Below are 72,089 nucleotides of genomic sequence, written 5' to 3'. Positions count from 1 at the left end.
GAGACTCTCTGGAGCTTTGCCTAGGGCCAACTGCCGATGGGAATCAAGCGCAACGCAACATGAAAGCGGCAACGTTTTTATTATGCTACAGAAAACTCCAGGATTGGGTCATTTGTTTATATGTCTAAAGTGATGTCCATTGTAATGGACATGGGGTCTGAAAGGGTTTTAATGCTGTGATCTTGATCATGTCTACTTCAGTCTCTGTTCACTGACTGTAGTGTTTTTTAGAGACACATTTGTCAAAGTGTTTTCAGAAGATTTTCAATCAGGTTTAGATCAGGACTCTGGGATGGCCGTTTCTTTATTTCAATGTTTTCAATTTTAAAGAACTGCTTTACCCATTTTGCTGTCTTCAGGGTTCATTTCACAATCCAGAGACTCTCTCGAGTTAAGCTTAGGGCCAACTCATTCATTTACCTTCAACTTATTCCTTTATTCATCAGAGAGTGCCACAGCGGAATGAACCGCCAACTTATCCAGCATTCGTGGATGCCCTTCCAGTCGCAACCCAGTACTGGGAAATACCCATAGACCCTCATTCACACACACACACATTCATAAACTATGGCCAATTTAGTTTATTCAATTCTGCTATAGTGCATGTGTTTTGACCAACACAATCTCACGGCAATTCGTAACTTTTCATTTAGTGGCTAATTCGTATGAATTCGTACGATCTAATTCGTACATTTTAGTATGATTTGCTCATCCCCCAATGACGGTTGGGTTTAGGGATGGGGTTAGGTGCCACGCCTCCTTTTTAAAATCGTACAATTTCGTACGACTGAACTCGTATGAATTCATACGAATTAGCCACTATACTGGCAAAACGTAAAATACTTACGTTTTCTCGTGAGATAAGGCTGGTTTTGACTGTGGGGGAAACCGGAGAACCCGGAGGAAACCCACGCCAACACTAGGAGAACATGCAAACTCCACACAGAAATGCCAACTGACCCAGCCGGGACTCAAACCAGCAACCTTCTTGCTGTTCGGTGAGAGTGCCAACCACTGAGCCACCGTGCCACCCTCACTTATGGCCAACTGCTGATAAGAAACAAGTGAGACGCAACACGAAAGCAGCAAAGTTTTTATTATGCCACAGAAAACTATAGGATTGGGTTATTTGTTTATATTTCTATAGTGGTTGTGCCATCGTAACTATATAATCACCACACAAGCGCAACTATATAATCACCACAACAGATTAATTCAGGTATTTACTATAGTATGGTTCAAAAACAATATACGATTTACTGTAAATTACTATAGTATGTTTTTCTTGGGGCTCTGAATCTACCACTGATGAGCAGTGAGTGAGGAGCGTGGAGTTTGTGAACCCATTTGGCAGACATGAAACACTTCACACATCGGACACTTCAGAGTGGAGTGGTGCTGCGGTCAGACTGAACTCATGCTGACACTGAAACACATAACAGCTGTACGTCTGACGGCCGTAAACCTCCGCAAGAGAGACAGACACATTCCTATGTCTATCTTTCATCACAATAGAAGAGTGAATCCAGCTCAAATCTGCCTCTCCAGGCCAAAACATCACATTCACAGACCACTGCAAGTGTTCACAATGCACACATTGTTGCAGGAGTTTCTCTAGACGTGCTTCACTGCGCCAAATTACACCACCTCAAAGAAGATTAAAGCAAAGGCTCTCTAGATGACTGCCATTTCCCAATGACACCAGGAGAAGAAGAACCTGGCGCAATTATTTATGTCTGCTTTTGTGTGGTTATAAAACCAAGATCGTGGAAAATAACAAACAGATCTGTATTGTTGGGGAGGAAAATGTGAAGTGTTGTGAGGTGATGTCAGGCTTCACATTTTGAAGACTGAGGCTTTTGTTATGGTGTTTGTTTGTGTCTGTGTGTTTTTGTGAGCTTCGGGACAAAGACACCAACAAGAACAAGTCACAGATTAGCATTTCAAGACACGAGAGTTCAGAAGCAGCTTGAAGATAATCATGTTTAATAAGACAGTTAAATATATTTAGAGTTGTAAATAAGTAAATAAACAAACAAATACAAAATAAATAAACATACAAATAAATATTAATAAATAATAATAATAATACATTAATAAATAAAGCAAATAAATAAAACAAACAATTAGTAAATAATTATATAAAACACAAGTGAATGAATAAAAAAATAAATATATAATTAAAACAAACCAACAAGTAAAACAAACAAACAAGTAAATAAATAATTAAATAAAAGAATAAAAAACAAACAAACAAACTAGTAATAAAATAAATAAACAAACAAACCAATATATAATATTAAATAATAATAATAATAAATTAATAAATCAAACAAACAAGAAAAAAACAAGAAAGTAATTAAATAAAGTGAACAAATAAATTAACAAAGAAATAAGCAAGTAAACAAATAAATAAACAAATAACATTAATTAATAAAGAATAAATAACGTATTAAACAAAACAAACAAACAAGTAAAAAAATAAAACAAACAAATTAGCAAATAAATAAGTGAAATAATAAAAAATAAAACAAACCAACAAGTTAAATAAACAAAAATAAATAAATGAAAGTAGCAAATAAATAAAACAAATAAATAATAATAATAATAAGAAGAAGAAGAAGAGGAAAAAATGTATAAATAAAAACAAACAAATAAAACAAACAAACAAGTTAATATATAAATAAAACAAAAAAGTAAATAAATAAAACAAACACACAAACAAACAAGTAATTAAATAAAGTGAACAAATAAATAAATAAATAATCTAAACAAACAAATAAGCAAGTAAACAACTAAATAAATAATATTACTTAATAAAAATAAATAAATAATTTAATTAATAAATAAAACAAACAAGTAAAAAAAGAAATTATTAAAAAAGAAATAAACAAGTGAATGAATAAATAAATAAAACAAACTAACAAGTAAAACAAAACAAACAAGTAAATAAATAAATAAAAGAAAGTAGAAAATAAATAAAACAAACAAGTAAATACACAATAAATAAATAAATAAATAAATAAATAAATGATTAAATAAATAAATGAAAGGAGCAAATAAATAAAACAAACAAATAAATACACGAAACAAACAAACAACTGAATAAACAAATAAACAAGTAAACAAGCAAATAAACAAATAATTCAATAATATTTTTATTAATTAATAATAATAAAAAACAAATAAATAAAATAAACGAGTAAATAAATTAATAAAACAAACCAGTTTGTAAATAAATAAATAAATAAAAAACTAGTGAATGAAAAAATAAATAAACAAAACCAACCAACAAGTAAAACAAACAAACCAGTATATAAATAAACAGAACAAGTAAATGAATAAAACAAACAAACAAATTAGTAAATAAATAAATAAAACAAGTGAATAAATAAAAAAAATATAAAAAAAATAAATAAATAGATAAATAAATATATATTTTTATCAGATATAATAAAAAAATAAATGTTGCTTTATGACACTTTTAGGTTATTTTTGACCAAAATGAGATGCATAGAAAAGTACAATTATACAAATACATTTTTTCATATTTTTATATTTATAAATACATTTTGAAAATTTATAAATCACATTTTTGATTGAGGGATTTTGGATATAAAATACTGTATATTTGACAATATGTTCTTGACATTGGTAGATTATTGTGAGAGATAGTATTATTAATACCTACACCTACAAATGCTTTTTTTAACCCAACGTTGAGTCAAATATGGACAAACAACCATTGGTTTGATAAGTAACATTTAATTTTAATTGAAAACATTAAACCCAACTTTAATTTTGTCAATATTTGTGCAACATTGAAATAAAACAAACCATCAATCTTTTTTTTAAGAGTGTACATGTTCAAGATAGAAATATTCAAATAAATAAATAAATAAATAATAATAGTAGTAATAATAATCTCCTAATAATTCATTAGTGCCAACAACAATATGTCAAATATACAGTATTTATCATTTTAGTGTCAACAACTCGAGCTTGAAGTCATACAAGTTAAATTACATTAATAGGTTTGACTGAACGCTTCATTCGTTACTCGTTTGGTCTGAAATGGCCAGATGAATGACTATCAGGCCTGCAGACTGTGCTGAGAACTCAAGCGTGTTCACGGGCCGTTACTGCAGGGATAAAAATACTTCCCAAAATAATTTATTCAAGGATTCCTTTTCTAGGTCAGATTTCCATGAGAGTCGTGCACTATATTTACAGGCTGTTTCAGGAGAGGAATGAACGGACGCTCATTCTGTGGCTGACAATGACGCATCTCAACAGTTGTGTGTATTTCAGATCCTCCATCATTAATGCTGAAGGACACATGCTTTGGGATGATGTCGCTTTTAGCTATAATTGGTATTACTTTCTTCTCTCTGTAGTTTAAAGTCTGAATCAGACATTTTAAATATGAAATAACATTAGTTAGTTTGGACTAAAAAAATCTTAACTTCATATATATATATATATATATATATATATATATATATATATATATATATATATATATATATATATAATTTTTTTTTTTTTATTAAGTCAGCACTTTACTGGGTTTTTCTGGAACAACAATATTTGTAATTTAAAAAGTTTATAATTTACAATTTACAAAACTAGTTAGTACCCTATAGTACTGTATGCAATTGACCAATATCGGTATCGGTATGGGATTTGACCAAGAGTTTTTTTGCTGAATCTGGTATCGGCCAAACAAATGCCTCGGCTCAGTTGACATTTCTGTGTGGAGTTTGCATTTTTCCCTGCGTTCGCGTGGGTTTCCTCCAGGTACTCCGGTTTCCCCCACAGTCCAAAGACAAGCGGTACAGGTGAATTGGGTAGGCTGAATTGTCCGCAGTGTATGAGTGTGTGTGTGAATGTGTGTGTGGATGTTTCCCAGAGATGGGTTGCGGCTGGAAAGGCATCTGCTGCGTAAAATAAAAAAAAACTTGCTGGATAAGTTGGCGGTTCATTCCGCTGTGGTGACCCCAGATTAAGGGACTGAGCCAACAAGAAAATGAATGAATGAATGAATGAATGAAAACATACTTTCAATCGATTTTGAAACGGATATTGTTCAATTGTATACAGCATTAAAGGGTGGGATACAGAAGCATTTGTCAACTTGTTGTATGGATGTAGGATTTTAATTTTCATCCAATACCGATTTCAACAAAAAAACTTCCAACTGATTCTGATACCGATATTGGTCAATTGTGTACATTATTATTAAATAGAAGATTAAGGCTTTTATAAACTTGTTGTATGGATGTGACATTTTTCTTTTTGTCTGATACCGATTTCAAAAACAAACAAACAAAAAAAAAAGTTTGGTACCGATATTGTTCAATTGCATACCGTACTGAAGAGTGGGATGCTGAAGCTTTTGTCAACTTGTTGTGTCGTTGTATGATTTTTATTTTTGGCCGATACCGATTTCAACAAAAAAAACTTTCAACTGATGCTGATTTCGATTGATCAATTGCAAATAGTCCTGAAAAGTGAGAGAATGAGACTTTTGTCATCATGTTGTATCGATATGCCTTTTTTTTTTTTTTTGGCTATTAATGATTTCAACAAAACTTTTTTGCCCATTTTCTATAACGATACTTGTCAATTGCAGATAGTACTAGCCTACCAGAGAACCAATTTGAAATGACTTTGCATCATTGATGGAAAAAGTCACAGATTTGCATTTTTTTGTAACATATAGCCATTAAAGACTTTAGCAGACTCACAGGTGAAGCGTGCCTGATTCTGTTTAACAGCGTTTTTTTTTTTTTTTGTGGGATTAGAGAAAAGATCAGAGGCTCAGCAGGAGTCGCTGCTCCAGACCCATAAAACCCTAACAAGAGCTGCTCAAAATCCTCATTCAGCAGAACACAGATCTGCATCCTCCAGGAGAACCAGCATCAGAGAAAAACCCCAGAGGAAAAGACTGAAATGCCACACATTTCCTCTTTCCTCCACCTTATCCGTGCTTCATCCCTCACTCACAGTTCCTGCTGATGCAGCTGTGAATCCTGAGCTTCATCTGTGTTTCTAGAGACATCCTGAAACTAAGTATAACACTATACAGTTGAACTCTCCTGTGAATTTTTCTTTAAATATTTCCCAAAGTTTTTTTTTACCAGAGCAAGGAATTTTTCACAGTATTCTCTATAATATTTTTTTCTTCTGGAGAAACTCTTATTTGTTTTATTTCAGCTAGAATAAAAAACAGCATTTTAAAGTCAATATTATTAGCCCACTTAAGTGTGTACCTTTAGAAAGGGGACCACCCCAGTGACAGCTCGCGTACCTTTATTTCTGAGTGTAAGACTTGCCTAATTACCCTAGTTAAGCTTTAAATGTGACTTTAAGCTAAATACTAGTGTCTTGTAAAATGTCTAGTCAAATATTATTTACTGTCATCATTCACTCATTCATTTTCCTTTGGCTTAGTCCCTTTATTCATCAGGGGTCACCACAGCAAAATGAATCGCCAACTTATCCAGCATATGCACTGTAAAAAATGCAAGGTTACACAAAATTCATTCATGTTGTCCCAACTCAAATCAATTAAGTTAACTTACCACTTTTAACAAATTTATGTGGATTGAACATTCAAAAATTAAGTTGTCCCAATGAAATTTTAAGAATTGTGTTGTTTCAGCGGATTTTAAATAAGTAGTTTGAACAAGTAAAAAAAAATGTTTTTTGAGTGTGTTTTAGACAGCGGAAGCCCTTTCAGCGGCAACCCAGTACTGGAAAACATTCATACACACTCATTCACACTCATACACTACAGAATAATTCAGTGTTATTGTTCATTGTGATCATGACAGATTCAGGGAACTGAATAAAAGCACCATATACCAGTAAATCCTAATCTTACTTTGACCCAACACAGGAAGCGGGCTCATAAAGGACAGGATGTGTGTGTCTCATTCAGAAGCGGATGCTGTGTGTTTGTTCACCCCTACACTGTCCTGTTATTTCATCTCCAGATTCAAAAAGGAGAACCGCAGACTCTGGTTGGACGACACATTTCACCAGTAACCAATCATAAGGAGGCTGAACGTTTCAAAAATGTTTTTTTGTCGATACTTATTGTTAAGATTGAAGCCTCTATTGTGTGTTTTTGATTTCCGTCTTCCTGATCCTTTTCTCTGTACAATCATAGCTTTTTCATTATACTATAATTATTTTAGCATCTTTGGCATTTCTTTTTACATTAAAATAATTACATTCATATATACAGTTGAAGTCAGATTTATTCGCCCCCCTTTGAATTTATTTAATTTTTAAAAAATATTTTCCAAATGATGTTTAACAGAGCAAGGAAATTTTCACAGCATGTCTGATAATGTTTTTTTTCTTCTGGAGAAAGTCTTATTTGTTTTATTTCGGCTAAAATAAAAGCAGTTTTTAATTATTTAAACACCATTTTAAGGACAAAATTATTAGCTTCTTTGAGCTATATACTTTTTCTGATAGTCTACAGAACAAACCATCATTATACAATAACTTGCCTGATTAACTTAACCTTCCTAGTTACCCTAGTTAATCTAGTTAAGCCTTTAAATGTCTCTTTAAGCTGGATAGAAGTGTCTTGATTAATATTTAGTCAAATATTATTTACTGTTATAATAATCAGTTATTAGAAATAAGTTATTAAAACTATTATGTTTAGAAATGTGTTGAGTTATTCTGTTCTCCTTTAAACATAAATTGAGAAATTGGGGAAAAAATAAACAGGGGGGCTAATAATTCTGACAACTGTGTGTGTGTGCGTGTGTGTATGTATATATATATATATGTGTGTGTGTGTATATATATATATATGTGTGTGTGTGTGTGTGTGTGTGTGTGTGTGTGTGTGTGTGTGTGTGTGTGTGTGTGTGTGTGTGTGTGTGTGTGTGTGTGTGTGTGTGTATGTGTATGTGTGTGTGTGTGTGTGTGTTTGTGTGTGTGTGTGTGTGTGTGTGTGTATATATATATATAGATATGTGTGTGTATATATTTTTTATTGCCAATAGATATGAAAAGTACAGAAATGTGTTGTTTTATTTCAAACTTTAAAAATTTTTAAGTGTTTATTTTTGATACAACAATTTGGTTTTATTAATTAAAAAAGGGTTAATAGGATTTTAATAATAGTTTAATATGTTTTCATATAGTTTAAATGTAAATGCGTTAATTTCATTATAATTGAAATAAAATAAATAATAATATTAATAAAAAATAAATACAATTGTTGTCAATGTAAATGTCGTACAAACGGATTATTAAAATGTTTATGTTAGTTGTTAAAAACATAAGATATCTAACAAAATTTTTAAAGAAATTATTTAAATGAAACATATTTCTCAACAAAAGTTTTTTAAATTGTAATATTTTTTACATTATAATGGTTAAATAAAAAGGTCAATAATAATTTTTATAATAATTATATATATATATATATATATATATATATATATATATATATATATATATATCAAACTACATGAGTGTATTAAAATGTATTAATGATATTTGTTTAAAAAAAAAACAAGATATATGATTATAGGAACAAAATATAATTACTCAAATAAACCAAAGTCTTATTTTTTATTATTTTTTATTAATAATATAATATTTTACATTTTAAATGTATTATTATTATTAATATTATCACTAATATTATTATTAACAATAATAATAAAATCTGTAGACACAGTAGAGTTTAAAGCTATTTTAAAAAAGTGCTACTTTAAAAAAAAGTGAGTAAACCCATTTCCTAAAAATGATTGGGTAAAGAACTATGTGCAGCGCTGTGGCCTCACAGCAAAAAGGTCGCTGATTTGAGTCTCGGCTGAATTTTCAGTGTGGAGTTTGCATGTTCTCCCATTGTTTACGTGTGTTTCCAACGGGTGCTCCGGTAAATTGGTTATAGTGTGTGAGTGTGTGTGTATGCAAGAGTGTATGGGTGTTTTCCAGTACTGGACTGTGGCTGGAAGGGCATCCACTGCCTAAAACATATACTGGAATGGCTGTTGATTTCGCTGTGACAAACTAAGTCAGAGGAAAATGACAGAGTGAACTATGTGCATAATCTTTCAGACCCTATTCGTAATCCATTTGTCACGCTCGCCTCAGATTCTTTCATTTAAACACATTTTATTTCATCCCAAGACCTAGATTTGAGTCTTAATCACAGTCACGCTGCTCATCTTCTGTTTATCATGTTGTTTGATCTGTGCTTCAGAAAGCCTGTGTTGTCTGTAAAGAGCATTTGGTCTCAATTATGTGAGTTTGACCCTCGTCCCGTCTCTCAGTCTCCACTCTCATTTAACCCTTGTGTATTGTTCAAATCGACCCCCTTTCGTTATGTTGGGGGCTCTTTTTGCCCCATTGACTTCCATTATAATCCCATTTTTTTTTTATTGCAAAGACATGACAGCATATACTCAGGCTTTTCTTGATTGTTGCTGGTTTTCCCTGTTGGCCAGAGGTAAGATGTGTCATATTTACTGTTGATCATCAGTTGCCAGCATTAACCCTTTAGATATGCATGTGCAAACCAGTTTCTGGAGTTCAGTGGTGTATAACAGCAGATTACAGTGTGTGTGCAGACATATATTACTATGATTGCCACAGGGGTGTCCAAACTCAGTCCTGGAGGGCCGGTGTCCTGCAGATTTTAGCTCCAACTTGCCTCAACACACCTGCAAGGATGTTTCTAGAAAGCCTAGTAAGAGCTTGATTTGCTAGCCCAGGTGTGTCTGATTAGGGTTGGAGCTAAACTTTGCAGGACACCGGCCCTCCAGGAGGGAGCTTGGACATGCCTGGTTTACAATGTTCTGAGAGTTGAGCTGCTTATTTATATTTTCTAAGACACATCAAGGTATCAACAATGAAGAATGCATGATAATATAGTGTCAGGGTTTTGCAATAAATAAACGTTACTATGATGGAAGTCAATGGGGCGAAAACAGCCCCCAACATATCGAAAGGGTAGTCGATTTGAGTGTATTGATGAATTTCTTTACATTTTCAAAACATTTTCCCCCAAATATGTGTCAAAATAAGATTTTCTACCAAAAATCACTCCGCTCTCCCTCAGGAAGCCAATACGGAAGTAACTAAAACTGCAATTCATCCGAAATTCCCCTAGTCCTGGCCGCTCCTGGCTCCAAAATAGAGCAAATTTCAATTAAGCCCACTAGAATGGCCAACTTTACAGCAGAAAAAGAGGTGTTTACAGCCTGGTACAAAAAAGATTTTGGTTCATACAGCTAATATTACCCTTCATGACAACTGTGAGTGGGTGAATTTTTTTATAACTCATCCGTTTCCTTTATATTAAGTTATATTAAGTTTGCATAATTAAGGGCGTGGCCACTTGAGTGACAGCTAGGTCTCGTTGGTCGCCGTCACGTCACCTCAGCTGAATCCAGCAGATTAGCCACTGATCTCGGCATATTTATCATATTTCTGTGTTGTTTTATGTGGCTTTACACAGTCGACTGCCTTTTGGACTTGTTTCCTACAATTATCAGATAGCATGGCATGCTGTGTGCACTTAATTGTGCTCACAAACCATTCACATGGCCTCCGTTTATGATGTGAGTAAAGTTATATACTTATATACCATCTTTATACATGTATTTGTTTTATTTAAGATCATTTATCGTTTATATTTAGAGCTGTAATGCACTCCAGAATCTGTCAGATTGATTAGCTGTAGGCTCTAGATCAGTCATCTGAAGTGTTGTCATACAGTGTTATGCTGGATTTCATCAATAGTCTTACATTAACTAACACAGACTATATCTGAAGTGTTTGGAAGTAATTCGCGTTTTCCTCCTGTTGAAAAACGTCATGAGAACAATGTTTAGTGGCTCAATGTATTACAGCAGTGTTTTTAAAAGACTAAACACTTTATTAATATAGTATACAACCAAGCACAAGTGGTCAGAATACAAACGAGTCACAGGTGATAAAGTATTAAGCGTTTCTCCCAAAGTAAAGTGTGTCTGAACCAGGTCCAAGCAAAATGCCAGCAGGTGTCTGTAGCTCCGCTCACTCTCCGCCTCTTTGCCCTTGTTTGGTATCCCGCCGTGGGTGTGATGACGCACGAACAAAATGGCGACGGTTGGCCACGCCTACTTGTGGCTTCTTTTGCGCTCTTTAGAAACCTATGGGTGACGTCACGGATATACGTCCATATATTTTACAGTCTATGGCTGAAACACAGAGAGAGTTGTGGCCAAATTAAGACACAAAATCACCCCAGAGTGCATACAAACATCCCCAACAGCACACAAGGGTTGACCTCAGGCCTGGCACTGACCTGCTGGTTACGGGTTTACTGGCTGCTATTAACCCGACACACTGCTGCCCTTTATGTCTTCATTACAAGCCGGTTGGTCAGTGTCTCTGCTAGACGGGTGACAGAATGAGATTCTTTGATGGACCTTTAGGGCTGTTTTAAGCCGGCGGGTCACTGGGACTGACCGGCCCGCAGGGGTTTATGGTGTGTCTGTCTGTGTGTGAACTAGGGCTGCACAATATATTGCTTTAGCATCAACGTCGCAATGTGTGAATCCGCAATAGTCACATCGCTGGACAGACAATGTGAAGTCACAACTGTAGCTGACCAGGTTCAACCGTTTAGAAGACCTGATCATTTTGAACCCGGAGCTCCCCCGGTTGCAGGGCGAGAGGGGAGTCTGAGGTAGGTCTCGAGAACTCCCCTGCTTGATGATGGTAACTGTAAATTATGAATGCTATAGAGCACAGGTATTAAACTCAGTTCCAAAAGGGCCGCAGCTCTGCACAGTTTAGTTCCAACCCTAATTAAACACACCTGGTCAAACTAATTGAGTCCTTCAGGCTTGTTTGAAACCTACAGGTAAATGTGTTGGAGCAGGGTTGGAACTAAACTGTGCAGGACTGCGGCCCTCCAGGAATTGAGTTTGACACCCCTGCTATAGAGTGTGAATACTAGATTCAACGCTTGTCTATGATGTCAATTTAGTTTTGTCAATTTACTTGTGTTACAAGTTTTTGGTCTGTGGGAGGAAACCGGAGAGCCCGGGGAACACCCACGCAAACGATGGGAGAACATGCAAACACAGAAGTGCTGCCCTCACAAGTAAAAGGGAGGAGTAGGGGTGGAAGGGGGGATTCTTCAAGACGAAGATGGCTAGGGTAAGATACTCTGGTTATTTATAGTGATTTAGGAATCGTCTGATTGGTGAATAATGCATTAGCTAGTGAGGACTAGCTGCTATCAATCATAAGCACGTGCTCCTCTCGAAAATTATTATTTTTTTACTTAATAATGTTACTGTTTTATGGTGTAGTCTTGATAGGATACAGCTGCGGATACACCATCAATATAGCATCATTTTTGTAACACTGTATAGCAATTATAGGTGGGCATAGATCATTTTTAAAATCTAGATTAATCTCACTGTAAACTTGGAATTAATCTAGATTAAAATGGCTCATTTCAATTCTGCCGAAGGTATTCAGAATATGTGTGCTACCCAAATAATGACTAAAAGTAAGTCTTTAAAAACGGGTTTCTCAAGCCAGGTGGCGCATTAGACCAGGGGCTCATCTCCTGTTTCCAAATGCATCACAAACTGCTTGAGAAACTGTTCTACTGTGATAACTGGTGATGAAAATAAATGATGTTCAATAAGATTATACTAGTACTTGTGTTTACTCACTGTTTATTCAGTTGAACATGAATGTTGACCTGTAGGCCTACAGTACATAAGCTCCAAACAGCGATTTTGGACCTTAATCCGACTAAAGTCATCACTGAACTAAACAGAAATGGAATTAAGACATGTTGAGTCTGCAGATATAAGTGGCATTATTGAAGTAAACACCGCGATTAAACTATCACCATCATGTAGGACTTTTTGCCATATTTTCCAACAAGATCCACACATGCGTCTGTCAGTAAAGGACCACACACACACACACACACACATTGTTAAATGCTGAATTTTTTTCTTTTTCCATTTGGCGTGCGTTATTAAATTCCATTGCACTCTCAGCAGTTCTTACTCCTTATTTGCGTCTAATACCCCAGTTTGTCACGGAGTGATGAATAAAATGTTCATGAGTGAAAGTGAAACTGCCGAACTGTAGTTAAAGTCACCCAAAATTACAGGAAACTCTTCCATGAAAGCACTTCACGTAAACAACTTAATTATATTATTGTCTATTAATGCAAATAACTAGTCTACAGATGTCCGTCTTCAAAGTTCCAGAAGCTCCGAAGATCCAGAAAGGCATCCTGCTGATTTGTTTCAGAAGGGCTCTTTTTTTGTCAGACGGCTCACCGGTCAGGTATACATCCGCGGTAAAATATCAAGGTGAAAGTCACTATAGCTTGCGTAGAATAGACCCAGCTCCCAACCCAACTTTGAGAATAGATTAACGGCGATATTTTTTTTAATCGCTCGATTAAAGTCTTGCGTTAATGCAGCATGTCAACAGCCCACCACTTATCAAAATATTTGTAAAAGTGATTATTTTTGTGTTTATTTTTGTGTTTAAATTAAAATGTTTTACTTCATTTTACTTCGTCATTCGACCATCTTTGAATGATTGTTGTTATTAATTTATTATTTATAGCGCACAGGGCAAGTTAAGCATCTTTGATGACACAGTGGTTAGACAAAAAATAAAAGCATGTTTGTGGTTGTGGACTCTTGAGAAGTGACAGGCAGGTTTCTGTTTTCCTCTGTTTATATTCATCCGGGCAGATCTGACTAAGCAAACAGGAAACACTCTGGCAGGGTTAAACAACAAAAGCAAGCATCTGCTTTCACACATCCACTTCCTTCTTCACATTAAAAAAAAAGAATAATGCAGTGTTGGGCGGCACGCTAGCTCAGTGGTTAGCACTGTGGCCTCACAGCAGAAAGGTCGCTGGTTCAAGTCCCAGCTGAGCCAGCTGTCATTTCTGTGTGGAGTTTGCATGTTCTCCCCATGTTGGCGTGGGTTTCCTCCGAGTGCTCCGGTTTCCCCCACAGTCCAAACACATGTGGAATTGGATGAACTAAATTGGGCGTAGTGTATGAGTGCAGGCCCGTGCAGAGACTGTCCAAAGGGCATGTGCAGGATAAAGTTTTTGAATCCCGGGTTGGGGGTTGGGGGTTTGGGGGGGGGGGTACTGAAGAGCGTTGGAGCGTTGTTGTCGCGCGCGTATTGAAAAGTGCGGGGGTTGGGGGGGCAAGGTGGGGGGGTGGGGGATGCGTACTTAAGAGCGGTGTTGTCGTGCGCCTACTGAAGGGCGGTAGGGGGGAGGGAGGGGGGGTGTCGCGGGGGCACTTTTGATAATTTTGGAATGGCACTTTCTATCCAAGACTAAAAAGGCCATGTGCACTGCACAGGTTGAGCCCTATGTGTGCACGTGCCTGTATGAGTAAGAGTGTATAGGTGTTTCCCAGTACTGGGTTGCTAATTGGAAGGGCATCTGCTGCATAAAACATATGCTGGATAAGTTGGCGGTTCATTCTGCTGTGGCAACCTCTGACATACAGACTAAGTCGAAGGAAAATTAATGAATGAAAAAGGGGCACCTTGATCACTCGTGCAACCCTAAAATAACACCAAGTGTGTTTCGTGGTCGTGTTCCTGTCATCCAGAACCAAACGTTGATGAATGTGTTAGCCTGACATGCGCCAGCGGAGGGAAAAAAAAGGAGAAACTGGATCTAAACTCAGAAGAACAAGAACAATCTCCTGATCTCTTGTCTTTACAAGCCCGGTCCACTTATAGCCGTGTGTTTTGTAAATGCAGCAGGTGCTGAAGGGTCCCTAAAAAGGTTTCACCTCCAAAACATCAGACTGAAAGGAAGAAAGAAAGCAGAGGATGTGTTTCCTGACCGGCACAAAGAGCACGAGAGGCCAGCGGAGACAGACGAGACAATGGGACACGCTGGACAGACCACCTAAAGAGGCTGAAATACTGACCCTTGCTGATTTAAAATAGACTGCAGTGCTGTTTAAATACACCTGATTAAACAATTCTTTTTTTGCTTTTTTTGCTCTGAAATACTACAGTGCTCAGCATATTGGAGTACACCATGTACAAAACACTCTTTTAAGTCAACTATTTCTATACACTCTCAGAAAAAAAGGTGGATGGTGGTAAAAATAATGCTCCTTAAGGAACAGTTTTGTACTTTTGTAAAAGTTTAACCTTATATCGTACAAAAAAAGGCCTCTTATGATACTGTTCTGTACCTTTTATGGTACAACTGAAATTAAGGTACACAATCATTCTCATTAAAAAGTGTTGGACAACTCCTTTAATACAATATCTATGAAAATAAATATGACTGGAAGGGTAAAGTGATTTATGAATAAAGTCCATGTTAAAACATGAATCATCATTGAAACGCAAATGCTCAAAGAAACTCATAAACTTTCATTATTAAGTTCTATAATACAAAACAACTGGTAAATCAAAACTATTGTAAACTAAACATTTAAGGCATTTTAATAAACATTTTCTGATAAATAGATTTTCGTTATTGATATCCACACCTTCTGCTTTCTACTACACACTTGAGCTGGCAAAAGTCCTGCATATGCAAGTGTTCATGCAGACATTTTACTATAGTAAAACTAATCAAACATTGTGCATATCTCATTACAATACTGTTGCATACATCTATTTCTATTATAAATTAAATAAATTAAATTAACTTTTAAGTGATTACAAAGGCATTGTGTGAAAATTGGAGGTAAAACGTGTTATAGGAGAATGTGTTTCTGTAACATTTTAGAGAAAAGTGTTGTGAAATGTTTAGTAAACAATATCAAATCTTTTGATTGATGCTAAATTATTTTTATTTTTTTTTTGTAAATGGAAAATAGATTTACACAAAAAGAAACTGTTTAAAAAAAACATTGTTTAATAATTTTTTCTAATATTTGATGTTTTAAATTTATTGAAAATACATTTTAGAGTGGCAAAACGCCTTTAAATAGTTCTTGAAGGAACGCATTTGACATTTATATAACACACATTACACATTTATATTTGATAATTAAGATGGTTTATTTATGTTTACTGAAGTACAAATATGTTAATTTGAAATGGCCAAATTATCTTTATTAACTCCACGTGTTTACTTTCAAAATGTAGGAATGCATGTGTTCTCTAGTTTGTACATGGGCTACCAGCAGCTGTGAGATTTTTATACAATAGGAACTAGTGTACTTTTCTTGGCTTTAAAGTAAAAAAGGAGTATTGCAAGAAATTTTTTTTTTTTTCTCCTTAACCTCTTACTAGTCCTATTGCCTATTGTCACATAACCAGCGATCGCTCTCCAGAGATCGCTGGTTCTCACACGAACACTAGGGCTGCGTCTGAAACCGCCTACTACTCAGTAGGTACTGCATTTGAATTTAAACGTACAACTCAGCCGTTAGAAAAGTACGCTCTATACAGTATGAATGTGAAAAGTATGAATGGAATTCGGACGTACTACATCCGCCATTTTGTCATGGTCACGTGACCTACCTGCGTCAGTTGCGTCGCTTTACTTCCATTCATGAATTCGCTCGCGGCGCATCATGGGATAGCGCAGCATGCATGGGATGCGCACTCCGGAATCTCGCCGGAAGTAGTAAGTCATCCGGGTACTTCTCGCATACTGATTTTCGAATTCTATGAATTCGGACATACTACTCGGCTCGCATACTGATTTTGGCGTACTATATAGTATGGAAGTATGCGGTTTCGGACTCAGCCAAGGACTATACTTCCGCCTTCTTCTGGACTACATATGCATACATGCACTTCTCCCTGACACTCACGCCTGCTCACTCATCTAGCTTGATTACATTTGCACACCTGAGGACTTTCAGAGACTGATTGGAAACCCTACATAAGCCACTCAGTCACTCATCCTGTTGGCCGAGTCTTCTGTAACGATGGGGGGGGGGAGTGACAGAGACAACTGGAGGTAAGATCTATAATGCAGGTTTATTCAGCGTCAGGCAAGCAAAGATCAATCAGGTACAAACGGGTATATGCAGGCAGTCCAGAATCATAATCGTATAACAGGCTATAGGACGTAAGGCAGGCAGCTAAACAGGAGAACAAAAGGTAAACAAGGCTGAGGTCAAAACACGGGGAAACAAGGCAAGGAGTAACGCGTTGTAAAGTAACTGAAACAGCTAACAAGACTCGGCCACCAGGATGGGTGAATGAGCGGCGTATGCAGGGTCTCTGAAAGTCCTCAGGTGTGCGAATGTAATCAAGCTAGATGAGTGAGCAGGCGTGAGTGTCTGTGTATGTATGCAAATGTAGTCCAGAAGAAGGCGGAAGTGTAGTCCTAGTGTTCGTGTGAGAACCAGCGATCTCTGGAGAGCGATCGCTGGTTATGTGACACCTATAGAATAGAATAATAAAAGAAAAACACATGCGTCATCAGAACCGAACCGAAAACCGTGTTAAAAAGCAGAGGTATGTATTGAACCTTAGGCTAACTGTATTGTTGCATCCCTAATATATATACACACACACACACACACACACATGGCGACGCAGTGGCGCAGTAGGAAGTGCTGTTGCCTCGGCTGGGTTAGTTGACAGTTCTCTGTGGAGGTTGCATGTTCTCCCTGTGTTTGAGTGGGTTTCCTCCTTGTGCTCCGGTTTCCCCCACAGTCCAAACACATGGGGTACAGGTGAATTGGGTAGGCTAAATTGTCTGTAGTGTATGAATGTGAATGAGTGTGTATGGATGTTTCCCAGAGATGAGTTGCAGCTGGAAGGGCATCTGCTGCGTAAAACACAAGCTGGATATATTGGCGGTTCATTCCACGGTGGCGACCCCAGATTAATAAAGGGACTAAGCCAAAAAGAAAATGAATGAATGAATGAATGAATGAACACACACGCATGTATAATTCCTTATTAATTCTCAGGCTATGATAGCTCTATTTGGCACTCTTTCTCTTTCCCTTAACATTCCCAAATATAAGACTCGGGTTGTAGCCTTTGGAAACAATTAATTTTATTACAGTGGAAATCCCCTACAGTACACCCCCTACCCATTCTTTGTGGATTAAAGACATTTTTCATTTGATTAAATTAAAGAAAATCAGACGCACAATGAAAGGAGCTGCTAGCAACTTTTATAATATGTGGGGTCCACTTCTAGATCTTTTAGCTCTATGGCTCCTAGGCTATGGAACTCACTTCCAGTATAGGAGCAGTGATAGTCTTCACAATTTTAAATCACGTCTAAAGACCCATCTTTTTAAGCAGGCTTTTACTTAACAATTTTTTTTTTATCATGTTTTTATCATGTTCTTTTATATTTGCTATTGCGTTTTAACTTGTCTGGTCAATGATTGTTTTTAGTAATGTTTAAGTTGTTTAGCATGTCTGCTGATGCTTACTGTAAGGCGACCTTGGGTGTCCAGAAAGGCGCCATTTATAAATAAAATGAATTATTATTATTATTATTATTTAAGAAAGTTAAATATTGCTTTCCATCCACTGGATGTACGCAGAACGGTCAGTTATTGAATGTTGCATACTATTGTGTCTATCTACTTAGACCAGTGATTATATTGTGCAGGTTTATTTGGATGACCATGTTGTGTTTTTTTTTATAAATTAATTAATTTTTTTAAGCTTTTTTCATTAATAAATCCATTAATTAATTCGTTCATTCATTTTCCTTTGGCTTAGTCCCTTTATTCACCAGGGGTCCCCACAGCGAAATGAACCGCCAACTATTCCACTGTATGTTTTACACAGAGGATGCCCTTTCAGCTGCAACCCAGTTTTGGGAAACGCCCATACACACTCATATTAACAAACACACTCATACACTTTGGCCAATTTAGTTCATTAATTCACCCTTTAGCGCATGTGTTTGGACTTGTGGGGGAAACCGGAGCACTGGGAGGAACATGCAAACTCCACAAAGTTATGCCAACTGGCCCAGCCGGGACTCAAACCAACAACCTCCTTGCTGTGAGGTGACAGTGCTATACACTGAGGCACAGAGCCACCCCTTTATGTAACTCATATTACTTTCTTTTTTATATATATATATATATATATATATATATATATATATATATATATATATATATATATATATATATATATATATATATATATATATATATATATATAATTTTTGGGGGTTTTTTACCTTATTTGACAGGACAGAGAGAATTCACAGGAAAGTGTGGGGAGCAGAGAGAGGGGAAGGATGGGCATAGGAACTCGAGACGGGAATCGAACTCAGGTCGCCGTGAACACCAGAGTGCATGTGTCAGTGCACTTTCCACTACACCATTGGCACAGACTATAATACTATTTCTAACTGAACAATCTAAATATTAAGGTTTTCAAATAAAATTAATTATTTTTAATAGCATAAAGGTTCAGTTTTAGTTGAAAAGTGATCAATATTTCAAGCTGTAAGGGTTTGTCAATAGGAGTACAGTACATCCCAGATAGTCAAGCAGTGTGAAAACATCTGCGACACGACTACTTTCAAAATCATGCAGTCTGAACTCGGCATAAATGTGCTCCATACATATGTGAAACATTTTATAAATTAGCAATAATTTAGTAGCAGTGTGATGTGGCTGTATATCGGCACTGGTGGGAGCGGTGTGTTGGCTCGAGTGTTCCTCCAGTGATGATTTACAGCCACATCTCACTGCTCTCGTGTGATACTGCGTTTATACAACAGTTCTACACATAATCGTGTATATAAAAAAGAAAACCAAACATGGAGAGTCTCAACATCCTTTTGTATGAGGAACTACTTTCTTCTGCCATTCATTCACATCTGCAGCTGACGACAGAACAGCGGAAATCGTTGCTACATCACAAACGTCACTTTAGAGCTAGTGTTTGAATGATTCTCTAGCGTGATGTCTAAAGTGATGACAAAACAGCTGATTTTGCACACGTTTTAGGATTATAAAGCTGAACAGCATGAAGTGACATCAGTCTACAGAGATTTCCCAGTAGTTTTCAATTGCAATCGGAAGATCACAATAATTAACCCACGACAAAGCCAAAGCAAAGCAAACACTAGCAGATTACTATGGTATAAATACAGCACTATAACATACAAAAGAGAGAGATCGACTTAGAAAGTCACTTGCTTTCTTGTATAATGACTTGATTAGCTGTAGTTGAAAATATGAAAGTAAATTGAGTTTTTTTCCTCCAAGCACTTTGTATGCGATCTCTGTCACCATATTGTAGCAGTTAACCACCAATTTCTTTGCTCTGCATGCTAATAGCAACCAAAGCACTGAATCTCAGAAATTATAAATATTTTTAAAAAGGCACTGTCCTTATAAACTTTAGAGTTGAAATCTAAACAACTACATTCTCACCTAAAAAATCCTCAAAAGTACATGATGTTGTCCAATAGCTGCAATATTTGTCAAACTGTAGTGAGTTTATTGATCTGCTGTCATTCTTTGTGGTTGGAGCAATACACCACAAGGGAGTGCTGTTATTGAAGAATAACGCACGGCTGTCAATTTTTTATTAATTCTCTTTATTAAATCTTCAAAATAGACTTAAAAGCATTAAAACTGTTTTTAAAAAGTTTCCATAATAACAATTATTGAAGCAAATTCAGGTGAAACACATTGAATGCACATTTACCTTTAGCACAGAGAGTTATAATGTATAAAGCAAAGATTCATAGACGTCTTTCAAATTTTGACTGATGTAGTTCATTTGTGAAGATAGCAAAATAAAGCAAACTAAGGCTTCATAGTGGAGTCGAAAAATCCTACAATCCTACAAACTAAACGTACCAGAAGCAACGTATTTGTTGTCTTTCACAAAAATGTAGACAGCGCCCTCTAGTGCTTTTGCCAATTGTGCAATAAAATGTACCCGAAGCAACATATTTTTTTCAACACGACCTCACAGCAACCTAGTCTGTTTATCAACAAAACTCAGTCCCAAAAGTGTGTTAGATATGAAAAAAGCAAATAATAAAGACACTTATATAACTTTGACATTTTTGAATATATATAAATGTGCTTCATACACATGTAAAACATTTTTAAAAACTACATCATTTCTGTACAATACAAAAATATGGGGGGGGGGGATGTGTATTTTAAAGCTTTTAAATCATTTTAACCATTTTGTTTTCATTCCAAAAGAATTGTGCAATTTCTAATGAACTCCTCCAAATCAAAACAGACCTGAATGCATTTAAATACATTTTAAAAAGCTTCCACAATGGCCATTATTGAGGCAAATTCAGGTAAAACACATTGAATGCACATGCATGGATTTCCAAACACATTGTAGAGTCTAATTTTAGCAAGTAGAGTTACAATGCATAAAGCAACGATTCATAGACGTCTAAATATAGAATAATAAAAAAGTAGTACATAGTTTAGAGGAAACCATATGAGATTATGCAGCAGCAGCAGCAGCAGAAGTAATATGTTAGGATATATTCATAAAAACAGAAGAAAAAAAAGAGTCAATTCCTGAGAAAGACACTTTTGATGTCTGTTTCATGTGTTGCCAAGTCTGCTCACTTTATCACACTTTACAGCTTAGATGTAGACTTTGTGTTGGCAAAGATGTAGCATAAGCCACAGCCATATCACCCTGCAGCCCAAGACCGGTTACTCACTGAAGCTAAGCAGGGCTGAGCCTGGTCAGTACCACTTGCGAAAACTAGGTTGCTGTTGGAAGTGGTGTTAGTGAGGCCAGCAGGGGGCGCTCAACCTGTGGTCTGAAGGGGACACTACACTGTCAGTGGGCGCCGTCTTTCGGATGAGACGTTAAACCGAGGTCCTGACTCTCTGTGGTCATTAAAAACCCCATGGCACTTCTCGTGAAAGAGCAGGGGTGTAACCCCGGTGTCCTGTCCCTCTATCGGCCCTTACGTATGGAAGGTAAATCCTGCCAATTTTAAATAAATCAAATAAACATTGGAAATGAAAATGAAAATCAGATTAACAATTTCATTTTAAAACACTGTTCGCAAAATATCTGCCAAAATTGAAAACTAAATGAAATTATTTCATTTTAATTTTCATTTTCACTTTGACAACTGTCACCGACTCGGTCCCAGTCATTCCCCTCGCTGGCCAGCAGAGGCCGCCATCTCCGGACTTCTAGCATTACATCATCCACTTACACTGATTGTGCACACCTGATTCCCATTTCAGTTAACGACCCACGTACCCTTTATAAGCCGCACTCAAACAGTCAGTCAGTGCGAAGTCTTGTTCAGCCCCGGCCAGCATTACTGAGCGTTATATCCTGCCTGATCTCCTGTGTATTACTCCAGCCCGTTTCTGACTCTGCGTTGCCTTCTGCCTGCCCACGACCCAAGCCTGATACACGGACTCTGATACTCGCTGCCTGCCCTCGACCCAAGCCTGATACACGGACTCTGAATCACGCCGCCTGCCTTTGACCCATGCCTGGTAAATCACTCTGTGTCTGTCTGCCGCCAGCCTTGAGACCATTACTACTACTGTTGATGTGTGTTTGCACCTTTGTGCATATTGAGTGTTTGAGTAAGAGTGTGATTAATAAATACTGCATAATGGATCCCTCCGTGTCAGTCTCCTCGTTACAACAACACATCGTCCCTGTCAAATTGATAATTAAAATGAAGTTGCCAATTTAAAATTTCATTTATACTGCATTTCCACGTCAAGACTGCCAATACTAAAATAAAAAGCCAAACTGAAAAATAAAATGCAAACACAATTTTTCCAAAGCGTGTTATTAATGTTCACGCTATAATAGTGACACAATTCAAATGAAAATGTAAATGTAAGCTTTCCTTTTATTGACACTTTTTCATTTCAGTTTTCATTTGATTTCATTTTCAACTTAAAGCTGTATGCAAAGCCTATGCTAATTAGTGGGAGGGGCGTATTCAAGTGACGTCGAGTGCCAAACCCCCCCTTTCATGATTGTGAAGCGCTTTGGGTGTATAGCCATACACAATAAATGCGCTATATAAATACACATTACATTACATAAGAGACAGCAATAAATCTACATTAAAAAAACAAGATATGCAGTTTTAATAAAACATGTTGATAAAAAAATGTTCTGGATTATAAAGGAGGAAAGTTAAACATGGGAGAGATTACATAAAATATTGAAATAATATGTGACACTATTGAAGTTTCACACTTTAAGTCAAAGCTCAACTTTGGAGTAAATACAAAATCATTTTCATGACCTATAATTACAACAGAGCCCAGTCATTTTAAATTGTAATAATATTTCAGATTTTTTTAAATTAAATAAATGGTGGTGAACATGATCCTACGCCTGTCGACAGCCGCGTACACTGGACATAAACAATGATAAAAAGGCAGAAAGATAGATCTACTTTGTCCTCGCCAGACCAAACACTTGAGGCCGTTGAAGTCAACAATCAAACACAGACGTGGAAGAGGGATTTTCTGTCTTAAATGAGAGATTAGAAGCACTAAACAAAACAACATGAAGCTCCAGACCAGATGCAGACTCTAAACAAAAGAGTCACGACGGGGTCAGCAGGGACTGAGGGAGGTCAAAGGGCAAACGAAAAGGTTAAAGAGTCCAGGAACCACAAACAATGCATTCATACAGTCGAACTAAAAACTATTCAGACACCAGAGATCATTTTTAAAATATTGTATACAACAGAAAGGGGCACTGTACAGTTTCATTAACACTTGCATGAACAAAATAAAATGTTAAAATTGTCCTAAGGCAAGAATGGATGTCGTTAAATAGTTTAGGGACAACTTTGATGAAAGGCTGTCAAATGTTAATATTGTAGCTCATTTGTGAGGATAGCAAAATAAAGCAAACTGTGAAATGTCATATAAAAAAAGCCTTCATACAGTGCAGACTCTAGTGGATTTGCCATCTGAAATGTGCAATAAAAAACACCCGAAGCAACCTATTTTATAATTAGCAAAAATGTAAACAGAGCCCTCTAGCGGATTTGCAATCTAAAATGTGCAATAAAACGCACGCGGAGCAACATATTTCATGTTTCACAAAAAATGTAGATAGCGCCCTTTAGTGGATTTGTCATCTAAAACGTGCGATAAAATGTATCAAGAGCAATGTATATTTTTGTTTTGCAAAAAAGTAGAGAGCGCCCTCTACTGGATTAGCCATTTGAAATGTGCAATTAAATGTATCAAGAGCAACGTATAATTTTATGTTTTGCAAAAAAAGTACACAGCGCCCTCTAATGGATTTGCCATCTAAAATGTGCAATGTAATGTATCCAGAGCAACGTATATTTTTGTTTTGCAAAAAAAGTAGAGAGCGCCCTCTAGTGGATTAGCCATTTGAAATGTGCAATTAAATGTATCAAGAGCAACGTATAATTTTATGTTTTGCAAAAAAGTAGACAGCGCCCTCTAATGAATTTGCCATCTAAAATGTGCAATAAAATGCACCCGGAGCAATGTATTTTTTTTAATGTTTAGCAAAAAGGTAGACAACGCCCTCTAGTGGATTAGCCATTCGAAATGTGCAATAAAATGTATCAAGAGCAACGTATAATTTTATGTTTTGCAAAAAAGTAGATAGCGCCCTCTAATGGATTTGCCATCTAAAATGTGCAAAATAATGTATCAAGAGCAATGTATATTTTTGTTTTGCAAAAAAGTAGACAGCGCCCTCTAGTGAAATTGCCATCTAAAATGTGCAATAAAACGCACCCGGAGCAATGTATTTTTTTATGTTTAGCAAAAAGGTAGACATCGCCCTCAAAAGGAATAGTCATCTGAAATGTGCAATAAAATATATTAGGAGCAACGTAAAATTTATGTTTTGCAAAAAAGTAGAGTGCCCTCTAGTGGATTAGTCATCTGAAATGTGCAATAAAATGCACCCGGAGCAATGTATTTTTTTTTTATGGTTAGCAAAAAGGTAGACAATGCCCTCTACTGGATTAGCCATTTGAAATGTGCAATAAAATGTATCAAGAACAACGTATAATTTTATGTTTTGCAAAAAGGTAGACAGCGCCCTCTAATGAATTTGCCATCTAAAATGTGCAATATAATGTATCCAGAGCAATGTATATTTTTGTTTTGCAAAAAAGAAGACAGCGCCCTCTAGTGAATCAGCCATTTGAAATGTGCAATTAAATGTATCAAGAGCAACGTATAATTTTATGTTTTGCAAAAAAGTTGACAGCGCCCTCTAGTGAAATTGCCATGTAAAATGTGCAATAAAACGCACCCGGAGCAATGTATTTTTTATGTTTAGCAAAAAGGTAGACATCGCCCTCAAGTTGAATAGTCATCAGAAATGTGCAATAAAATGTATCAAGAGCAACGTATAATTTTATGTTTTGCAAAAAAGTAGAGCGCCCTCTAGTGGATTAGTCATCTGAAATGTGCAATAAAATGCACCCGGAGCAATGTATTTTTTTTATGTTTAGCAAAAAGGTAGACAGCGCCCTCTAGTGGATTAGCCATTTGAAATGTGCAATAAAATGTATCAAGAGCAACGTATAATTTTATGTTTTGCAAAAAGGTAGATAGCGCCCTCTAATGAATTTGCCATCTAAAATGTGCAATATAATGTATCCAGAGCAACGTATATTTTTGTTTTGCAAAAAAGTAGTGAACGCCCTCTAGTGAAATTGCCATCTAAAATGTGCAATAAACTGCACCCGGAGCAATGTATTTTTTATGTTTAGCAAAAAGGTAGACATCACCCTCAAGTGGAATAGTCATCAGAAATGTGCAATAAAATGTATCAAGAGCAACGTATAATATATGTTTTGCAAAAAAGTAGAGTGCCCTCTAGTGGATTAGTCATCTGAAATGTGCAATAAAACACACCCGGAACAGCATATTTAATGTTTTACAATAGATATAGGCTGTGGCATACAGTATATTTCCTATGAACTTAGGTTGCAGAAACCACACAGAGAAAAAAAAAAAAGATAATGTAATAAAACTGCCTCCGTCAAAATTAAATGCAAAATCTAAATAAATGTGTTGATGAAAATGCCACAACGCAAAAATGTACAATGATCCATTATTCTTTATGCAAAATGCAACATTAAGATTAAAATAAAACAATTTAAGTTGCTTTAAGGAGAGCTTTGATGGTAGCAAGCAAAAATAAATGTTTTATTAAAGCAAACAGCCACATTTACAGACCAAAGGCACTGATGTCATGTGGAGCAGCGTCTGCATGTGATGCTCAGGGAAGACAGTCTGTTTCACTGATTAAAAGGTTGTTTAGCACACGTAAATGAAGCCCGCCGGACACCATTAATCGGTGTGTGTGATTACGCGCTTGATTCTCTAATGGTCACCGTATGCTTCAAACACACCAAAAACTCAAATGGTCTCAGAGTTCAGACAGGAAGCCGAGTTTACAGTGACTTCCTGCCCTGAAGGAGCGCCATTAATTTTGACCCGAACCCAGTGTGTGCATGCAGGCAGGGTCCCTGAAATAATACACAAAGGTTCCTTTAGCAAAATAATTAACTTGCTGTATTGAGGGATTATCAAGCAGACTTATCAGAACATTCTGAGACTGGTTATTGAAAGATCTAGCAAAGCAAAATTGACCTTGTTATTTAATTGTAGACTTTTAGGGAGTAAATAAAATTCATTGATTTTTCATATATATATATATATATATATATATATATATATATATATATATATATATATATATATATATATATACATATACATATATATATATATATATATATATATATATATATATATATATACATACATATATATATATTTGAGTAAAACACATATTCTGAATGCCTTCTACAGAATTCAAGTGAGCCATTTTAATCTACATTAAAAAAATTATCTATGCCCTTCTATTATATATATATATATATATATATATATATATATATATATATATATATATATATATATATATATATATATATATATATATATATATATATATATAATAGGAGGGCATAGATAATTTTTTTAATGTAGATTAAAATGGCTCACTTGAATTCTGTAGAAGGCATTCAGAATATGTGTTTTACTCAAATAATAAGTCTGTGAGAACGGTTTCTCAAGCCAGGTGGCGCATTAGACCAGGGGCTCATCTCCTGTTTCGACAATGCATCACAAACTGCTTGAGAAACTGTTCTACTGTGATGAAAATAAATGATGTTCAATAAGATGTACTTGTGTTTACTCACTGTTTATTCAGTTAAACATGAATGTTGACCTGTAGGCCAACAGCAATTTTGGATCACCTTAATCCGACTAAAGTCATCACTGAACTAAACAGAAATGGAATTAGGACATGTGGAGTCTGCAGATATTAGAGGCATTATTAAAGTAAACACCACGATTAAACTATCACCGTCATGTAGGACTTTTCACCATATTTTCCAACAAGATCCAAGGACCGCAAAGGACCGCACCAAACCACACACAGACTTTCCATTCATTCATTTCATTTGGCGTGCGTTATTAAATTCCATAGCACTCTCAGCAGTCCTTACTCCTTATTTGCGTCTAATACCCCAGTTTGTCACAAGGGGATGAATGAAATGTTCATGAGTGTAAATGAAACTGCCGAACTGCAGTTAAAGTCAGGCATCCTGCTGATTAGATTCAGAAGGACACTTTTTTGTCACTGGCCACTTTATTAGGTACTTACTAGTACCGGGTTGGACCCCATTTTGTCTTCAGAACTGCTATAATCCTTCATAGCATAGATTCAACAAGGTACTGGAAATATTCCTCAGAGATTTTGCTTTATATTGACATGAGAGCATCACGCAGTTGCTGCAGATTTGTCAGCTGCACATCCATGATGCCAATCTCCCATTCCACCACATCCCAAAGGTGCTCTATTGGATTGAGCTCTGGTGACTGTGGAGACCATTTGAGTACAGTGAAGTCATTGTCCTGCTTGAAGTAGTGCTGTAGCCTGTCTGCCCCAAGGTTGGATGTGTTGTGTGTTCAGAGATGCTCTTCTGCAGACCTCGGTTGTAACGAGTGCTTATTTGAGTTATTGTTGCCTTTCTATCAGCTGGAACCAGTCTAGCCATTCTCCTCTGACCTCTGGCATCAACAAGGCATTTGCCCCCACAGAACTGCCGCTCACTGGATATTTTCTCTTTGTCAGACCATTCTCTGTAAACCCCAGAGATGGTTGTGCATGAAAATCCCAGTAGATCAGCAGTTTCTGAAATACTCAGACCAGCCCGTCTGACACCAACAACCATGCCACGTTCAAAGTCACTTAAATCCCCTTTATTCCTCATTCTGATGCTCGCTTTGAACTGCAGCAGATCGTCTTGACCATGTCTACATGCCTAAATGTATTGAGTTGCTGCCATGTGATTGGCTGATCAGAAATTTGCATTAACAAGGAGTTGAACATGTGTACCTAATAAAATGGCCGGTGAGTGTATACTTGTATATTTATATAAAATCTCAAACTGCTTTAGCAAACTCATCACTAAATGATGCCTAAATTGATCACCAATCTTTTCAAAAACTTAGTAGAAGAGACAATTGGCCCTTAACCAGCTGATAATAGACACAGACCGTGAGACCCTCTTTTTCACCATCTAACACCCCCGTCTTCCCTACATGATCATGGTGGAGTCCAAGAGATCAACACTACTGCATAATAAGAGTCCTGACTGCTGTCACCGCAAATTACGCCAAGATTTCATCACCTGCTGAGGACGACGGACGTTAAAAAGATTATTCAGACCCCTGGACCCTCGACCTACACACACGGTGGCCTGAAGGAAGTCTGCTTTCCAGGCTCCCTCGGGTTTAGGCCAGGGGGCAGCGGTATCAGGAGCAGGTCAAGCGGTGTTTGGTTTCTCCTTACAGATGCACTGCAGAAAACGCTGTAAAATTCCTTATGCATAAGACTGCACACTGCACTGGTGCTACTTTAAAGGGGACCTGTTAATGCAAAAATCACTTTTATAAGTGGTTTAAACACAGTTGTGTGTCAGCAGTGTGTGAGTATAGCCAGCGTCTAATGGTACAAATTAAATAATTCAATTGTTTATCATCACACATCGTTAAAAACAGTCTGCAGAAATACATTGATTGACACTCTCCCTTTATACATGTCATCAGAAGGGGAAAGCCCCGCCCACAGGTGACCATCTCTCCCTGATTAGCATAAACAGCCCTGAGTTAGAAGCAGCCGTCCACCATTAAAGTGTTTAAGCTGCTGAAGATAATGTCAGCGACTAAGAGGATTATAAATGTGGAGTTTAAATGAAGCTGACGCATAGGCATCTGTAGCCCCGCCCTCTTTTGAAAAGAGCACAATCTCATTTGAATTTAAAGCGACAGTCACCAATCACAGCCTAAAAGGGGCAGTCTCAGAGAGTTATGACAAATTAGTTGTATGGTATTTTGAGCTGAAACTTTACACACACACATTATTATTATCACTATCTTTGTAAATAAACTCACTTTATTGCATTTAGTTAGTCTTGGTATTTTGTCCCTCACTTGTTGATATTGTGTGTTTGCTTATGTGTTTCACTTAAAATGAATGTTTCTCCCCTTCCCCGTGACTTAACATCTTTAAAATCGTAACACACACACACACACACACATTCTCATTCTCTCTCTCGCGCACACACACTCATAAGCACACTACAGCTAAACACTCAGTTCAGTTCTCACACAGTATGTCGATTTAATCATCCCGCATGACAAAACACAATACTATAAAACACTTTAATATGAAAACACCGATGTTTAAAACGTTTTGTCTGTTATAGTATAAGTCAACCCCCCAAAAAACAACATCTCTCCCTCCCTCTGCGTTTGTGTTGGGGGTCGGTTTACACTCATACCTGCCCGCCCACCGGAGTGGGATGATCCCGGTGAATCCACGAGCTCGAGCCGCTACTCAGACAGTCACTTCAGTACGCAAAGAGCTGCAGCACACACACACTGAACGGAGATTACACAGCTTTCACATGTGGATAGCGATCAACACACACGGTAAGAGCTTTGTAGCACACTAGTCAATCATTTCTGATGGATATTGTACTGTTTTAGGATGTAAAGCGAGTGTAGTTTAAACCTGAAGTCGCGACATTTGGATAAATGCGTGTTTTTCCGTGGCAAGTTTGAAACTGTAGTTCTGTTTTAGGGTTTGGATTGGGTATGTTGAGTATAAAGGATTGATTTGGATCGGAGAATTATTCTTTTGTTTTTGGTATATAATTAATGTACTGCAGCTTTCGTTGAGCTTTATTATGGATAGGCTAGAACAAAGTACAAATTGTAGGTTCATTTATTATATAGCCTAAGTAGTGTACTAGAATGGCTGGGTTTTGTTTTCATACAGGTGAGAAATTGTTCTATATAAACTATTTCGTATCCGCTTTATTTTATTATGATGTTGACAGTTTTGGAAACAGTTTTGGTGCTTTAGCATTGCCTAATGTTGATGGATGTATTTTAAAGTGTGTAATAAGCAATTTAGTCTGGTCGATTTGCTCATTAAAATAATAATGATAATTAATAATAATATTAATAATAATAATAATAATAAAAGGATTACTTTTTTCTGTTAAAGATTTCAATCTTATTCTTGATGTAGAGTTTGTGAATTGTGCGCCTCTGGTGGCAACAAATCGAACTGCAATAATAATGATTAGCGGTGTATAAATTCCCATACCCGTTCATATATACTTAAAAAAATAAAGAGCTGAATTACAGTAGTTTCTGTGTTCAAATTGACCTATACAGATAGGTGCCTAAGAAGAAAGCAGCCTACAGAAAGCAAGACACGCTCAAAAAAACAAAACAAGAGATGCTGTTATCAACCCAATTTGTAAAATATGGACAAATCCAAATGTTAGTTTATATTTAGTCCTAAAAATGGATTAAAAAAATGAACAGTGGTAGTTATGTCCATATCGGACCCAAAATTGTCTTGAAATAACTTTGATTTTTTCAGAGATCAATATATTTTGGAACAGAGCTCAGAAGTTTTTCCTGCACTTTAAAAAAAATAGGGTAACACTTTATTTTAGGTGTCCTTGTTACCCATGTTCCTTGTACTTACTATAGTAATCACAATGCATAATTACACTCTAAAAAATCCTGGACTGTTTTAATCTGCCGTTGGGTCAAATATGAACAAACTCAAATGTTGGGTTCATTGTTTATTTAATACATTTTTAATTGATGTTTTTTTTTGTTTTTTAATTAGATTTAATCCAACTGTTGGGTTTGCAATACTTGACCCAGCACTGCATTTAAACAACTCTGCATTATTTGCTTTTTAGAGTGAACATCCATCTAACCCTAACCCTCATCCTGACCATTGTAAATACATTAATATTACTCAGCAGTTACAAGGAATTACAAATGATAAAGTGTAAGTGAAGTACGGACAAACCCAATGTTGTGTTCATTTTAAAATTTCTTTTATTTTTAATCGATGGATTTTTTAAAATTATGGTTGGGTTTCCGATATTTGATGCAACATTGCATTTTAACAACACAACATTTTTTTTGAACAACCATCTAAACCTATTCCTTACCCTCATCCTGACACTAACCTTATAATAAATACATGTGATTAATTTATATTATTCTGTAGATACAGGACATAATAAAGTGTAAGTGAAGTATGGACAAACCCAGTGTTGTGTTCATTATTTAATTAAATTTTTAATTGATGGATTTTTTTTTAAATAACCTTTTTTAACCCAATGGTTGGGTTTCCAATGTCTGACCCAGCATTTTTTTTTAATATAGCGAACATGCAACTAATCTTAGACCTAACCATCATCCTGACCCTAACCATATAATGAATACATGTAATTAATTATTAATACTCAGTAATTACAAGGACATAAAAAAGTGTAAGCGAAGTATGGACAAACACAGTGATGTGTTCATTTTTTCAATTTCATTAACCTTTTAATTGATGGATATTTTTTAGATGACATTTTTCAACCCAACTGTTGGGTTTCCAGTATTCAAGCATTGCATTTGAACAACCCAGAATCTTTTAAATGAAGTGAACATGCATCTAACCCTATTCCTAACCCCCATACTGACCATATCAATATAAAAAATCCAATTATTAATAATACTCAGTTGTTTCAAGTACATAATAAAGCGTAAGTGAAGTATGGACAAACCCAGTATATGCGACCGAGCATTGCATTTAAACAACCCAGCATTTTTTTAAAATAAGATAAACATGCAACTAACCTTAGACCTAACCCTTATCCTGACCCTTTCCATATAAAAAATACATGTAATACATTAATATAACTCAGTAATTATAAGGACACAATAAAGTGTAAGCAAAGAAAAGACAAAGCTAATGTTGTTCATTTTTATTGATGGATATCTGTAAATTACATATTTACCCAAATGTTAGGTTTCCAATATTTGGTCCAACATTGAAATTATACAACCCAGCATAATGTTTTTAACATGACATGCAACTAACCCTAGCCCCAACCCTCATCCTTACTTTGATCATAGAGTAAATACATGCAGTTAATTAATTAATATTAATCAAAAGTTACAAAAGTGAAGTTTGGACAAACCCAATGCTGTGTTCCTTTTATAATTTAAACATTTTAATAATTGATGGGTATTTAAAAAAATAATAATATTAATAATATAATTAATATTAAGTGTCCTTAACTACTATGTACTTGCATCAAAAAATAAATACAACGTACTTACTGTGTTCATAAATGTATTTGAGAACACTTGTGGTGCTCTTGAGTTGGGATAGGGGTTGGGTTATGGACAGGTTAGGTGGTATGGGTAGGCTTAAGGGTGGGTTAAGGTGTAGGGAATGGTCAGCAGTGTATTTACAAATGTAATTACAGAAGTTAATTACAGATGTAATTACATAGTTATTTAATCAAGCATAAGTACACAATAAATACATGTATTTACACAATAAGTACATTGTAACAAACTATTAGTTCCTGTGTAGGTACATATTAGTTAAGGCCACCTTATATAAAGTGGGACCAAAAATTAAACTGAAACTGGAAACTGTTGGGTTGTTTCCAATATTTGACCCAGCATTGGATTTTAACAACTCAGCATTTTTTTAATAGAGTGAACATGTAACTAACCCTAGCCCTAACCCTCATCCTGACCATGATCATATAATAAATACATTAATAATACTCAGTAGTTGCAATGACACAATAAAGTGTAAGCAAAGTATAGACAAACCCAATGTTGTGTTCATTTTTGAAAATTAAATTTTTATTAATGGATTTTTTTTTTTATTTACGGTTGGGTTTCTAATATTTGACCAAGCATTTCCTTTAAACAACTCAACATCATTTTTTTTAGAGTGAAGATCCATCTAATCTTAGCCCTAACCCTCATCCTATATTTCGCAGTAGTTCACAGGACATAATAAAGCATAGTATTGTTCATTTTTTTATTTGCTCAATATTTAATTGATGGATTTTTAAAATGACATTTTAAACCCAATGGTTTGGTTTCCAAGCATTGCATTCATGCAATTCATATTCAAGCATTGCATTTAAACAGTAAACATGCATCCAATCCTATTCCTAACCCTCATCCTGACCATATCACTATAATAAAGACATGCAACTAATTAATACTACTCAGTAGTTAATAAAGCGTAAGCCAAATTAACATGCTATGTTTTGCAAATGCAACATGTTGCTTAAACACAACAAGGAGAGATTGTTTGTTCATTATGACCTCTGCTCTCATCTAGATTATCTTGGCTATTATGTAAGTTTATTACCTGGAGTTTACACACTGCAAAAGCGGTGTAAAATCAGCCTTTAACTAAAGAACAAGCAAAAGACCACGTGTGTGTGTTTGAGAGAGAGAGAGAGTGTGTTGTTTTAAACACCGTATGCAGTAGCCTAATTACATTTCCACCATGCCAAATGCACCCAGATTTCCTAATCACAGATGATCTTTTAACAATGTGTTTGGCTTTGCGGCATTGTGCGTGTGGCTTAATGGCATTATGTTTCTTGCGTTATGTGTAAGTGGATACGGCAGAGCTCATAACCCTCCCCCCACCAAAGAGTTTTACTTAGACTAGGTGCTCAAACCATGAACAAACTTTCCGCAAGGTCAGCAGCGGTATCATCAACCAGACTAAACAGCCCGAAAAAGTAGACCAAACGCTGGGCTTTCACCTGCTGAGAGCTCTTCACACTGGTGTATTGTCTTCAGGAGCTCATGATAGGATAAACACGTGTCTACAGCGGCGTTGACGTGCAGTTGCATGTCAAATATAAACATCGGCGTGATGCTGCAGGTGTGACGTTCATCTTCAGATGGTCCTACTATTGTGCAAATGCTTTTTAAGTGCAGTTTTAGTACATTGAGGTGTAATATATCTGCTGGCAAACGACAGAAGAGTCTTTGCAGTGAATTAGGGTTGCACCATAAAAGAATAATAATAAAAAAAAACATGATAGGGCGACACGGTGGCTCAGTGGTTAGCACTTTTTCCTAACAGCAAGAAGGTCACTGGTTCAAGTCCCAGCTGTGTCAGTTGGCATTTCTATGTGGAGTTTGCATGTTCTCCCCGTTTTGGTGTGGGTTTCCTCTGGGATAAGTTGGCGGTTTATTCTGCTGTGGCGACCCCTGATTAATAAAGGGACTAATGCCGAGTTCAGACTGCATGATTTTTAAAGTAGTCGTGTCACAGATGTTTTCACACTGCTTGACTATCTGGGCTAGCGTTTTGTCGCTGCTTTGTTTACACTGCAAGATGTATCGGCGACAGGGACTTTCACATTGCATGACTTTACTATAGGAAGAATCGCCGACAACTTCGTCCAAACTACGTCTCACAGCCAAAAACACGTCGTATATCTTTTGTTATTAACTACATAATGAGAAAGAAGCCTTTGATGGGGTAGAACAGTGGTTCTCAAACTGTGGTACGTGTACCACTAGTGGTACGCAGGCTTTCTTTAGTGGTACGCGGAGGAATGAAATAGGTCATGTACATGCTACACACATTTCAAAATTTATCAAAAATGATGGATATAATATGCCATATATGACATATAGCCTATATTTCTGAGGTAATCTGCCACGTTTTTTTTAACTGTGCAGAGTTGTAGCTGCTTTATTGGGCCAGTTACTACGCAACTGTATTTCAAAACTGCTCATTTTGGTGGTCATTGGAGAGACAATTTTTTTCTTAGGTGGTACTTAATGAAAAAAGTTTGAGAACCACTGGGGTAGAACATGTACATGTTTGCTCACCTGGGTTTAAAGGGAATTAGCCATTTCTCCTCAACGTTGATAATAAACTAATTTCTTTCTGTATGAAACGTCAAACAGACACGGTTGCTCCTGAGTCCTGTCAAACCTCCTGTTTCGTGGGTCCAAATAAACCGAAGCTTTTAACTTCTCCCCCAGCCTACCGCTGGCCTGTAGCAGGTATACACACACACACACGCAAGTGAATGCTGCTCTCTCATTGGCTGTAGGCGATCACTGATGTTATTTTCAGTCAACACTCAATTCACACGGCATGATTTGAATCGCCGACAGCTCCAGATATTCAGCACACCAAATATCTCACAGGCATCGGCGACTCATCGGCGATTCTCTCAGATCGCGTCTTTGATAGTTCATACTGTGTGATTGTCACTCACGTGCACGAGCAGCGATTTGCCTGTGATTTCAGGCATTTGTCGGCGATTTCTCAAATCCTGTCGGCGAGCCAAAATCAGGGCTAAAATAACGCAGTCTGAACTAGGCATAAGCTGAAGGAAAATGAATGATAAATGAACATTAAGATATTTTGCGCTGTACAAAACTCTGTAAACTAGCTGTTTTTCATATTTTGTAACTTGTTTTTGTTTATTTACGCTTTTGAATGGTATATACATTTTATTATAGAACTTTTTACTTTTTCAAAGTAAAAAAAAAGATTTTATTTTAGTTTTTTAATATTTGAAGTGTTAATATATAAACTGATAAATAATGGTTCTGCTCCTGATTATATATGTGATCTTACATCTACCTCCTCTTCCTCTCGTTATCTACATTCTGCTTCGGGGCTCACCTTGTTTCAGCCTCGTTGCAAACGTAGCACCATGGGAGGTAGGGCATTCTGTTATCGTCCACCTATATTGTGGAATGATCTCCCCACAAACGCCACAAACGCCAGTTGCCTGAACTGTTTTAAGAAACTTCTTTAAACTCATCTTTTTATTATTGCTTATAACTTATGAGGCTTTCTTTTATTATGTACTTTTATCATTATTATCATTCTTTTTGTCTATTTCATGTTCTTCTGTGTTTTTTGATGCTCTTGTTAGCACTTTGAGTGTGAGAAAAGCGCAAAATAAATAAAATATATTATTATTATTTTTATTATTATTAAATATATAATAGCAGATCTGTATAAGAACTGGATTAGATGTTTTTTTTTTGAGTTTCCTTCACTCATTTTAAGAGTTTACACCTATATCTTACAGACAAAAATGCTAATTGAAACTTTTTTCCTGACCATTGTGTGATTTTTATTATTTTTATTATTTTGTGTGTGTGTGTTTTAAATTTTTCATAGTTTATTACTTTTATTATCAAAATTCTGTGTTAACATCATGCAGTTTCACATTTATTTCTTGGAATTCTGAGCTTATATATAACAATTTTTACTTCTACTTTTGTAATTTTAAAGTTTACATCTTGCAGTTTGAGATTTATTGTCAGAATTATTTTTCTCATATTTTTGACCGGCATTAAATGATTTTATATTATGAAATTCAGAATTGTATTGTCAAAATTCTAGGTTTATATCTTGCATTATTGGCTTTTATTTTTGATTATGCAGTTGACTTTTTTCCATGGAAAAATTGTGACCTTTTTTATCAGAATTTTTGGTTTGCATCTTAAAGGAAACTTTTCAAGACAGTTGTGGAGTTTACATCTCATAATTTTCTGTTTACAATTTAGAAATGTTTCCTTATGGAATTTTCAAGTTTTGACTGTTAATGACGGAATTATGAGTTATGACTTTTTCCTCGGAATTCAGAGTTTACGTCTTCAAATTTTGATATTTTGTTTAGATCTCATAAAACAAATTGTGAGAATTCCCTGTTCTCCTCTATTGTGAGAATTCTGTGTTTGCATCATGAAATTGAGACTTTTTCTCTTTTTGGAGTTCTGAGTTTTAATAAAATTTTGCGGTATTGATAGAATTTTCAGTAGGGGTGTCAAAATTAATCGTTTCTTCAGTGCACCACGATGCAAACGCGGACAGTTCGGTATTGGTTCACTAATAATCATAATCGGTTATTACTGACGTCATTTACCTCATATGCGCTCTGTTGCGAGGGAGGCGACAGATAACTTATTAGGCGGCACACTGCCGCCTTATCAGTGTCACTCATCTGTAAAGAGCACAGCGCGTAAGAGCCAATCCCAACCATTGTTGTTGAGGGTGTGACCATTAAAAGAGGTGTAAGAGAACTAGACAAGGATCAGAAAGTGAGCTGGATATTTATATTTGTTAATATTATTTGCTTAATGCTTGTTTTGTTTAAAGTTACAGTTTATATATCTGACTGTTTGTATTAAACGACAAAATTGTATTACAAATAAATAATATATAAATATAAATATAGTCATACATTTTTAATACAAGAACTGCTGCTGTGAAGAAAATATAAAACTGTGTATGAAAAGCACCGTCAATGCACCGTGATATCGAATTGAACCAAATCGATGGCATGACAATTGTAACCGAACTGAACCGTGAGACCAGTGTAGGTTCACAGCTCTAATTTTCAGCTCACATACTCCTGTAATTTTAAACATTATAACTAGTTTATTTAGTTGTCAATATATTATATTAAATATTTAGTTGAAATATTTTGAGTTTTAGTCGCAGAAGTTTAAAATCGAACATGTTTGACCATACCTCAAGTAGTTATAAAGCTGATGTGACTTTCAGGAATCTTCAGGAATTGTCAGCCTCTAAAGAGTAACCCGAGCTTGTTAACACCGCAGCCACACATTAGCGCTACAAATGTGAGTGTTTTCTTTTGGGGGCTAAATGACTATGTCCATGATTGCGCTTGAGGACAAAACACACGGCTGAAAGAAGCACAGCATTTTGGCTTTCTGATGTTTTGTGCGGTAAAACAAAACAGCTGCTGTTTTTTCCGCCCTGAACCCATAAAAAGCACTTGCGGGACACACTATCACAGCAGTTTAGACTGATGTGGTCTCGCCGAGATGACTACGTGTTTGGGGAATCTATAAAAAGAAGGAAGAGGACTGGAAAACAATCGGTTTGAAGCGTGTTCCCTATATAGGGCTCATTTCCAGTCAGCGGGGGTCACCACACACACACACACACACACACACACACACGCACACACACACACACACACACACACACTGATAAAGGTCACTGTGTGTACAATGCACCCTGTGGGCTTCTCTGTGTTTTGAGCGTTCGCCCCAGTGGTGATCTGAGTCCTTTCACATTTTATTCATCTCAAAAGAAAGCGTCAGCAGCACCTCAGATGAGAAAAGGAGCAAATACATTTAGAAATCAGAGTTAAAAAGTGAGCATTCGTTCATTTTCTTTTCGGCTTGGTCCCTTTTATTAATCTGGGGTCACCACAGCAGAATGAACCACCAACTTATCCAGCATATATTTTATGCAGCGAATGCGCTTCCAGCTGCAACCCATCACTGGGGAACACCCATACATTCTCATTCCCACACATGCACTACGAACAATTTAGCCTATTCACCTATAACACATGTAACTGTGGGGGAAACCGGAGCACCTGGAGGAAACCCACACCAAAACGGGGAGAAATGCCAACTGACCCAGCCTTGGCTCAAACCTGTGACCTTCTTGGTGTGAGGCGATCGTGCTACCCACTGCTCCACTGTGACACCCTAAAAAAGTGATCATAAAATCGAATATGCAACCTGATGATACAAGTCAGCGTTTCAAGAAGCAAAGTCCTTCAGGTACAGTCAAACACGCCAGATTTTAAACTCGAGGCAGCATGGTGGCTCAGTGGTTAGCACTGTTGCGTCACAGCATGAAGGTCACTGTTTTTTTTTGTTTTTTTTTTATTAGAATATGCAAAAATCATACAAATACAAGAAAACATCAACAGATAACAAATACAAAGCAACAAAACAAAAACAAAACAAAAACATCAACAATATAGTCAGGTACTGATATGTGTGTGAGTGTGCGCGTGTGAGTGTGTGTATGCATGTAAAGGTAACTTGGTGGACAGGTCAGAGTACATACATTAGGAACAATAACAGTCAATAAATGAAGCAAGTGTCACAGATATAGATAAAACATATAGAAAGAAACCAGTCAGAGGTAGGGAGTAACAACAATGCTTATTAATGTATGATAGTAAAAATGAGAGTAAAAAGAGAGAAAGGACAACAGTAATAAATGACAATAATAATAATAAATCACAAGTGCTACACCAACTACTACTACGGAAAGTTACTTATATTACAACTACTACTGCTTCTACTACAGCCACAACCACGACTATTACTACTACAATGTCTACTAATACTGATACTACTACAACGACTACCACTACTGATACTACTATAGCGTTTGCTACAACTAATACAACAATGTCTACTGCGACTACTACTACTACTACTACTACTACTACTACTACTACTACTACTACAATCACTTCTACTACATCTACATCAACAACATCTACTACTGATATTACTACACCAACAACGACTACTACTACTACTGTACCAACCACACCATTACTACTTCTGCTACTACTATACCAATGACATCTACTACTACATGAACTACAACTTCAATAATCTCCGTAACAATTACTCAATAACAATCGATACTATTACAATGACTACTACTTCAACTACTACTACTACTACTACTACTACAACTACTAAAAGACTAAGGTCTACTGGTTTAAGTGCTGGCTGGGCCAGTTGACATTTCTGAGGCCCTGTTTACACTAATGTGTTTTAGTTTGAAAACGCATACGTTTTGCTATGGTTACGCCAGAGTTATGCCACACTATGCCGAAGTTTTCAAGCGCTGAAAACGGAGTGTTTTGAAAGAGGCCATTTTCATTCTAAAACGCTGCTGCTCCGTCTCAGTGTGGATAGGGGGAAAACGGCATGTGGTGCTCACTGCAGAGCCACTTCGGCAGAGCTGAGCTTCAGCAAGGGGGAGCTTGAGCTTCAGCTCCTCCTTCCTTGTACTTCTTCTACAAGTGATGTCACTGGGGGTTGGGGTTAGGGGTGGAGTGTATGTACGCATTAAAACAGCCTATATAAAACCCTGGAGCTCAAGTGGCTCTGCAGCGAGCAGTGTCTCGAAAACGGAGGCGGGGCTGCAGACATTGGCCTCTCTGATTGGGGCTTTTCCTCAATATTAAGTAGTTTACACACAGTTCAGTCCTGCATCCTCTTCTTGTAAGTTCAGACTTCGCAAGTTTGATATGGAAAACAGACTCCCGAGGACACGTCAGGTAAATCTTCAAAGGGAACAAACAGTGTACTGTATAACCTCATTCACATGATCCTGGATACGTACGCTGTTTCACTATATCTTAACAATAAAATAAAAACATGAAGGAACTGCTATTTTCATTTTGATATTAATAACTTAACAGACTGCAGAAATGTTGAGGCGTCGTGCTGTATATTTGAGCGTCATCTTTACTGTATGCATATTTATAACAGAACGGAGCCTATAACATCACTGCCTCGTTTTAGTTTCATTGAAAATAAGAAACATACTCTCTCTTTTGCTGCATTAGAAAAGTATAACAAACAGTAAGTTTATACATTATAGGAAATGAAAGCAAACAATCAGTCAATATACAGAATGGCTACGTGGTTAAATACATTTTTTACTTATCTTTGCGCTCAGCCACACATTACCTGAGAACAAGAAATTCAAAGGACCAAAGTCGGGGAATATGTGGTTAGATATAGACAACAAGATGAATTAAATATCACGTTTATCAAATAGAGTGAGATTAGATCCAGCGGGAGATGCTTGATGAACAGTCAGACGAGCACAGCTCTTATCTGGGTAGTAGGGATGTGCGGAGCAGCCAGTATTTGTATTTGTATTTGTATTTGTTGAGGGGGGAAAAGTATTTGTATTTGTATTTGTATTCGAGTAAAATTCAAAATGGCGCAAAAATATATATTTTTTCTATTACACTTCTAATTTACGTTATAGTGAAAGTATTGTTTAATTATACCCATTATATAAATTATAGATATGCAGTATTGGCTGTTGTTTTTGAACATGTGATAAGAAATGCCATTGAAAAAGAAAATAACATAGAAGCCATTATCTCATCCATGGTTAAACCAACAACTAATAAAATACCATTGTGAATATTATGAACCCCACCACCACCGTTCTTGTTGAAGGACACTGAATAGACAGAATAAAAACAAATAATACTTCAAAAAACTGTTCTTCTTCTGGAAGAACTTCTTTCCAATGCACAGAATTCCAAAAACTAATATTAACTAAATAAATCTAAATAAAACCCTGCCTGGGAGATCTGGCAGAACAAAAGTATTCTTTATAATACTAAAAGATACAGCCCTGCTATTATCATCTGCCAGCCACAAAACAGACACAAAGTTTGTTTGTTTGTTTTTTTTATGTTTGAAACTGACTTGCTGGGGCAGAATGTGGCTGTGTTGATGCTTTTAGGATGCTTTTAGTGCATGTGATAATACATTATATAGAAGGTTGCGCGGTGCTCTGTTCAGTGAGAAGCGCTCTCTATGGCAAGCCTTTTTAGCATTTAAATCTTTGTTCTGACTCCATAAATATATTAGAGATATCTCTAATTATATTTTGACTTGTCATAATTATAATTCCACTACTCAGAATGACAATTAGACATATCTGCAATTACAATTGTACTAGTACGAAATCAGATGAATTTTGACTAGTAACAATTGTAATTGATATCTGAGTTTTTACTAGTCATAATACATTAAGAGATATCTTTAATTCATCATATTTAGAGATATTTACAAATATATTTGAAGATATCTCTAATTAATTTACTAAAAGTCTAATTACAGTTGTAGATATCTTGAATTGGATTTTTGACTAGTCAAAATTCATTTGGAGATATCTCTAATTACAATTGTGACTAATCAAAACTCATTTAGAGATATCTGCAAATATTTTTCAATGGAAGTCAATGGAGGAATATGACTAGTCTATCATAATATATTAGCAGATATTTCCAATCTGACTAGTCGAATTATAATTATGACAAGTCAAAATATAATTAGAGATATCTCTAAATATATTTATGGATAGTCTGAACAAGGTTTAAATGCTATAACGGCTTGCCATACGCTCTCACCCAGTAGCAAAGTGGAGATTTCTCTAGTTATATCGTTTCAGTCGTTTGTTATGCAGTGACATGCAGTCAAATATTTCGCCAAACAGTCCTTAGGGATGCGGTGACACGCAGTCAGATATTTTACCGGACAGATCCGCCACTTTTGGCGCGCATAAACAATCATTAAGCTCTCGTGCTGCAGGAATGAGGAGGTCTGCTGAAGGCGCGCAGCTGACGTGCAGTGAGGGGTTTGCGTCTTTAATAAACTACGGCAGTTTGCGATCACTGAACAGTAAGAATGATTAATAAATCCATATGAAACAGCCCCTTAAAAGTCACGTCTCGCTTTCAGTTTCGGGCTTTGGCGCGTTCTCTCTCTCTCTCTCTCTCTCTCACTCACTCACTCACGTGGGCATACACTGTGGTCTCATGAGGAAACGCTGCTTTTTGATATAGTATTTTTCTTGCTCCCGAATACAAATAATTTTTCAAGTATTTGTTTGAATCAAGTATTCGTAAAAACACGCTATTCGTGCCTTTCCGAATACCGTATTCGGGTTCGGCTCCACCCTTACTGGGTAGATATGCTGCAGCGCATGTCAGAGTGTGTGTGTGTGTGTGTGTGTGTGGTCACATGATGTGCGTTTTCAGTGGTTTGGCGTAGACGGAGGGCCCTATTTTGACGATCCATGCGCAAAGCGCAGGGAGCAAATGCATTCAGGGTGTGTCAGAATCCACTTTTGCTAATATAAGGACGGAAAAATCCGCTTTGCGCCGTGGCGCATGGTCTAAAAGGGTTGAGCTTAGTATCTTAATGTGTTATAAGTGTGTTTTGAGAATAAACCAATCAGAGTGTCATCTCCCATTCCCTTTAAGAGTCAGTTGCGTCCCGCCATTGTAACGACGGGGAGTGACACCAACAACAGAAGTTTGGATCCACGTGCAGGTTTATTAGAATTGTCAGGCAAGCAGTGGTCAATACCGGCAAACAGATGTATGAGGGCAATCCAGAGTCGAAGTCAAAACAACAGGCAGTTGGTCAGAGGCAGGCAGCAAACAGCATTAAATAAATAAACAAGGCAAAGGATCAAAAACACGGCAAAGACAGACAAAGGAAACGCATTGTAATGTCACTGTGACAGATAACATGACTCGGCAATGTGAATGAGTGTGTGTGCTTATTAAATACTGTGTGTAATCAGTCTTGAAGCAGGATCAGCTGTGGGAGTCTAATCAGTGGAGACTTGGAGCAGGTGTGTGTGTGTGTGGCATGACTGAATATGTAGTCCATTTACTGGCAGATTTGTAGTTTCATGAGTGAGTGTTTACCAGCGACATCCGGTGGTTTGTTCACTGGTAAACATGACAGCCATGGTGCATTTGCGATTTAAATGACGTAAAGTAAGTCTAAGTGGAAAAACTGAGCATTTCACTAGCAAGAAAACAGTTAAAAACAGCATTTACAGCGCGAGAATGAGAGATTAATTATTAACTTTCACTTTCGCTCTCGCGGATAGGGAAATCTTATACGCACAGACATCCATTAGCCTATAAATAATTAATTTCATTTGTTAATCGCAAAGATTTGTTTCAAAACTATTTCTAAATTCAGTTCTAATTTCCAGCAAACTAATAAATGAACAATAATAACGAATTGTGCTCAAAAACCTGAGTTATATCCTAAAACACATGCTGTGCCCCATATGGTCTAAAACCTGACAGGTGGACAAATCTAAGCTTGTTTTTAATAAAACAAATATAAATATGGATATAATAAATAATACTGCTAATAATAATAACATTATACAAAAGCAAATTGTTATGAATGAACTGAAAAAGCCTCCCGAGATGAAGAAGGCATGGAGGCGGTGGTTTTTATATTTATGTAGGCTAGAAAATACTATGTTTTGTCATATTTTAATCCTTTATATTTATATCCTATATATATATCCTTATTCTATCCTATAAATATCCTTAATATTTTAATTCTTTTTCATATGTAAAGATATTTGCGTATTGCTCTACATCTTGTGTGTATTAAGCAGTGTGCAAGCGAGGCGCACAACTAATGCGCTCTGTGCTGGACTATAGACCGGCTTTGTTCTGGTCTATTGAAAAATCTATTCTATTTCCACAAAATAGCAACGCGCCAGCAATGCACCTCAACACGCCTCCCTTTTTAGACCAGAACACCTATGGGTGCACATGTGAGTGTAAATGCATTTGCTATTTAGGGTGCTTTCACACCTGCCTTATTTAGTTCGATTGAATCGCACTAGAGTTCGTTTCCCCTTTTGGTGCGGTTCGTTTGGGCAGGTGAGAATGCAGCATTCGTACTCGAGTGCGCACCAAAAGCCGACCAAATAAGTGTACTGAGACCTGCTTGAAGAGGTGGTCTCAGTACGCTTTCAAACGAACCCTGGAGCGGTTCGTTTGAGGTGAGAATATGATCCGTACTAAAACAGGTCCAACCGCAAAAAGTACTGCGCTTTCTGGACTAATTCAGCTGCCGTAGGCCAATGCGCTGTGCATTATGGGATATGGAGGAAAAATATTTGTTGACAGAGCTTTACCAACAGAGAGGGGAAAACATTACCTGATGGATCATTGGTAATATTTCCGCAAGATGACCATGTCACAGTTTAGCTAAATTAATTCACGCCTCCTCCTGAAGTGACGAGCGATGCATTAAACACTGTTTTCCAGCCGTGGCCGCGTCATTTTCGTAATGTATAGTTTGTCTAAAGCAGGGATACAATCAGCCAGCGCAGTCGTCCCTCCAGAGTAAAAGGTTTTGTTTACCTGCGGGAGTTCACTGGCATTTTCCCAACCGGGAATTCTGACCAATCAATAAGCAGCTTAGGAAATATGTTCAACAACATCTGGCCAATGAGAGATGTGGATTTTGTCAGATGACTGTATTTGGTCCGAACCAGTTGAAACAAACCGAAAGCCAGCAGTGTGGTGTGAAAACAACCCAAAGACGACAGAAGATGCAACAATGTATCATTTATTACCCTTGGTCCGGACCAAATGAAGCGAACTACAGATGTGAAAGCACCCTTAAACAGCGTGGCGCAAAACGTCAAAACGACTCTTGCCCCAAGCAGAAACTAGCAAACAACAGTTGCGACGCTGGGTGAAACGCTAATGTGGACGCGGATCGTTTTCATTCTAAAATGCTGTTTTAAAACTAAAACGCACTAATGTAAATGGGGCTTGAGTTTGCATGTTCTCCCCTTGTTGGCATGGGTTTTCTCCACATGCTCCGATTTCCCCCAACAGTCCAACACATGCGCTGTAGGGGATTTGAATAAACTAATTTGGCTGTAGTGTATGACAGTATGTGTGAAGGAGTGTGTACGTGTGTTACCAAGTGTTGAGTTGCTGCTGGAAGAGCATCCGCTGCGTAAAATATATGCTAGATAAGTTGGCGGTTCATTCCACAGTTGCGACCCCTAATGAATAAAGTAACTAAGCTGAAAGAAAATGAATGAACAATGCATTTCACATTGTCATCTACAGTATTTTCATGATTTATTTACCTTTATTATTAATATTTAATGGCCAAATCTCAATGCTACAATGCTCACGGGACGTCCGACAGCTGTATAAGCGGGTCGCTCATATACACACACGTCCCTTTATTTGTCCTGGGCTTAAATAAAGTGCCGTTACTTTTTTTTTATGGCCCAATCAGAGGCAGATCTCTTACGACACATGAATGCTTGGTCATGCTCATCAGACATCGTTCTGACAGCGCCGGTAACCAGTGATCTTCGCTGAGGTGCTGACAGGAGATCAGGGCTATTTCTGAGCCACTTTGGGCCTGTTTGTGAGCAGCGAGGCAGACTAGCGGCTAATGAGAGAGGACAGCTGACAGCTTCAGTGGAGGTTATGAAGCAGGAGAAATGGCAGAGAAATCACGTGGGGGTTATAGTGACTGAGAGCCTGAAATTATTTATGAGTGGAGCATATAATAGAGGTATTCTTTTGACTATTATTATGATATTTGGGTCAAACCCAGTGAGGTTTCTGATGACAGAGCAACTCAAAGACAAAGATCAAATTAACATGCATGTACATCCTTTTATTTATATATATATACACAATAACTTGCCTAATTACCCTAACCTGCCTAGTTAACCTAATTAACCTATTTAAGCTGTATAGAAGTGTCTTGACAAATATCTAGTAAAATATTATTTACTGTCTTCATGGCAAAGATAAAATAAATCAGTTATTAGAGATGATTTATTAAAACTATTATGTTTAGAAATCTGTTGAAAAAAATCTGCTCTCCGTTAAACAGAAATTGGGGGAAAAATAAACAGGGGGGCTTATAATTCAGGGTGGGCTATTAGGTCTGACTTTAACTGTATATAAATAATTTATAGATATATTTGATTAGATAGGTTTGATTTTTTCCTGTCTTTGCTCGCTAATATTATATATAAATTGCTTGATTTAGTTTTATTGTGTACTTATGTATTTATTGTGTATCTTCTCTTACCCATCTATACAATTCTTTGTTTTTTTTATGTACTTATATATATATATATATATATATATATATATATATATATATATATATATATATATATATATATATATATATATATATATATATATATATATATATATATATATATATATTTATTTATTTATTTATTTATTTATTTATTTATTTATTTTTTAATCAGGTTTAATGGGTTTGTTTTATTTATTTATTTGTCTTTACAATTTAATATTTACTTATAAATAATTTTATTTTGTTTTACTATGTATTTATTTACTTATCTATCACAAATATTCTTTTATTCTATTTTATTTAGATTATATATATATATATATATATATATATATATATATATATATATATATAATCTAAATATATTTATATATTTACTTATAAATAATTTTATTATTTATATTTATTTACTTATAAATAATTTGATTATTTATAAGTAAATTATTTACTTATAATATTTACTTGTTAATAATTTGATTCAGTTTTACGGTTTGTTTATTTCCTACATTTATACAAATATTTTCTATTTTAATTAATCATATTTTTCCTTCTATCTGTGTAGATTTTACAAAACAAATAATACAAAACAAATGAATAAATGAATGAATAAGTGAGAGTGAATGAAGAGTGAATGAATGAATGAATGAATGAATGAAGAGTAATTGAATGAATGAATGAATGAATGAATGAATGAATGAATGAATAAGAGAGTGAATAAAATAAATTAATTAATAAATTAATGAGTGAGTGAAAGAGTAAATGCAATTAATGAATGAGAAAGTGAATAAAATGAAAGAATGAATGAATAAGAGAGAGAGTGAATAAAATGAATGAATGAATGAATGAATGAGAGATTGAATAAAATGAATGAATGAGAGAGTAAATAAAATGAATGAATGAATGAATGTATGAGAAACTGAGTAAGTGAATGAAATGAATGAATGCAGTTCTCCCTCTAGATCATTCTGCCAACACGCTGTTGATTTGTTAAGTGTTTTACATGTCGTGCAGTTGCTGAATCCAGGTCGTCCTCATAAACACAATAGGGAATCAATGCAGTTCTGCTGCCGGTGTTTTGTGCGAGTGGAAACCCGGTTCATGATTTCTGTCCGTTTGATTGTTTGACTTTAGATGTGCAGAAAGATCAATCCCATCAAGCCTCTGACCATTTCAAAAGTCACGTTTGTTAGAGTTGCCCTTCCAGCTGCAACCCAGTGCTGGGAAACACCCATACACTCTCACAGTCACACTCATACTCTACGGCCAATTTAGTTTACCCAATTCACCTCCAGCGCATGTGTTTTGGCTGTGGAGTAAACCGGAGCACCCAGAGGAAACCCACGCCAACACGAGAAACTCCACATAAAAATGCCAACTGACCCAGCCGGGACTCGAACCAGCAACCTTCTTGCTGTGAGGTGACAGTGCTAACCACTGAGCCACAATGTCGCCCCTATTTTGCAATCATGCATAAAATATTAAAGGAAATCAGTTGATAATTATCGCCAAATATAAAGAGCTATTGGTTCTCCATATCGGCCAAAAAGTCCATTTCAGTGCATCCCTGAAAGTGTAAGTAGAGTTTAAGTTAATCCAACAGTTCACTTTTTACAGTCCAGTATCAGTAATGCATGCATGTCTATACAAACTGCAGCCCCTGATTTTCTAAACCTCGCCTTTCCTGTCATTGCATGTGCAAAACCTGTAGATTTCACTCAGGAAAAGCACGACATTGCCATGCCTCTTTGTGCGTTTCCTCTGCTATAACCGAAACGCTCAACCTTTAGCAGTTAAACTCCTTCCTGTCTTACATTTGTGGCTCTGAGCCATGATACAGTCCAGCTCTCATGCCTCTGTTAACAGGATTAAACAGAGACGCCATGTCTTTATTCAGTACAGGTTTTCTTTGTTTTACAGTGGAGAAAAGCATAGCTCTTTTATCATCAGCACTGCAGCGTAAAACCAAAGCAAAGCTGTTTGTGACGTAACTAATGGAAAAGAAGGCTAAAGTCCAGTGGTGTTGTGTCTAAATGCTTTATGCAACATATTAACCCTATAAAGCCAAGCATGCAGAATAATATACATGCACATATAGAAAGACCATTAGGTTTGCTTGTGATTTTATGAGGTTTTTATGACTGAAAATGAGTGAAAATATAGAAGTAAATACAGCCTAGTTTTACTCAAGATACCCAAGCTGAGTAAAAATGCACAATTTAGTGCACATGCTGATGTTTATATAGACGAAATGTTAGAGTTTAATGGCTTATGGTAATGTGAAAGGGTGAGGTCTTTATAACAGTACAGCAGCTGACAGCAGTCTGTATGACAGTACAAACTGCTTACATAAGTCATATAAACATTAGTTGTCACATTATATTTCCAATAATATTAAATTCTTTGGTCAAAGTTCTGGTGATTTAAAACATGATTATAGTAAAGAGATGACGAAAAAACCTTCTTCGTAAGATTTGAGATGTTTCAGAGGCGCAGAAAAATTTATTAACCACTGGGAAACAGGGAAAGTAAAGGTTCTGGAAAAAAACCTTTCTTAAAATTCTGATGATTTGAAACTTTCTGAAACAAAATAATAAAAAATTGAGTATGGATATTTAAGCACGCCTAAGTTGCTAAAATATTACTCAAATAATATAAGCTATATCCAAATTATTTGTATGCTTACTTTATAAAAACCAGCAATAATTGCACAGCAAAAATGTACAGGAATCAGGAGCTTTTATTGCTATACATTTAATGATTAAATCACACTGAACTGAGCTAAACTGAACTGAACTGAACTTAAACACTAAAACCTGAACTACACTGTTCCAGTTACTATGACCATTTATGTGAAGCTGCTTTGACACAATCTACATTGTAAAAGCGCTAAACAAATAAAGCTGAATTGAATTGAATTGAATACAAATAAACAAAAACAAACATTCAGATTATTTATTGATAATCTAAACTATCAGATGGATTTAGATGGATTTTAGAGGCTATGTAAGATTAATTACCACTCCAAAACAGAGAACGTAAAAGTTCTGGAAGGTTCTTTGTTTCGCAGTGATAAATTAATCTTTCCTTCTTATATAATCTTGGCAATATACAGGAATCATGAGCTTCTTTTGCTATACAAATAAACAAAAACAAACAAAATACCTTTTGATTATTGATAATCTAAACTATCAATCGGATAGATGGATGGTTTTAGAGGTTTTTAAGGGCTCTGGAAGATTAATTCACCACTGCAAAACTCTGGCAAACAATATACAGGAATCATGAGCTCCTATTGCTATACTAATAAGCAAAAACAAACAAAATACCTTTTGATTAGTGATAATGTAAACAATTGGATGGATGGATGGATGGATGGATGGATGGATGGATGGATGGATGGATGGATGGATGGATGGATGAATGGATGAATGGATGGATGGATAACTTAAAACTAGGTGAAGATGGATGGATGAATTTTAGAAAGGATGGATAGATTTTACAAAGAATGAATAGATCGATGGATTTTAGAAACAATGATGGATGGATGAATGGATTGATGTTAGAGAGTTTTTAGAGACTCTGGAAGATAAACTCATCACTATGTAACAGAGAAGGTAAAGGTTCTGGAAGGTTTATTTCCAGAACTTTTACTTTCTCTTTGGCAGTGGCGAATTAATCTTCCCCTTTTATTTTATCTTGGCAAACAATATACAGGAATCATGAGTTTTCATATAAATGAACAAAAACATACAAAATACCTTTTATTTAAAGACAATCTAAACTATCAGATTGATGGAAGGTTTATTTCCAGAACCTTTTCTTTCTCTGTTTCACAGCGGTGAGTTAATTTTCCCATTTTATATAATCTTGGCAAACAATTTACATGGATCACAAGCTTTTTTGCTATAAAAATAATATTAAAAACAAACAACATATCTTTTTATTATTGGTAATATAAACTATTGGATGAATGGATGGATGGATTTTAGATGCTTTTTAGAGACTTTGACTCACCACTGGAAAACAAATGTTCTGAAAATAGACTTTAATAATAATAATTAATAATAATAGAACCTTTGCTTCACAGTGATGAGTTAATCTTCCCTTTTATATAATCTTGGCAAACAATATGCATTAATCATGATCTTTGTTTGGTATACAAATAAACAAAAACAAACAAAATATCTTTTATTTATTGATAATCTAAACTATCAGATGGATAAATGGATTTTAGAGGCTCTGGAAGATTAATTCACCACTGCACAACAGAGAAGGTAAAGGTTCTGGAAGGTTTATTTCCACTGTGACGACCCCTGATTAATAAGGGACTGAGCTGAAGGAAAATGAAAGAATGACTAAATTCAATTTTAAAATAGCATGTTTTTTTGTTTTTTTGTTCTAACATCACTAAGTGATTAAATCAGCAAACCCTCCAGACTCCATTTACACCTGTATGGATGGCTGTGATTGGATCAGCTGAGACAGATGTTAAAGCCAGGTGTAAACGGTGCTCATTTGGCATGAAAACACACCCGTCCTCAGTCTCCATTAGAGTCCATCAGACACATTAAATGACAATAGAGTCTCAGAGGTGTCCTCCTCTTCATTTACACACTCATGTGTTAAAGAGTCTCTATTGACCCCAGTTTATCATTATACATCACGCTCATAATGCCACTCCGGACTCTAGATATGTGCTGCTTTGTGTTGTTGAGCTTTATTTCTACGGTGTGTTTTCCTACTTTCTGTTTTTCCTCCTAATGATCTGGCATTCAGCGCAATCTCTTTATCTTGAGAGCCGGAGGACACTATTGTCTGCGCAGATAAATAATGCAGGAGCTGCTCTGATGGACGTCCTCGAGCTTTTATATCACAGTTCAGCACGGGATCTTTTGGGTAATTGGGCTGCTCAGACCAGGCGGGACAGACGGGGGTAACTTAAAATGTTAACTTAATTACAAATTACAATGTTAAAGTTTTATCAACCGGAAGCTATTACTTTGAAATTGAAATCTGTAGTAGGGGCTTTTTTTATATAGTCTGGAAGCATTTGATTAGCTTAAAAAAAGTGTGATTTATAAATTGCTTGTTCAAATTACTTATTAAAGAGCAAAATGTACAATTTGCACCTTCAAACCTTGAACGTAGTTTGGGATTTAAGCTGCGGTCACACTAGAGTTTGAGCTTGCGAAATCCTGTCGAACGGCACTGCGAAAAGGGGCGGGACAAAACGAGATGATTAGACGTTTAAAAAAGCGAGCGACTGGTCCATGAGAAGTCGTGTTTTGATCATCGATTGGTTTCACACTGTCAAGTGATGCGATTTCGAAGGCTTAAACTTTGCAACCCAGTGAACTGCGAAACTTGCGTTTCCAGTCTGACGCATTTACGAGTGCATGAATGGAAGTCTAAGGGGAAAAAAGTGCTGTGTGACCGCAGCTTTAGGATATTGAAGCAGAAATACTCGTCTTACTGTGTGTGATGTTTTCAGTAGATCATGGCTTATGGAAGTTTGACAGCAAAACATCTGCTTTCTCTGTGTTGGGCCGTTCAGAGGTTCTCGCCACAATGTTCAACCCTTAAAATGAGAGAAAAAGTTTCATCAGTAGTAAAACAGCATTTTGAAAAGAGAGATTTTGAGTGTATTGCTATATCGGATTTACTATCTAGTTCATGATAAAAACAGGGGGAAAAAATAATAATATCATTTTCTAAATAACAGCTTTTCCAAAGTAAAAAAGTTGGTCAACAACAGTAAAATAAGATAAAATAATTTATGACGTTCTTTTGATACAAATTCTACCATTTATGAAGGATTCACATTTACAAATAATTCCTTTAAAGACTCTCCGGATAAAAAAAAAAAGTTGTCTGTTAGCATTATCCATATGAAATGCTCAGCAAAGCACATTACTAAAAAAAAGATAGAGTTTTTATATAATTACAACAGGAAATTAGCTAAATATATTCATGGATCATGATCTATACTTAATATTCTGATTAGTTTGACATAAAAAGTGGATCATTTTGACTAATACAGTGTATTTTTGCCTATTGCCAAAAATGTACCAGTCCAGCATACAGTAAAACTGGACATCTTAATAACATCTATAATATATTATATATTATAACATAATATATTATGATATTATTATAACATGCAGTTGAAGTAAGAATTATTAGCCCCGCTGAATTATTCGCCCCCCCTGTTTATTTTTCCCCCAATTTTTGTTTAACAGAAAGATTTTTTGTTTTAACATATTTCTAATCATAATAGTTTTAATAACTCATCTCTAATAACTGATTTCTTTTTTCTTTGCTATGATGACAGTAAATTTTTGACTAGATATTCTTCAAGACACTTCTATACAGCTTAAAGTGACATTTAAAGGCTTAACTAGGTTAATTAGGTTAACTAGGCAGGTTAGGGTAATTAGGCTAGTTATTGTATAATGATGGTTTGTTCTGTAGACTATTGGAAAAAAATAAAGCTTAAAGTGGCTAATACTTTTGTCCCTAAAGTGGCTTTAAAAAAATTTAAAACAGCTTTCATTCGAGGTGAAATAAAACAGAAGAAACTGTGAACATTTCAATGCTCTGTTAAACATCGTGTGGGAAATATTTTAAAAAAGAAAAAAAATTCGAAGGGGGGGGGTAATAATTCTGACTCCAGATGTATATTATAACATATTATAATATTATAACATAATAATATCACATAATAATTATAATCATGGTGTGATTCATATGAGAAATCTATTAATCTAATCTAATTCTAATCTAAACTGTGTGTATTTTTGATAATTATGTTGTCTGATTAAAAATTAAGCATTAAAAATAGTGCATTGCAAAAGTATATGTTTGGATGATAAAGTGATCATTTATGTATCTTTTTGTGCTTTCTTCATTATTTCTTTCATTAGTAGTTTTCCTTAGAGTTAAAATGTTAGTAATTTAGTCTTTTTTTTTTTTTTACAATTTCATTTGCGACTATACAGTTCAGAAGAAGTATTGATCCTCTGAAATACTGTATGTTGGATAAATAACTGTTAATAAACTAGAGTTAGATGAGTCATCTTATTTTAAAATCATAATTTTAGCTTTAAACAACTATCTAAAAATATAATCAATATAAAAAATACTGCTAATTTTATTTTTTGATTATATATTATAATCAATAATATAGCTTTGGCCATACATAATATAATTAAATATATCAAAAATAAATATAATATATATTGAATGATTCAATATTTCTTTGACTTTCTGAACTGAAACATAATGATACCTCAGAATTCTCAGAAAAGCTTTATTAAAAACATATTATTTTGTTCAGAAAGAGGGCAGTTTTGAGGTATTTTCAGTGATTCTAGCACTAAAAACAAGTTTACCAATGCTTAGTCTATTATAAATAAGAGTAAACTATATATCATGTACTATAATTGTAATACAAACTGTAATGTATGTAATATAGTTTTAACTGTATGTATTATGTATTAATATTCATTGTTGCTCTTATAGTTGTGTAAATTGCTTCCTTGTCTTCATTTGTAAGTCGCTTTGGATAAAAGCGTCTGCTAAATGACTAAATATATAAATATAAATAAATATAATATATTATGGTAACTTTGTAATTTTAACGTTAAATTATTGTTATATTATAGTCATTTTGTTGCGTTAGCTTAATTATTTTTGGGGCTAGAATACCCAAAAACTAACCTCAAAGTTTCTGAACAATAAATAATAATAATTATAATAATAATAATAAAATAAATTATATATAATAACAATAATAATAGTCCCAGAAGCCAGTTTCCATGCCTGAAGATCGGGTTGTCTTGGTCCTAACCTTCGACCACCGCCCGTTCCACAATGCACCGACACCTTGTGACTCCCCCTGTAGGTGGTGTACCCTCAGGAGGATGCTTCTTTCGGGCTAAGCCCGGCCGGGTTCCAAGGAAAAAAACCCAGCCACAAGGTGCTCACATACGAGCCCCAACCCCAGGCCTGGCTCCAAGGTGGGGTTCCGACTGCGCCATACCAGGTGACGTCACGGTACTCGATGTAATGGAGTTCATCAGGGGTTTTTGAACTGCACTTAGCCTGACCTGTCACCTAAAACCTGTTTGCCTTTGGAGACCCTACCAGGGGCATTAGTCCCCAACAACATAGCTCTTAAGATCACTCAGGCACTCACATCCACCACGATAAGGTGGCAGTCATTACCCCAGGTGAAGGAGTTCAAGTATCTCGGGGTTTTGTTCACGAGTGAAGGAAAGACGGAACGTGAGATTGACAGAGGGATCGGTGCAGCAGCAGCAGTAATGTGGTCAATGTACCGGTCCGTTGTGGTGAAGAAGGAGCTGAGCTGAAAGGCAAAGCTCTCGATTTACCGGTCAATCTACGTTCCAACTCTCACCTATGGTCATGAGCTTTGGGTCTTGACTGAAAGGACAAGATCTCGCATACAAGCAGCTAAAATGAGTTTCCATCATAGGGTGGCAGGGCGCACCTTTATAGACAGGGTGAGGAGCTCGGAGTAGAGCTGCTGCTCCTCCACATCGAGAGAAGTCAGCTGAGGTGGCTCAGGCATCTGTTTCGGATGCCTCCTGGACACCTACCTAGGGAGGTGTTCCAGGCATGTCCCACTGGTAAGAGACCCAGGACTATGGAGGGACTATGTCTCTCGGCTGGCCTAGGAATGCCTCGGGATCCCTTGGAGGAGCTGAAAGAAGTGATTGAAGAGATGGAAGTCTGGGGTTCTCTCCTAAGACTGCTGCCCCCGCAACCCGACCCTGGATAAAGGCTGATTTATACTTATGCGTCAAACACCGGCGTATGCTACGGCGCTGACGCATAGCCCTTCGCCGTGGCCATCGCCGTCACTGACGTGCACCTCTCAAAAAATGTAACTACACGTCGCAACGACGCTTAGCGTAAGCTCTGTGATTGGTCGGCTCGGTAGCGCTGACGAGTCTGGGCGGGACCGAGAGCCGTGCGAATGGCGCGACGCCGCGCGAGCGATTGTTTACAAGTGTGGAGTCCCGTGAAGTAGCTCCGGATGGAAAGTTTTGTTTTGTGTTTACCTCATGGTTAAAGTTGTTGCACGTCCGCCGGTTCCTGCCTCAAAATGAGCGAGTTTGAGCCACTTGTACATCCCGGAAGTGTTCAGGAAAAGCAAAAAAGCAGCGAAGAAACTCGACACAGAGGAACATTTACACCTCACTGCCAACTAGCGTTTCAGAAGTGTTAATGCAGACCGACAGACACAGCGCGCAGAAGTATAAATGCACAGCCACGCGAGTTGCCTGCGCCGTGGGTTACGCCGGTCACCTGACGCAGAAGTATAAATCAGGCTTAAGCGGATGAAAATGATGATGATGATAAAGTAAAAGTCTTTTGAGGACAGATATGATTATAATTCAGTTCAGCATTCAATGCTTCATCTCTGTATATATAAATAAATAAATCTCACAGAGATGTGAGCATGTTTCAGTTTAACCCTTTGCTCGGCTATTATTATCCCTGTTTCTGCCCTAAACTCAGTGATTGAAATAGTTGTCACGATGCAGCTTTGGAAAGATCTATACTACTGAGGTAATGCATCCGCAAGCCGATAATGGCCTGGAGTCTAGAGTGATGTCGAGAAGGCTAATAATAGTGTGTGATAATTATAAAACATATACTGCGTCGCATAGTTTGTGCAGCACATTTCGATCTTGACAGCTTTACATTGTGCAGCTCATTAAGGTTGAGGCTGCCTGATATATCTGACACTAGATCACCAAACCAGTGTCAATGATTTCAAATGGAGTTTAATATTGAAGCTGGAAGCTGAAGAAGAATGCATTTACTTGAATGATATGATAACATTGGGGCAGAAAAACTGTATTTAATCTGGAATCTGAGGGTTAAAAACAATCTAAATACTAAGAAAGTTACTTTTATACTTGTCCATATGAAATGCTCAGCAATGCACTTTACTAAAGACACATTGAGTTTTGATATACTTACAGCACGAAAATAAACAAAATATGTCTGATTAATTTTGACATAAAAATACATAATTTTGACTATTCATTAATTTTCCTTATCTATCAGGGGTCATCACAGCGGAATGAACCGCCAACTATTCCAGCATTTGTTTTATGAAGTAGATGCCTTTCCAGCACCAGCCCAGCAGGGGCGGACTGGCCATCTGGCAATTCTGGCAAATGCCAGAAGGGCCGGACCAATTTTTAAATGTGGGCCGGTCAGTTTTTTTTTATTTATTTATTTATTTTTTTAAATATGTATTGTTTTTAAGTGCAGACAGCTTTTATCTCTTGCTAGATGTGATATTATGATGATGATAATAATAATAATAATAAATGTTAAGCATTTGGCCCAATCGGCAACTGCCACCTGGTTTCAAGATGGGCCGACCCAATCCAAGGTTAACCGGACATAATCAAAATCTGGTAAAAATGTCATATTATATCACCATCTTAACACCATAATAAATAGTCAATGTGCGTGTCCGTGGGTGGGGCTGTGTCGGTGTGGTAATGTGGGCTGATGTGGCAACAGTGCCAGGGCTGAATTTTTGTCCCAGTCCGCCCCTGCAGCCCAGTACTGGGAAACACACACACACACACACACAACGGCCAATTTAGTTAATCAATTCACCTATAGCGCATGTGTTTGGACTGTGGGGGAAACCGGAGCAAACCCACGCCAACATGGGGAGAACATGCAAACTCCACACAGAAATGCCATCTGGCGGGGACTCAAACCAGTGACCTTTTTGCTGTGAGGCCACAGTGCTAACCACTGAGCCACCGTGCCACCCTAATTTTGACTAATACAGTGTATGTTTGCCTATTGCCTAAAATATATTCGAAAGACTAATGTCAGAATCAGAATCAGAAAGAGCTTTATTGCCAGGTATGTTCACACATACGAGGAATTTCTTTCCTGACAGAGGTTCTACAGTGCAACAGACTTACAGAGACAAGACAAAAAACAGAAAATAAATATATCTAGAGCTGCAACCATTTATTTTATTTTCATTTATTTTATGTTAATAATGGATTAATCTGTCGATTATTTTTTCGAGCAATCGATTAATCGGATTATTAAAAAGCATTAATTTCCAACCGATTATTCAGAAAAGCTCATCCCTGAGCTGGTATACCAGTTCACATAAACGTGTAAGTGATCGTGATCTATAACGTGAGATGGTTGTCATCCATCTTTACTTGCGGCCGCACGTTTGCCTCATTCATAAAAAGCAGAACACGCAGGATTCAGCACGTAAATTCACCAGCTACTCTCCAAATAAATGCAAGTAAGTGGATGGTAAACTTAGAGAAGAATAGATTCAACTTTATAGTTACTTTCACTATGTGTAATGTGTATCTGACATAAATAAAACACATCGGCAAATTATATTTGAATGGACTTCTTTGTGTGTTTTACAAACTCTAAATGCCTTGTTTTTCTAGTAAGCGTGTGTATTTACATGTCTAAAACCTAAATTAAGCATTAGTCGATTAAAATGCTGTATAATTGTGATAATATGACACGTCTTTCTCAGCGGGGTTAAGTTGGTTTTGTTTTAGAAAAAAGAAAAAGAAAAAAAAAGAATGATGGTCCCTTCCTGAGAGCTCTGCTCAGCGCGACCTCTCTCTAATTTAGCGCCAGACATCGCGCCATAGCTCAGTTAGATTTTTTTCAGTTGCTGCTCTATAGGTAAATGAGCTGACGCTAACTTGTCATGCTTGTCAAGCTGGATAACGAGTAAAACATCAGCACCAGGGACTTTCTGGTCCTCACTTCAAAACGGAACAAAAGTAGGACCCTGCTGTTGAACTCCTTTCCTCTTCAGCCCTGACTATGAGGCACCAAACTCTTGTGTCAGTGCGAAAGAGAGACCGTGTTCACTCCGCTCTGCACTGCACTGAACTAACATCCCCATGTCGCGCGACACAACAAACCAATAATGAAATTCGTTGCCAAGTCTTTAAGTAATCGATTTTTATCAATTGAATCGACTCGTTGTTGCAGCCCTAAATATATTTTAAAAATAGAAGTAAGTAGTGAATACAAATATACAAACTGACAAGTGTATGTACAGGTATATTACTATTACTCATTCATTCATTTTCTTGTCGGCTTAGTCCCTTTAATAATCCGGGGTCGCCACAGCGGAATGAACCGCCAACTTATCCAGCAAGTTTTTACGCAGCGGATGCCCTTCCAGCCACAACCCATCTCTGGGAAACAAACATACACACATTCACACACACACACACACACACATACACTACAGACAATTTAGCCTACCCAATTCACCTGTACCGCATGTCTTTGGACTGTGGGGGAAACCGGAGCACCCAGAGGAAACCCACGCGAATGCAGGGAGAACATGCAAACTCCACACATAAACGCCAACTGAGCCGTGGCTCGAACCAGCGACCTTCTTGCTGTGAGGCGACAGCACTACCTACTGCGCCACTGCTTCGCCCTATATCACTATTATATACCACATTATAATGTGTGCAAATTGGCATGTAAAGTGTGTTGTTGAATAAGTGTATATATGTATAAAAAGTGTATAGCGAGTAGGGCTGTGCAATTATTCGAAAATCCGATTTCAATTTTGGCTTGTAACGATTATGAAAAACCATTAATCGAAATAAACGATTATTCCAGCATATCCCGCCCCCTTTCCAGTTGTACATGTGTTGCTGTGCAAAGCTCAGTTCCACGTGAAAATGACTAAAAGCATGTGCTGTAATGTAACTTTTGCAGCACAGGATGCGCATCATTTATATTTTTAAAAGCGCAAAAGAGCACGTGATGTTGTGTGTGTGTGAGCTACGTGCTCAGCCTCGGACAGGTAGCGCATGTGTGTGTGTGTGTGTGCGCGCCACGCTTGCCCTCGGACAGCAGCACACACCCAAATCTAATGGCCTCTTATGCCTAGTTCAGACTGCGTGATTTTAGCCCTGATTTTGGCTCGCCGACAGGTTTTGAGAAATCGCCGACAAATGCCTGAAATCACAGGCGAATCGCTGCTCGTGCACGTGAGTGACAATCACACAGTGTGAACTATCAAAGACGCGATCTGAGAGAATCGCCGATGAGTCGCCGATGCCTGTGAGATATTTGGCGTGCTGAATATCTGGAGCTGTCGGCGATTCAAATCATGCCGTGTGAATTGAGTTTTGACTGAAAATAACATCAGCGATCACCTACAGCCAATGAGAGAGCAGCATTCACTTGCGTGTGCGTGTGTGTATACCTGCTGCAGGCCAGCGGGAGGCTGGGGAGAAGTTAAAAGCGCTCTTTTTCGGTTTATTTTGGACCCACGAAATGGAGGAAAAACTAGTTTGATAGGACACAGGAGCAACCGTGTCTGTTTGACGTTTAATACAGAAAGAAATTAGTTTATTATCAATGTTGAGGAGAAATGGCTAATTCCCTTTAAACCCAGGTGAGCAAACATGTACATGTTCTACCCCATTAAAGGCTTCTTTCTCATTATGTAGTTAATAACAAAAGATATACTACATGTTTTTGGCTGTGAGACGTAGTTTGTACGAAGTTGTCGGCGATTCTCCCTATAGCAAAGTCATGCAATGTAAATGTCCATGTCGCCGAACCATCTTGCAGTGTAAACAAAGCAGCGACGAAACGCTAGCCCAGATAGTCAAGCAGTGTGAAAACATCTGTGACACGACTAGTTTGAAAATCATGCAGTCTGAACTCGGCATTAATGTGAGCGCTTTAATGGTGAAATACATGCACATTTGTGTCAGAGCGCAGTGTTTAGTGATTATTCATATTAACCCTCATTTGTTTAATAAACACACAAGTTGAGAATTAAAAGACATGTGAAAGAGAAACCATATCAGAGCCGCACTATTCCTAAAGTGACAGCGTGCGGTATTACTGCTGCTGCCAACTGTTTTCATCATTAATCAATAGTAAAATCAAAAATACAGTGAAGATGCTTAAAGCGCAGTTTAAACATGACAGATTTAATAGCTCATTTCTAATAACTGATTAATTTTATTTTTGCTATGATGACAGTACATTATATTTTACTAGGTGTTTTTCAAGATACTAGTATTCAGCTTAAAGTGACACAAAGGCTTATCTAGGGTAAATAGACAAGTCATTGTATATCAGTAGTTTCTTCTGCAGACAATCAAACATCTATATTGCTTGAGGGGGGTAATAATGTCGAGCTATTAAAATAGGTTTCAAAATATTTAAACCTGCTTTTAATCTAGCTGAAATAAAACAAATAAGGCTTTCTCCAGAAGAAAAAAATATTATAGGAAATACTGTAAAAAATCATCTGTTTAACATCATTTGGGAAATATTTATATATAAAAATAAACTCACAGGATGATGAATAATTTTGACTTCAACTGATAATCGTTTTGAATTACAATTATGACCACAATAATCGTGATTATTTTTTTTCCCATAATCGAGCAGCCCTTATAGCAAGTAGTGGTGTTCATCAGATGGATTGCCTGAGGGAAGGGTTTCTGTAGACCAAATGTAGAATTTAAATATCATGAAAGTAAACGTTGAAAAATAACAAGAAAACGTCTGTAGCTGCATTGCTGATCCCCAACTGCTTAAACAAGTGGTGTTTTCTGAGTTTAGACCCCCTGTTGCTCCAGTCCTTCTGAAAGTCCCTAAATCCAAATCCATCTCATGCTCAACACCTGTTCAGAATTCTTTCCCGGAACTTTCCCAAACAATAGCTGCTTTTCCCGGACAGTCTGACATCTGGAAAATGTTGCAGTTCCCCTTTTGACTGGATTTATAGCGAAGGCTTTCAGAGGGGGGTCTAGATACATAAGCGGCAATGTGGTGGAGCGGTAAAAATCCATCTTAGATATGTGTATGAGATCTCTTTCAAATTAGAGCCTCACATTTGCATCTTTGTTGTGGTGTTTTGATTTTTTTAAGTGGAAGCAAAAAAAAATCTGCTTTTAGTTGCTCTAAATGCCTTCTCCTCATAGTGAAACTGGCAACACACGATGAAAGTTCTGCAGTTGTTCCCGTTTACTAGGTCACAGGGATATATACACACTTCAAATGCTCTGTATTGTGTCTTTTTTCCTGCGAGGGAGTACAAAAATAGTATTTGATGCGTCATGCTTTGAATGTATTCCCTTTGAGAACCAACCATGCAGTCAAAACTGTTTTAGGCTCAAACTCTTGCCTTGCAATCACATTCCCTGGGTTTTTATTGCTGTGATGCAGTAAAACTATGCAGATGAAATGCAGTGAAGGTTTTTATAGGCTGATTTCGGGGTCTCAAATATGGGCATAGTCATGCATTATTTAGCAAGGCCCTCAAGGAATGCAAATGTAGCATGCGGGTTAAGCTAATGCTGATGGTGAAGGCTGTTACCTCTGCAGTCTGAATGCACATTTAATAGACTTTCTAAATGCATCTGAATGTAAATGGGTACAATTGTACATTATAATGTCAATCCAAGCCTCGCAGTGCATGTCATGAATTATGCATATTAGTACAGGGCTAAAACTGTTTTTGTGCAGGACAGCAGATTTATACGAGTGAGCAGTTATTTAGGACTAATTCGATGGGTGAGCACTGTGAAGTCAACTCAGTCCATGCATGAGCTAATGGCACTGCCTGCGGCCCCAGACATCAATTTCTGGCAACTCCATCAAAAGGCTACAGGGAGTTCTATCTGTGCTGCCATATGGCTTATGATTTACACGAGCCGATCTCCCTTGAGAAATGCTTAGAAACTAAACAGTGCCTCTATGTTTTTTGTCTCCGCAGGGATCCAGGTGTACAGGGAGAAGGACAGGACCTAAGTCTATCAATCTCCGAAGTTGCCCCGGTGCCAGATCTATAGGTCAGCCCAACCGTAACGCCGCAGGACAATAGGAGCCCAACCCAAAGACCTCAGACTGCTATCAAAAAGCAAATAATCAAGCTCATTAGCTCTCTTCCCCTTAGACGACCTTCTCTGAAAAGATCAACAGAAGAAAGGAAGTTAAAAGAGCCGAAACAAGGGGGGAGAGAAAGAGAAAAATGAACACTGACAGCTATTTCTGATACTCTGTGGTGAAGAGAACGTCTCATTTGAGATCTGTGACCTTGGATTGTGACAAAAAGGATTTCCCCATGCCCTTATGTATCTCTGGTTTAAACACTGAATTTAGGCATTGGATTGTTTCCAAAAGCACACAGTGAAGAGGTTAGCTGCAGAAAGTTATTGCAGATTCTCCAAATGCCTAAACATCTACATGTATAGGGATCCTATAAATGGATCCCTAAAGTGATATCTATACTGCTAGTATTCTGAGATTGACAGATTGACGTTTCATTCCTTCTTTTTAGAGGGCAAAGCAACTGCTTTGTCTTTTCAGTTTGGATGAATTTTTCCAGAACTCAAAAATGAAGCCCTTAACTCCCATTGGTTCGCCTTCACCACTGCGCCTCCTAAACAAGGGGCCTGATTACCTGCGTAGGCAGATGGACGCCGGAAGCAGAGGCCGTTCGATCAGCGCCGTAGAACGACTTGAAGCTGACAAGGCAAAGTACGTCAAGACACAACAGGTTATAAACACCAAGCAGGAACCTGTGTTAGTTCCCTGTGCAACCCCTCCACCAGTCCCGCGTCGCAACCTCACCACCTCCACTCCATCAACACCCGTTCTCCTGCCCCGAAATCAAATGGTGCCTTTCTCCGCACCATCATTTTCAAGGGAGGAAAATGAGGATGACTCCAGGAAAGAGAACTGCCGGAATGAATCTGATGTGGAAACAAACAATAATGCAAACAAGCCTCCAGTTCTTTCCCCAAGAACTCCATTAGTGGCTCCACATAGTGCGCCAATAATGCGCAGAAGCAACGGCAAGCGCATGCTGCGTCCAGACTCTCTGGTCATTTACAGACAGAAGAAAGAATGCAAAAGTCCCGGCGAAAACATCAACGGTAACATAGAGGTCAAGGGATACAGCTTCGTGCGACGGCTCTTCCAGGGATCCATGCGAGAAAAGAGTAGCATCAATGATGTGGCTCAAAAAACGGTGATAAACGAGGAGAAGGCTTCATCCTCTAGAGACGAGGATTCTCGAATGTCCTGGTCCAATGACAAAGACACTGTCGATGGTGGAGTCGAGACCAGACGTTCAAGCAAATCTGAGCGAGAACACTCATCGGCAGAGATGCAAAACAACAACGAGGAGAAGCAACCGAAGATTTGTTTACGAAATAGCACAAGGAACTCTAACAATAATGACATGGACCCTTGGAAGCCCGTCATTCCTTGGAAGCGCACCAACATGAAACGCTCAAAGTCAGAATTGCGACTTCGGTGCTCGCTAGCTATATCTGAGCAGGAGCGCTTCTTTGATTACTGTGGATTAGACTTTGATATGGTGGAGAGGCTCGGACCAGAGAACTTTCTAGCTGGTGCCAGTTCAGTCGACACGCTCTCGCTGCTACTTAGGAGTGTCGGAGGAGGCGGATCGGAGCCTAGTGAGTTTTCCAGACACTCTGGAGAAGGGATTTTCCAAGAGGAACTTGCAGAGCAGATTCCGACAGGTGTGTCTATTATTGAGAGGAATGCGCGCGTCATTAAGTGGCTCTACGGTTGCAGGAGCGCAGCCCAGGAAGGTCCTAAAGAGTCTACTGTTTGACTATTACTGTAGCTGAACCTAAGATTTCCAAGAACCATGTTTCAATATGGAAAACACTCTCCGTGTGCTGTATTTACTTCATGTGAGACATCTGGGGCCTGTACAATAATGTTTATTAGCTGGCTAGCCAGTTACTTTTTAGTTTAGATGGCACCAATATTGGGTTTTAGGTAACATTAAGGTAACTTGACTTTAATCACTTTTTTTGCCATGATGTTATGGAGCAGCTTAACTATACCTTCATGGTACCCAAGACCCAGAATTGGTGCAAAGTAAACAGAAACTCAACTGGCTAGCCAGCTATTCTTGCTTCATTTCCCCTGCATTTAAGAGATTTGTTTTGCTCTACTTATCTAGTATGAGAACATTGTTGTTTTGTGAAAAGTTGCGATTTCACTGGCACAGTGCAATTGCAGGGGATTGAGCATTTTAAATACATTCATTCCGAGGATTGGTGTGAACGTTCATGTTGTGCATGAAGCTCAACTTCCATATGAATGAACTGTAAATGATCGCTCAACTGGGCTCGCAACGTGCCAGTAAAAACGCACTGCAAGTCAAACTGACATGTTTTAATGACCTTAACTGTGGCTTTGTCGGAAATCGGCCCTTATAGCCTCATTGACTTAGTTTACTAATAAAGTCCACTCAATGGTGTGCTGATGTAAACAAGTAACCCAATTTGGACCCACAATTTGGCCGCCAACTCCTGGAAAAGCTCTCACTGTGTTCCATTCAGAAGGGCTCATCCCTATGCCCTAATCCCTTCTAAGGGGTGTACCCTCCAGAGTGACAGCAGGATTAGGGAATTGGGATGAGCCCTTCTGAATGGAACGTATGTCAGACACCAAACTTCTTCCCTGCGCAAGGGATCATGGGGGCCTGAAGTGTGCATCAGTTGTACCCTTCAAAATCATTCATACCGAAGGGCCCTTTGAAGTGGCCAATTTTAAACACTTCTGTTTGGAACAACACATCAATATGGTGGCCATAATTGTTTGTACTCCAAAGAGCCCTTTGAAGAGCAATATTTGTACTGGGTTCCATTCAGAAGGGTTCATCCCTATGCTCAAATTCAAGGGTGCACAAACTCGATCCTGGAGAGCCAGTGTCCTGCATAGTTTAGCTCCAACTTTCTTCAACACAGCTGCCTGGAAGTTTGTGGTATACCTAGAAAGAGTTTGATTAGCTGATTCAGGTGTTTAATTGGGGTAGTTCTAAACTCTGCAGGACGCCAGTCCTCCAGGATCGATTTTGACCCCATGCCCTAATCCCTTTGGAGTATCCGAATTGAGTGCAGTGTGTGACAAACATATTCCCTGCTTATAGGATTAAAGCCTGAAGTATCCAATCAGTTGTATTTTATAAAATCCTTCATTTCAAAGGGCCCTACAAAGTGGCCAGTTTTGAGCACTTTGGAGCGAAAAAAATAAAATAAAATCAGGGCCTCCATATTGAAGTACAATTCCAAACCAAAGTGCCGTTCAGAGGGCAACATTTGCACTGGGTTCCATTCGGAAAGGTTCATCCCTATGCCCTAATCCCTCTAAGGCAGGGGTCACCAATCCTGGTCCTGGAGGGCCGGTGTCCCTGCAGGGTTTAGCTCCAACTTGCCTCAACACACCTGCCTGGATGTTTCAAGTATACCAAGTAAGAGCTTGATTAGCTTGTTCAGGTGTGTTTGATTAGGGTTTGAGCAAAAATCTGCAGGACACCGGCCCTCCAGGAACAAGTTTGGTGACCACTGCTCTAAGGGGATCACAGCACAGGAATGAGCCCTTCCAAATTGAGTGCAGTGTGTGACACCAAAGACCATGTATGTTTTCAAAATCCTTCATTCGAAAGGGCCCAAACTCAAAACTCGCCACTTTGGTTTGGAATGCTACTTCAATATGGTCGCCATGATTGTTTTCACTCCGAAATGCCCTTGCAATTCTATCCCATTTGTAACACACTGACAGTATACCATTTAGAACACCATCAGAAATCATTCAAAACCACGCTATTGCTTATAAATGTTACAGTGCATTATGGGATTGAATGAGGGGCTTTTTAGTACACTATATAAAAGGTAAATGGGGTGACAGAGATGCGTCTTTACTGAGGTTATCAATTGTACATAGAAAGACACAAGTTCTTGTTACTTCTGTCCAGAAACAAGTGTTATTTGTTGAGTGTAACTTAAGAACGTGTCATCCGATGAATAATTTAACATTAAAAACCTCTAAGCTTTTCTCTGGGGCTGGGAAACCAATGCATGAGTGTTAACTGAACCATGTGTACCTCATTTCCCAACTGTCCCAGTTTAGTTTGTGTGTTGCCGTTTTTTCCTTAAACGCAGGCGTTGGAACAAACACACAGAGCGCCCCTGTGGGGATATTAATGCACTGAGTTGGAGAAAGAGAGAGGGCGAGAGAGCTTTATATATTGCTATGAAACATATTTTTAACACTGAGTGTGTGTGGGCAAATAAATATGCAGGGCCTTGACAACAAGCTGATTTGGAGTTTCATTGTGCCAAAGAAATGAGTACTGATGTACAATCTGTTCCAAACCCTATCGAGACGCTTTAAACGAGTGAAGCTCGCAGAGTTTATGACTTAGTAAATGTCAGGCGAAAAAGCAGATTTTTTATGATAAATATTTTAGTACAGAACTTTATACGTATTTTCAGCGTGATCTCACGAGGAAATGTAAGTATTTTATGCTTTGCCAGTTTATTGGCTAATTCGTACAAATTCATATTAGTTCAGTCATATGTCAAAATTTTCGTACGATTTGATAAAGGAGGCGTGGCAGCCAATCCCGCCCCAAAAACCCATCGTCATTGGGGGATAAGCAAATCATTCGAAATTGTACGAATGAGATTGTACAAATTCATAAAATTAGCCGCTAAAATCAAAAAAAGTTATGAATTGCCATGAGATAGCCCTGGTATTTTTCCTCTTAAAAAATAATTAGTATTGTAGCAGCTTTTCAATAATAAATAAATAAATAAATAAATAAATAAATAAATAAATAACGCTATTGTTGGTAGAGCAAGTACGTTTTTTTAAGCGTAAAAGTCAGAGTCCGTAGGCAAAATAGATGCAAATAAAACGTGTTTATTTTCCAATCAACAGAATTCCTCCATCAATTTTCCTTAATCTATAATGCACACTTCTCTGTTACCTTAAGTTGTTAGGTTACGGTCTGACCCTTGTGGCCAATCGCCAATATACAATGTATGGCTCCTACAACTATCATATGTTTTCTATAGGGATTTACATAAGACAACAACTAAAGGCTCTGTACTTCTGCATCAAGCACACTCTTATAGTCCGACGCAGACTTTGCACGATCGCATAGCTCTCGCCGTGTCTTACGCCAACGCACACCTCCCAAAAAAATGTAACTTTGTGTTCATCTTATGATTAAAGTTGTTGCATGTCTCCCAGTTCCCGCCTCTGAATGAGCGAGTTTGAGCTACCTGTACAATAAAGCCTGATTTATACTTCTGCGTCAGGTGACCGGCGTAACCCACGGCGCATGCAACGCGCGTGGCTGTGCATTTATACTTCTGCGCGCTGTCTCTGTTGGTCTGCATTAACACTTCCTAAACGCTAGTTGGCAGTGAGGTGTAAATGTTCCTCTGTGTCGAGTTTCTTCGCTGCTTTATTGCTTTTCCTGAACACTTCCGGGATGTACAAGTGGCTCAAACTCGCTCATTTTGAGGCAGGAACCGGCGGACGTGCAGCAACTTTAACTATGAGGTAAACACAAAACAAAACTTTCCATCCGGAGCTCCTTCACGGGACTCCACACTTGTAAACAATCGCTCGCACCATTCGCGCGGCTCTTGGTCCCGCCCAGAATCGTCAGCGCTACCAAGCCGACCAATCACAGAGCTTACGCTACGCGTCGTTGCGACGTGTATTTACAATTTTTGAGAGGTGCACGTCAGTGACGGCCACGGCGAAGGGCTATGCGTCAGCACCGTAGCATACGCCGGCGTTTGACGCAGAAGTATAAATCAGCCTTAAGGTAGTGGCTGTTTCTCAATTCCAAGAACGCAGAGAGTGGACTTGCAGTCTTGTGGAGACCGGTCTTGCCAGGTGTCCTCAGAAGAACCAATTTGGAAGACCACGAGAACAGAGAACGCATCCTGTGAGAAATGAGATGCTGCATTTGTTCTGATGGTCACGTGACCTTCACGCATTTTAAATGGTAAAATATTTAAAAATACAGCATTCGATTTATTGTTTTTCCCCCTTTTCAAAATATATACTCTGCATAAAGAGTTATATATTATAAATATATACATTATAAATATATGTTGCACAACATAAATAAAACAGATTTTAATGCGAATTTCAGCAGACAACCACCCTAAATGTGTTTGTTCCTTTATTAAGATGTCCATGGTAATGTTTACTTTCACCGCTTCAGTTAAGGAAACTCCTGAGGTTAATAAGTTAGTTCTCTGAACTTTAATAAAAACTTTAAATAAAACGCTGCGCTTCCCATCTCCAGTCGCAATGACTTCTGGGACTTCCAGAGCGAGTTCAGTGCTCAAGTCTGCATCGGTGCGTCCTCGATATCAAGAACACATCTGGGAAGTTTCATGCGTCCTCTGTTCTTGCGATCTTGAGTATTGGAACAGAACTTTGGCAGGTGATGATGACGTTACACGAGAACACAAGATCGCTGAAGAACGCATATTGAGAAAGGCCAGTGTTTAGAATAAACAAAACACCAGCGAAGAAACTCGACACAGAGGAACATGAAAACCTACTGACAGCTACTGATTCAGAAGTGTTATTGCAGAGCAACACAAACAGCATGCAGAAATAAAAATGCATGGTTACGCGGAAGGCTTGCGACATGGGTCACGCTGATCACGATGAAAAAGTATATATATCTGCCTTAATGCTGACGCAGTGACGCGTAGCGCTAGCTTTTTGATTGGTCGGCTTGGTAGCGGTGACGATTGTGGGAGCGGTGCTGTAGCCACGGGCCTGAAGGAGCACTCAACGCAGAAGTTTAAACCAGGCATAAGGTGTCAGTGTAATAATACCTCATATACAGTGTTCAGCATAAATGAGTACAAAATTCTTTGAAAATGTGTATTTTTATCATTTTCTCAGTAAATATAGACAATATATTGTGGTGCGTTTAAACTAAACAGTTGTATTTTATTCATTAAAATACAAGGGTGGTCACTTGACATCGGTGGTAATTTATTTATTAATCCGGGGTTATTAGTCCCTTTATTAATCCAGGGTCGCCACAGCAGAATGAACCGCCAACTTATCCAGCAAGTTTTTACGCAGCGGACGCCCTTCCAGCCGACACCCATCTCTAGGAAACATCCACACACACATTCACACACACACTCATACACTACGGACAATTTAGCCTACCCAATTCACCTGTACCGCATGTCTTTGGACTGTGGGGGAAACCGGAGCACCCGGAGGAAACCCACACGAAGGCAGGGAGAACATGCAAACTCCACACAGAAACCACAATAACAATAGCAAATAATAGCAATAAATAAGCCAAATGTTAGTCGGATGAGGCACAACGTTTCATATTTCACATAAATATTTGGACATCACTTTCACAAAAGCTATCTGAAGCGATACAGCAGACACTTTACATTTAATGTTCTCCTAAAATCATTTAGTAAGTTATTACCTATATCTAACAACCATTCATCCATTTTCCTTCAGCTTAGTCCCTTTATTAATCAGGGGTCGCCACAGCGGAATGAACCGCCAACTTATCCAGCATGTTTTACACAGCGGATGCCCTTCTAGCTGCAACCCAGTACTGGGAAACACCCATACACTCTTATTCACACACATACACTACAGACAATTTAGCTCATTCAATTCCCCTATAGCGTGTTTGGACTATGGAGGAAACCGGAGCACCCGGAGGAAACCTACACCAACATGGGAAGAACATGCAAACTCCACACAGAAATGCCAACTGACCCAGCAGGGACTCAAACGTGAGACCTTCTTGCTGTGAGGCCACCTATACCCAGCATGTTCTGCTTTTTAAAATGCAGATCAGACACATCCATGTATTACAAAGAAGAACCAAATTGAATTAAAACATATCTGCTGATTAGGGTTTGGAACAGCGTTTTTTTTTTTGTTTTTTATCAAAAACTGAAATATGCAAAGTGTTCAACTTTCATCCCCACATTATCCGAACTGCATTTCTGTGTGTTGCTTTCATTACTGTAATGTCAACCGATGGTTGTTTGCACACTTGTCTCGAGGAAAAGCATTTTTTTTTTAATCCAGAAGTCAGTCAGACGAGGCACTTGATGCTTTAGTGTTTAACTCAGAAATAACCTGATGCAAAAACACACACATCTGTCTGAAAGCTTCACACAGACACTGATTCTTCTGTCGCAACCCACATAGCAAAATTTCTCTGGCCCAGCTCTGGCCCCACAATCAGGTTTTGCTTGGCCCACATGCCGCAGTGAATTACGGTACATGACTGTACCAAATCTGGCTTCCAGACAAGGGCCAAACACAGACCATATCTGGGCCAAGTCTCAGCCAAGTTAATAACTCATAACTGGGCCTGAACTGAGCCAGATAGGTTGGTGTGTCACGATTGCAATGAAATTGATAAACTCATGGAGTGATGCGCTTTAGGCACACTATGGGCACGCTTTTTCTCAAAGTGACCTGATTGGTAGAATTTTTTTCTTTACTCAAAAAGGATTTTAGTGTATTTTAAATGTGGGTCAAGACTGGCCAAACTCACATGGCCCACTTATCAAATTTTTAAATCTGGGCCAAATACTACGTTTTTCATCTGGCCCAAATCTTGTGTGCCACCTTAAAAACGGTGCCACCTCTGCCAAACCCGGGCCATGTTTGGCCCACATGCTGTATGCCAGTGCCGGATGAATGCCTGCTGTGCCAGCTTTTTGCCAAATCTGGGCCAGAATTCTTTGCTACTAGGGAATGAATACTGCTGATAAATGAAGCACAGATCTGAAGGAAACACTGTGATCTTTTCTTTTTCCTTCCCCAATGTCTAAAGATGCATTGAGTCTTCCAGAGCACCGCATGTTATTTTACTGTATGTTTCTGTAAAGAAGAGTTTAGATTTCAACTCCAAAGAGATATTATAGAAGATACAAATAAAGTCCTATTTCTGAAGCACTGTATTCATTTGTGTTTTTGTGTCACATGGATTTTAAAGTTTTCAAATGAGCTCCTCTTTCTTTTTCCTCTTCTTTCTTTTTTCTTTTGACTTATCTATTACTACCAATGCTGAATTCTGGACTCAAATTTGCAAAAAACATTCTCCATGACTAAAAATGCTAACTTACAACTTAAACAGTACAGAGTACTTCACAGATTAACTGGGCAGAAAGTTTTTTAAATAATTTTTAATATTTGTATTTGAAAAAATTAATACAAAATATA

The 72,089-nt window shown here is 37.4% G+C and overlaps 1 protein-coding gene and 1 long non-coding RNA gene across 6 annotated transcripts; both read left to right on the top strand.

Moving 5' to 3' along the window:
- Window positions 1-29,938: 29,938 nt before the first annotated feature.
- fam110d (family with sequence similarity 110 member D) lies at window positions 29,939-67,139 on the top strand. Of its 5 annotated transcripts, none has more exons than XR_012391601.1 (3): window positions 29,939-30,023; window positions 62,776-66,195; window positions 66,371-67,139. XR_012391601.1 is itself a non-coding variant. In NM_001082926.1 (2 exon segments), a coding segment is annotated over 1 exon segment (1,248 nt). In that variant the 5' UTR covers window positions 29,963-30,023; window positions 62,776-63,396.
- A 2,942-nt stretch (window positions 67,140-70,081) lies between these two features.
- On the top strand, window positions 70,082-71,819 carry LOC141378111 (uncharacterized). Its single transcript, XR_012391803.1, has 2 exons — window positions 70,082-70,976; window positions 71,404-71,819. It is a non-coding gene; the product is annotated as an uncharacterized lncRNA (long non-coding RNA).
- The last annotated feature ends 270 nt before the right edge of the window (window positions 71,820-72,089 follow it).

The sequence above is a fragment of the Danio rerio genome, chromosome 16 (assembly GCF_049306965.1).
Source record: "Danio rerio strain Tuebingen ecotype United States chromosome 16, GRCz12tu, whole genome shotgun sequence".
Classification (NCBI taxonomy): Eukaryota; Metazoa; Chordata; class Actinopteri; order Cypriniformes; family Danionidae; genus Danio; species Danio rerio.
The sequence above is the reverse complement of the archived record's forward strand: the minus strand, read 5'-3'. Positions and strand labels throughout refer to the sequence as shown.